The following is a 69,800-nucleotide window of genomic DNA, read 5'->3' as shown; positions in this document are numbered from 1 at the left end:
AGAACAGTTTACACCAAGAGTACATAGGAAGTTTTAAAAAGCCTCATATGTCATACCTAGTGAAAATGTCAGCATGTTTTCAATAAAAGGGGGCTGTGACACAGTATTCCAAAAAGATGGCTTTTAGCACATCCTAACCTTCCCCTGCCGTCTCTCTCGGCTGCTTTTTATCCCAGATCACACTGACACACAGAGGAAGGTGATAGGGATTACTGGTCATGATACTCTTAAAGCTGGAGTCACAGTTCCTGGGTGCAGCTGCCATCCTCTGCTCTGGCAGCTGAGCCTTTGAAGGGCTCCCCACGTGGGCCAGGGTAAGCAGTGACTTGTGGATGGACGTAATGGGAGGGGAACCCAGCCCAGATAGAACTTCTGTAGCTTTGCGGCTGTTATATTTGCTTCACACGTGCAATGTACTTGGTTTAAAGCCCCATGCAGGTGAGATACATGCAACAGGGCTGGTTGCGTCAACTGCACAACTCTGCCACTTGCGAGCATTTTGGTGGATGCTCCATGTTCTGAGAGCAGCCGCAGTGGAGATGTCGTTGTCTCTGGCAATAAGAGTTCAAACTGGGGCTCGTGGGGTAGATTTTTGTGCTTCCTTTCATGCTTACTAAACTGTGCTCTGCATGGGCTGTGCCCCAAGGGGTCTGTTCCCTCTGGATGCCCAGAGGTAAACTCACAAATGAGCCTTTTGGGGGAAGGAGTCACTCCCGGGACCTCTCTCCCCTTCAGTCTCAGGGCGAATTGCTGACCCATGGCTGTGGGGCTGGCATCAGCCTGGCTCACTCGTCTCTTGCTTCGGTAGCTCTGAGCCAATGTGTGAGACTCGGCAGTTATGTTTCTTTGTTTCTCTGCTGCATTGGTCCCTTCTGCAGCTCCCTCTGTGGGAGGGCTCTGCCTGGCCCTCTGCCCAGCTCTGCCCCCTGCCTGGTGACTATTTACTGCTCAGAGCCACACGCTTGTTCCTGGGCCTGCGTCAGTCCCTGTTGCTGCTGGCTCAGTGTGACACGGCCTAGGTGTGTCAGCCTGCACCAAGGGCATTTCTGTGTGAGACTCCTGAGCCCCCGGGCTCCAACGCAGCCAGACCCACTGATATGCCAGAGAGTCCAGGGAAACACTTCCCTGCCCTTGGGCTGTTTTCATGGGCTAAACTCCCTTCCAGCATAGACCTGAGTGAGACGCTGAGACCGGACCCACAGGTCTATGCAGCCAAGGGCTCAGCATTAAGGCCTGGGCCACTGAGCACTGGGGAATCCCATTCACAGTGTGTATTGTCTCCTGGCCCTCTCCTGCCCCAGACCTGCCTCTGCAGAGACACCCCACACTAGTGAACAACAGTGTTGGCCTGTGCTTGGAGTCTGCCCAGCACAGGCGCTGGGAGGCAGCAGGCTCAGCTGTGCTAGAAATAGCATCACACAATAGGACTGGAACTCAACAAAGCTCAGCAGGATGGTGCCTATAAAGGTTCAGTGAGGATGGGATTCAAGCCCTGCAGAGCACAATGGATTAGCCGTCCATCACCTTCACCACTCGGCACCTCACCCAACTGTGATGGAGTGGGGGATACCTGTGTGTGTGTGTGGCTCAGAGAGGGTGTGGGGGGCTCCTGCTGAGCGTAACCCTGACAACCAGGTAACACCTTTGTACTGCAGACAAAGGAGAAGGTGGAGCCTGAGGGGTTTGAATTGGAACTGGGAGTGGGAAGCAGTGAGTCTGGGCTGAGGGAGAGAGACACAAAGGAGGGGGCAAGGCCCTGGCTCTGGGGGCCCCTCGGGGCCTCCTCTCCCCAACATGGATGGGACTGGCTGTCTCTGCCTGCTGCACTGACTCCTCTGTACGATGCTGTGTCCTGTCGGCTAATAAACCTGCTGTTCTCCTGCTAAGTGAGAGACTCTCCTGCCTGCGGACAGGGTGCAGAGCTTGGGGGACCCCAGAACCCCATCACACTAATTCAAGCCCTGCACAGCACAATGGATTAGCCGTCCATCCCCTTCACCACTCAGCGCCTCACCCAACGTGCCTGGAATTTTTTCATATGTCCCAACTTCAACCCTGCCAGGAACCTTTCTGCCACTCACTGGCTGGCCAGGGACACGGGAAGGGCAGGTTTGGCCCAACAGGGCTATGATCACTCATGTCCCCTGCAGAGCTGCTTCCTGGGGTGAGCAGGGGACTGTGGTGCCCTGCCCTGGGAGCAGCACAGCTCAGCCCATGTGTCCCTGCTGGGTGGGTACAGAGCAGGGCCATGGGCAGGGTCTGCAGCCTTTGTGTCTCCTCCTGTCGTGCTCTGCTCCTTTCCAGCTGCTCCCTTAGCACAGCAGCTCCAGCTGGATTGGCCCCTTCTCTGCCAGGTCAGTCTGTGAGGGGCCGACGGGAGGCAGGTTCAGGAGCAGGCTGTGGCTGGGTCTGGCTGGGACTGAACATGTGGGATCGGGCAGGGGCACTTGCCTGGCACAGCTTCTTTTGGCTGAGGGGCAAAGATTGCTCTGTGATTCCCAGCCAGCGACATCAGTGAGGGAAAAGCCTTCAAGTCCATGCTCCTGACCTTGCCTCCCATCACACACACACATTGCCCCCTCCCCCACCCACTCAGCGCCCCCACAGGTAACACATGGGGGGGTGAAAAAATGAAACAGATTGTGATAGTGTGTGGGGGGGGTGGGTGCATGTGTGAGACTCAGGCTGTAGGTAAAGTATCTTCTGTAAAAGGCCTTGTGATTGGAGAAAAACATCTCCAATACGCCTACCTTCATACCTCCAGCTTCCATCCCAGACACACCACACGATCCATTGTCTACAGCCCAGCATTAAGATATAACCGCATTTGCTCCAACCCCTCCGACAGAGACAAACACCTGCAGAATCTTCTGACTCAGGAAGCTGCCAACGTTCCTCCTGCCTCCCAAGGACACTTGCTATCACAGCAATAGCTGAGAAAAACATCTCCAATATTGAGGTGATGACCTGAAAACCTCATGAACAGCTGCTGAAGTAGCTCAGTTGGGAGAGCGTTAGACTGAAGATCTAAAGGTCCTTGGTTCAATCCCAAGCTTCAGCAGAGCTTTTCTGAACTTTGGCCAGAGAGCAATTAGTGACTGCTTGGTGCCTTACTGCTGGCAAATGCTCCTGGAAAGGATGTTGTCAGCCCTTCTGGGACACCAAGGCACTAGCGTGCTCTTCCTTTCTTCTCTTGCTCTTCCTCAACAAGGGGAGGAAAAAAGACCCCATTGTGCCCATTATGATCCAGGCAACTTCACAGATCTTGCTGAGTGTTCCCAAAAGTCCACTGCTCAACCTGATGAGGGAGTGAAACGCAGCTCTGAGGCCCTCTCACCACCACTTTCTCCAGGTTGGCCAATCCAGGTGTCGCAGCAAATGCCACACTGGTGGATGGCATTGCAGGGAAGGGTCAGAGGAACACAGCGGAGATTCTCTGGTGCACTGGTAATCACAGAACTTTCCAAGCTGAAATCAGCAAAAAACACAGTATGTCATTTGTGCCCTGGCATGTGTTCCTGCTTCTATGGCTGGCCTGGAGCCGGGCATTCCCTGCCCCTGCGACTGCCAGCAATCAGACAGCCTGCAGTACCTTTCAATGAGACATGGGAACACTTTTGTAATTAGTGAAACAAAAAACATCCACCAACAGTAGCTGTCCCCTTTGCTGCACTTAGGTGCCTGTATGCTGTTGATTTCTTCTCTTTGAGGCAATAAGAAGCAGCCAACTCAGAAGTTGCTCAGCTCGCTCATCTTCCCTGAGATGTGAGATTGCCTCTCCCCACTTGAGACACCCTTTGAGGTGGTGGGCCGAGAAGCCTTTAAGGACTCGCTTTTCTTAGTTTCCAGCTTTAAGCTGCTGGATGAGGAAAGAGTGGCCAGGCAAGTGGGTGGCTGAAAAAGGGAAAGAGGTCTGACAAACAGGAAATGGTGGAGTGACAACAAAGTCCACAACCCCTTGCATATTTTTCCAGCCAACAAAATGCAGCACGAGATTTGTGCTTGGTCCACAGGGAGGGCTTTGAAGCAGTTAGGGAAGGTAGGCCATTTTCTCTGAGGTTCCCCTAAAGTTAAAATACTGTTGATGGAGCTCCAGAGGGCCTCACTCATCCACTAGGAGGAAAAAGCTCCAACTCAGGTGTACCTGTGGAGAAGAAAGGCCTTGGAGGGACAGAGATTTATAGCAAAACCCACAGATTTGAAATCAGATTGCAGAATGCAGAGCTCTGAACACTGCCATTACGCCATGGGACCTGCAGATAAACAATTTCTGGGCTCCTGTGATTCTTTGGAGGTTGGCACCCTGCTTACCTTGGCTATTGATACTGGCATACATGCATTCCTTCTGAGAAACGTAGAGTTGCTGTGATGGGGTTCAGGGGTCCCCATGCACTGCACCCTGGCCGTAGGCAGAAGTGACTTTCACTCAGCCGGTAGAGTAGGAAGTTTATTAGGTGACAGAGGTCCAGTTTCTCACAAAAGAGTCAGTGCAGCAATCAGAGAAAGTCATTCCATCTCATCCTAGGGAAAGAAGCCTGAGGGGTTCCTCTCTGTGGTGTAGCTTCCCCCTTGCCCGGCTGGCTGGCTTCAAGCTCCCTCTCCCCTCCAGCTTCTAACTGCCCCCTCCGATTCAAAGCCAGATCAGCTCTTCCCTCCTCTTTGTTCAGGGCAGAGGTGTTACCTGCCAGCCTAGGTTATAGCCCCAGGGTCATCCTTAGTTGCTGGGAGTTGCTCTGCTTCTCTCACACACATCCAGCCTGAGTCTCACACATGCACTCCTCCCACTCCATCACACTTGCCTCTACAGCATAACCAAACTTTCTCCGTTTTCCACTGGTATAGAGTACAGCTTCGTGGTGGAGCATTTGACTGCAGCTGAAAAAGTCCCAGGTGCTCCTTCACAGATGGTTGTCTTAAGGGAAATAGATCTTCATCTCCAGTCCATTTGGGGTTTTCCCTGGATTTTTGAAATAGATTTAAACACTTATCATTTTCCTCTGCCAATGTACCAGCACTGAGCAAACCTATCCTTCAGCTGAGATCAGTTCCCTGCCTGCAAAGCTCAGGGTTCTGTTCCCATTGAACACACAAGGGTACTGTACATCACAGATATGCAGGGCCCTGCTCACAGTGGCCTGTGCTGGGCAGGAGAACCAGGCCCAAAGCCAGGGGGCTCAGGAATCTAACACACAAAGGCCACTTGGTTCAGACTGAGCTCACAGCACTTTGGCTTCATCACACTCGTCCAGCAGTGTCAGGGCCCACCCCAGGCACAGGACGAAGCCTGTGTCTGTGACCAAGAAACATTCAACTGGCAGGGGCAGAGCTTCTGGAAGCCCCAGAAAAGAACCCAGCCCAGGACCAGGCAAAGCCCTCCCACAGTGGGGGCTGCAGAAAGGACCAACACATCTCAGAAAAGTCACTGACAGTTCCCAGCTGCAGAGCCCCATGCATTGGCCCAAGCAGCAGTAGCAGTAGGCATCCTTCAGTCTGCACAGACTATGGATCGCGCCCTTTAAAGTTTCAATGTAAGACTTCATTTACAGCATCTATTGTGACTATAAAGACCCACACGAGAGTGACAGTCCTTGCTGCATCTCTTGCAGATGTAGTGGGTGTCTGGCAAGTCCTTATTGTGCTTTCTGTGTGCTCGCTTCTCCTTCGCTAGCTGTCTGATCTTCAACTCGCCCTTCTGAAGGCCCTTGTGTAACCCCTGCCTCCATCTGCCGCAGTCATCTGCTAGTTCTTCCCAGTTGTCCAGCTCGATGTCTACCTCTGTGAGGTCTCTCTTGCAGACATCTTTGTAACACAACTGGGGGCGTCTGTGGGCTCTTTTGCCAGAGGCTAGCTCATCATACAGGATGTCTTTTGGAATCCTTCCATCGTTCATCCTGTGGACGTGGCCAAGCCAGCGGAGCCGACGCTGCTTGAGGGGGGTGTGCATGGTTGGGATTCCAGCTTGCTCGAGGACGGCAGTGTTGGTCACTCTGTCCTTCCATGATATTCCAAGGATGCGCCTGAGGCAGCGCAAGTGGAAGAAGTTCAGCCTCTTTTCCTGGCGGTCATACAGGGTCCAAGTCTCGCTGCCATAAAGGAGGGTGCTGAGGATGCAGGCTCTGTAGACTTGCATTTTGGTGTGAGTGTACAGCTTGTTGTTATTCCACACTCTCTTGCTGAGTCTGGACAGAGTTGTGGCCGCTTTTCCGATCCTCCTGTTCAGCTCAGTGTCCAACGACAGGGTGTTAGTGATGGTGGACCCGAGGTAAACGTACTCGTGGACAACCTCTAACGTATACTTGTCAATGCTGATTGATGGGGATTCAGCAACATCTTGACCAAGTACATTTGTCTTCTTTAGGCTGATGGTAAGCCCAAAGTCCTTGCACGCTTTGGAAAACCGATCCAGCAGTTTTTGAAGCTGGTCTTCTGTGTGAGACACTACAGCAGCATCGTCTGCGAACAGCATGTCTCTGATGAGGACTTCTCGCACCTTAGTCTTAGCTGTCAGCCTTGCAAGGTTAAACAGTTTCCCATCAGATCCTGTGTGCAGCAAGATGCCCTCTGTTGAAGATCCAAAGGCATGCTTCAGGAGTAGTGCGAAGAAGATCCCGAACAATGTCAGAGCAAGCACGCATCCTTGTTTGACGCCGCTCCTGATTCTGAAAGCATCCGATAATGCGCCGTCATATTGGATGGTTCCTCTCATGTTTTCGTGGAACGACTGGATCATCTGGAGTAACCGTGGAGGACAGCCTATCTTGTGCAGCAGTTAGAACAGACCATCCCTGCTGACCAAGTCAAAAGCCTTCGTCAAATGCTCTGTGGCAAATACTGGACACCCATCTCCAGATATAGGGGAGCTGCTCTCCTGTGTCAGGGCTCCATGGTGATGGGGGGCTGTGCCCCATGGAGAGACACCACAGGTGGAGGTGCAACAGCAGAGATGAGGGGCAGCAAAGGAGAGGGAGCCCCAGAATCTCCTGGTGGGGGTGTGTGCTGAGAAAAGGGACTGTGAAAGCTCTCACTGGGGGCGGGGGTTCAGGAAATGCAGCAGGGGTTCCTGGCAGTGGGGCTGCCATGCTGGGGAAAGGGGCAGCTGTCCCATGGAGGAGATTCCCTGCAGCAGAAGCTGCCTCACTCAGTTGTGGCGTAAGACAAGAGAAAACAGAGCTGAGGTCTCTGAAGCGTAGATCCCGGCTGTTTGAAGTCCCTGCTCTGCCACCTTCGCCAGCCCTCCCAACGGGTAATGCACAGCAAAGTGAGTCTGGCAGCATTTGAACTCACACCCTTTGCATGATTGGCCTTAACTCAAGGTAACCACACAGCACAAAACCGCACAAATGCAGCACTTTAAAGACTAACAAGACAATCTCTTTGGTGATGAGCTTCAGCTCAAGGTGATCACGACAGCTTAGAAGGCCAGAACGTTTTCCATTGCACCACACACCTCTGGCACACAGAGACTAGGGACACCCAGCGTATGAGCTCCCCTCTCTGACTCTCCTGGCTAAGAACCATCCATGTCCCTCTCCCTTTATGTACTGGGACAGAGTTGTGCCCTTCACTCCACAGTGACACACCTCTGGGCCCCAGAATTCAAGGGGTGGGTGTGGCAGTGACATCACAAGGGCTTTTTGCAGAGCAGTCACTGATTGGTTAAAGGAGGTGGGAAGTGGTGACCTCACAGACAGTACAGAACAATGACCAGGTGGGACAGGCTGCAGGACAGGGGCCATCTCAGAGTCCCCCAAGGGCTTGGCTGCAGGGAGTCTTTTTCTTGAGAGCTCTGCCCTGGAGGCTGGGGAGAGAATTCAGGGTGAGGAAGATGAGCGTGAGGAGAAGACTCTTTGACGTGTTCTCCTTCCCCACCACTAATTGCGCTGGATGGCAGACGTCCCTGTGGGGAAGGTCGAGTCTGATCCAGCTGGTGCTGGGCAAATCGAAGGGAGGAAAACAACAGCTTAAGGTTCTGCAATCCCCAATGGAACCGCACAGTAAATGAATCAGGATTCTCCTTCCAGCTCCCTTGGCCCAGAGCTGGAAAGCGCAACAGTCTGGGAGCCACTAATGCCTTTTTCTCTGGCACAGGGCTACCAGGCCATCTGCCACAGAAAAGTCTCTTGTAATGTGCAGTGCAGCTGTACATGAAAAAGAGACCTGTTCTACCAACTGCACTGGCTTCGTGCTGAGGTCAATTTTGTCAGCCTTAATTTGTTGTGTCGATATTGCGGGAGGTGACGGAAGTGTTTGGGAGAGCTGCAGCACCAGTGAGTGGCAAGATCAAGATTTCCAAATACCGCGTCTACACACAGGAAGCCTATTTCAGATGCAGCCATTGGACACGCTATGGTTGATTTCAAAATAGGCTCCAGTCCCTGTCTTAGCAGCCCCTGTTCCCAAGAGCTGCTCTTACTCGTACAAGGAGGTTTACGCCTTTCAAAATAAGCCAACCCCAATTTATTTCTGAATTATTTCAAAGCAGCGGTTCCCTTGTGCAGATGCTGGGATAGTTATTTTGAAATAGCTTTGCTGTGTAGATCCCCCTTATGAACCCAGGGCTGTGACAGGCACAGCAGCAGCTGCTCAGAAGACACCCAGCACTACAAGTCAGGTTGTCACTCACCAGCACCCCAGGGAAAGGAGATTTTGAAAGGTAAATGAGTGAGGGGAATAAAGGGCAGAGCCTCCCCCACACCCAGCAAAGCATCTGCATCCTGCCAGCTCCTCTCAGCAGGACTCTGGCCTGCTCCCTACAAGCCACTCAACGCCTTTCCTTGATCTTTGGACCTTGCTGTCTCTAGCAGTCAAGCAAAGGGGAACAGACCAGCACCCTGAAGCTGTCTCCGAGGTAGCAAAGGGCTTAGTGTTAACCAAACAAGCCAGCCAACCCACAGAGGACCAGGGTTCTCCGAGGTGCTTTCAGAAAGGAGCAACTGGCAGTTGCAAGGACAGTATTACCCCTGCAGTGAGATCGCTGTCCCTCCCCCACAGCTCAGCATCCCACCTGCGCATTCCCAAACCCCCTCCCCCCACCATCCTGAGCCCCAACCTGGCTCCTCCCCCCCCCGCCCCAGTCTGTGTCTCCCATTCCCCACTGCCCTGAGGCCTGGCTAGGAATTCCCTCAGACCCTGCTGCCCTTCACCCGCTGTCCTAGGCCCCTGTCGGGTGTTGCCTCACACCCTGCCTATCCCCTCCTTCTCTTCCTCTGAGCACAACATTAACGTGGCCCATGTTCCCTGCCAGAGGGGTAACAGCATCACCACCTGCTGCAATGTGCTTCCAACGCAGGGACCCCAGTCTGCTGCCTGCTCCTGAGCTCAGCTGCTCCCAGCTCACCCACAGCACATGGCCTTGGAGCAGCAGCTGCCCTGTCTGCTCTCCTACCACAGACACAGAGCCCACAGGAGCAGACCCCACAGCTGTCACCCCAACCCCAGAACCTCTGTGTCTGCAGCACTAAACCTGCCCACCAAATGACACACCTGCAACTCGTTCCTACCTGCTGCAGGGGTATCTCCCTATGAGGTAAATGGCTCACGTGTGCATCACCACTTTCTCTCAGCCAAGGAGGTCCATGGCCACGGCCTCCTCTTTCATATCCAGCCTCCACATCAAACGTGTGTCTGTTCCCACCAGGTGGGAGAGGAGATGCTCAAAGTGCTCTCTTGAGCCCTTGCACACAGCTCAGCACAGAGAGCTACAGATCCCCCCCTGTACACTGAGAGCTTTCTGGGGGGTAACCGAGTCAGGGGAGAAAGGAGGCACTGCTCTCACACTGCCTTGGAAGAAAAGTGTGGAGACTGAAGTAGTCATTGGAGAATGTGGATATCGATCCCACTACCTCTCGCATGCAAAGCAAGCGCTCTACCACTTGAGCTAATTCCCCTGACTGTAGGGCAGACTACTGGCAGATTTGTGCCCCAGCCCTCTCACTGTTGAGTCCCTATGTCCCTGCAGCTCCCTGGCTCCTTTCCTAAGACGACACTAGTAAGACCCGTTCCTACCAGCTGGCTGGCTGAGCTGTTCAGACAGTGCTGCTAATAATGCCAAAATGACAGTTTCCAGCTCTAGGTGAGCCCTTGGGGCATCTTGACTTAGTGGCCTGGCTGCTCTGGACAGGGAGGTTCCTGTGGCTTTGTAGTGCCTGGTGTCCTCTGCACATGTTCTGGGGGCTGTGTCCCCTCCCTGGACTCAGCTTGATTAAGCTCCCTGGGCAGGTGAGGTACATGTAACGGGTGACTCTGTGAACTGCAGAGGTCTGTAGCATGCGGTGCTTTGGCAGATGCTTCATTTCTGAGAGCAGCTGCAGTGGAGAATTAGTGGTCTGTGGGAGGAGGGGTTTCCACTGGGGCATATTTTAAGCTTTTACTGAATAGCCAAGTCTGTGATTTATTTCTCAAGCCATTTTCAGAGTGTCCCATCTGGGTGTGTTTAACAGCTGGAGCTGTTAGAATGGGTGATCAAACAGAGGTTCTGAAATGGGGAGTTAATATTCTTTTTAGAATGACGTCATATGAAATAATCATCAGACTCATTGCTCCTTGTCAGTTATCAGCTGCTTAAATCTGATTGTCTTCCCTACCTATGAGCTGTTCCAAATATGTATTTATAGCAAGGATGTTTATCTGTACCCATGAGACAAATCTACACATGAGCCCAGCATTGGTGTTACCCATAAAAAATTCTTTCCGCCCCAAAGGAAATTCCACCAGCCCGAGGATGGGCAATGTCCGAGGGAACACAGATGTGGCCTTGGTTCTCTGGTGGCTGACAAAGGAAGGGATGAGAGCTGCAGAGGTTGAGGCTCGTGGGCTGCTGCCCTCCCCCAATGGCCAGACCACTGGATGGATGCAGTACAGAAGCTGTTATTCTGGATAGTTCTGCAGAAACCTTTTCCTCCCTGCCCTGGAATTGAATGGGGGGAGGAAGGTGTGGACTGTTTGATGTTACACCACTGCGGGGAATGTGCAGACTGTTTGATGTTACACCACTGAAGGGGACAATGCTACTCCTTTTGCTTGACACCTCTCAGATATTCATGTGATTTTTCTGGCCAAGTTTGGGAAACTGATTTATTCAGCCTGGTGCACTCCCCTGTGGGACCAAGAGCCGCCAGAATGCAGGTGGGCGCCTCCACTTTGGTCTTCATTCCAACTCCTCTCTTGTGGAACCTCTCTGCTAAGAAGTGAGCCCAAAAGGCCTTCTGAGCCACGCTCAGAGAGGAGGAGGTGTGGTTAGAGTCTTGTTTTAGCCAGCTGGCAGTTTACTCTGCAGCTCTTCAAGCCTGCACCAGATCTTTGCAATTGGGCTCTGTAATTTGATGGTTCTCACCATTTGACTGTCAACATTTTCTCCCTTTCTTGTTTCTGAAGAAAGCTTTCGAATTTAGATTGTACAGTATTGGCACAGTCTGCCCTTTTGGGTAAGAAGCTGAGAGGGAAGGCTGCTTCCAGTAATAAGGAAACTCACACAAAGGTAGTCAGTAGCAGACTCTTAATAGCAACATTCCTGGGTGCGCTTGAATCACCATCTTTCCGGTTAACAGCCACAGGACCACCACATGGCTGCAAAGCCACTCGCCAGCAGAATACTTGCCCTCTGCCAGCATCAGTGCAGGATACTCACCAGACTGCATGCTGGGTAAAGCCTTCACAGCTGAGTGGTGTGGAGTAGCAGAAGTGTGCTGTGCCCATAACCCAGTGGTCAAGGGATGAAAATGGTTCTCTGCCAGCTGTAGAGACTTTGAAGATACCAGCCTGCCCCACTTCTGCTGCAAGTCTGCATCAAAAACTTTGCGACTGGGGACTGCAATTTGATTGTTTTGGCAATTTTACCCTCCACTTCATCTTTCTTTTAATTAATAAATGCAAAAGGATTGGCCCAGTGGGCTCTTTTGGGTAAGATCTTCTGGGTACCTTGACCTGGGGCTGTGGCAGGTCGTTTGGAACTGGAAGAACCTGGGTAGATTTGGTGAGGTTGGTTTACGTCTGTGTGAGGAGGATACGGGCTGTAGCACAAGGGAAGCTGGGTGTGCAAGAAAACTGCTTGTGTGACTTCTTGCTGGCCAGGCTGGCAACAGATGTGCTTTTTGTGACTGATTTGGTGCCATGTGGGGAGAACACCCAGTGCTGGGATGGAAGCAGCCCTGTGTAGCAAAGGGGTGTTGCACCCCCATCCCCAGAAGAAGGGGACGCCTGTTGGAGGCCTCAGTGGGTGAGCCCAGAACACCTGTGCCCAGCCCCACAGAGACTGACACAGGAGACAGGACATGCTGATGGCAGGACCCAGGGCTCACTAATAGGGTGGCCTCTACGCCAAGCAGAGGAGCCTGGCTGAGGTCCTGGAATCAGGAGACAAAGACCATACACCCAGGTGGCTGATTGGCCATCAGGGCCCACCTGCTGCTTTAACATGACCCCAGAGGTGGAGATGACCCTTCTGCTTACCTGCTACTCAGAGGTCCTGGACTGACCTGAGCTCTCTGCCCCTCTATGAAGTCACTCCAGGGAAGGTCCTGATCTGCTGGGTGCCAGCTACCTGTGCATCCCAGACCGACCCAGGGGTCCAGTACCGGCCTGAGCCTACAGCTCTGCTGTCACTGCACTAGCCCAATGACGTAGGCATGCCCGACTTTCCAGACCTGATGGCGGCGACTTACCCAGACGACAAAGAACTGCCCAACCTCCCAGATAACACGGCGTGGGACCTTGAGACAAGGGAGGTGGAGGTCGGAAGCAGCCGGGGGAACGCCCCATCAGAGCCCATGTCGATGTGTTTTGGGGGATCCCCACTGACCAGAGCTGGTGTGCCTGTGCCCCCTCCCCATCTCCTTTGCCTCTCCCAACCCAGAGTGCCTTGGTGGTGTGCTTGGTGCTGTACCCTGCTTCAGGGAAAACCCACTGGCAAACTGTTTGAACCGCTCCGCCCTGCCCCTGGCCCAGGGCTCTTATATTGTTTGGACTTCCCCGTCCTCTGAACAAGCTGCTGAGGCTGATTAAACGCCGCCCAGCCCTGCCCCAGGCCCAGGGCTTCTACACAGACTGGCTGTGCAGAGGCTGAGTCTGACTAATGGACTGCCCTAGGGCTGGGGCTTCTAACTTGACTGCCCACCTGCAGCCCTGTTAAATGGGACTGGGTCCCATGGAGACTGCTGTCTGCCCAGAACCAGGCAGTGCCTTGGTTTGGAGAGGTCTTGTGGCCTGCTCCACCCCAGAGGGGGCGCACATGCCTGACCCAACCTCTACGCCCAGTTTGAAGCAATTTGCCCTGGTTTGGCTCTCTCAGCTGTGCCCAGAGTAACCTCCTGTCTTCCAGACACATGAAGAGAGAGAGAGATCCAGTGTATGGAGAGGTTCCTGGCCCCCCTATCCCAGTGACCCCTGCCTGCCTTGGGGACAGGGGCTTCTCGGCCCAGGTTAGGGAGTGTCGGCTGGGATATCTCGGCACAGCGAATTCAACACACTGCATGAGTCCAGGAAAGGTGGTATCATTGCACGTGGCTCTCCCTGGGCCCTCTTCTCTGCAACAGTGAGGTCCTGGGTGTCCTCCTCACCCCGGCTGCCACCCTCAGCCACCCCCTCCCAGACAGCCACCCACCCAAAGCTCCTCCTTCACAGGCCAGCTCTGCGCTTTGGCTCTGCGGGGAGGAACCAATGGTCACATGGCAGCTCCACCCAGGCACAGCCAGTGTCTCCCAGGACAGGACAGAGCAGGCCCGGCTCAGGCAGTGCTGCTGCGTTAGCTCAGTGGGTTTATTGAGGACACAGGCACAGCTGACAGCAGGGTCACTGGAACAGCCTGGCCCAGAGCTCCTGGCGCAGGGCTGGGAGCGTCTCACCAGGGAAGAACTTCCCCTTCCCAGTTCCCAAAGGCCCCATTGTCCTTCTCGCAGAGCGTGGAGAGCACGTGCAGCATCCCTCGGACACTCGCCTCCACCGTCAGTAGAGCCTGCGGGGGGGAAGCAGAGTTAGGGGGGAGCCTGCCCTGGGACTGACTCAGGACACCAGGGGCCCACAGGCAGGGTCCAGCTGGCATTCCCTTGAACTGTCCCACACCTGAGTGGCATGAATTTTCTCATGTGTGTCGAGGTGAGGGGGTGCAACACGCAGCTGACGTGTGACTCCTCCCCTTCACCCTGGTGCACAAAACACAATTAATGTGGTGGGAGTGCGGCCAAGGGGTCTGAGTGGGCGATGGGCTCCGGGCTGGGACAGAGGGTTGGGGTACAGAAGTGTGAGGGCTCTGGCTGGGAGTTTGGGCTTTAGGGAGGTGCCAGACATCAGAGATTCGGGCTGCCGGAAGGGAGCTCTGGGTGTGGAAGGATCTCAGGACTGTGGGTGGGTGTGAGGATGGGGGTCCAGGCTCTGAGGTGGGGTGCTGGAGTGGGTTTAGGCTTTGGGTTGGGAGTGGGGTGTAGAAGGGATCCAGGGTCCTGGCTGGGAGTTGGGTTTTTGGGTACATGAGGACACTGGATGGAGATCACAAATATGACCCCCATGGAAATACCTGCGAGCTGGTGTGCGTGACGACCAGCTCCCCCTCTCCAGCTCCTCACAGCAGCAGCTCTGCTCACCTTCACTCTGGGATGCCAGCAGCTTGAGGAACCAAGCAAGCGGCAGCAGGAGGTTGGAAGCCCAGGGCACAGCATTGAATCCCTGAGGGCATGTGAGTGGCACACGATCCCTCCGTGCAGGGCGGAGGTGGAGGGTAGGACGGGTTCCAGCACGGCCATTACCCCCAACAATGAACATCTGTTCCTAACACTTGCCTACCACTGGCCTCTCCCAGTGAGGCACCTTCCTGGATGGAGCTGGAACTCCCCATGTCTGTCTGCACCCAGCCAGGATGGACAGCAACACTCAGGATCCCATCTCCACCATGCCCTAAGGCCTGGCACTTGGTGAGCATGTTGAGAGCAGCCTGCAGGTGAGAAGCCATGAGCAGAGACAGCAGAATGTGGGGGAGGGAATGAGCCCTCTAGGAAATGACCCACCCTCCCACAGGTGTTCAAGGGTCTGAGAGCAGCGTTCCTTTTAATTTAATCTTTCCATGTGCAGAATAAATTGAACGTACACCAAGGCATGTGCATGTGGGCACCACCAGTAAACACACACCCTGCCAGCTGCGGGTGCTCTGTTTATCAGCTGGGCTGCCTTTGAATTTCTCCTGGATGGCCCCCCAAGCACTCAGCTTCTAGAAAACACTTGTGAAAAGAAAACAATAGTGTGAGCTGCAATCTCTCAAGAAGGGCAGCAAGCCGCAGAGGTAGCTGCACTTTGACGAGCCATTGATGCTGAGAGGCTTCCAGTGGGCTGTGCAAGTGAACACACCTGAGAGCCATGCTGAGGCAATTCTTGGTTATGCAGGATCTGGGTAGGTCGGGGAAAGTGGAAATGTGACATTGATTCTCCTTTGGATTCCGTTTTACTAGGCCCCCTTGATTTGAACTGGGGATGGTCTCGAAGTGGGGTATGTCCAACCCTAGGAGGGGTAAAATTAACAGCTCTGCCCTGGCCCTTCCCTGTGCCAAGACTGGCTAGACTGGGGCTGAGCCATCCCTGGCCCATCTCTGCATGGGGAGTTCTCTGGCAGGATATGGGCACTGTGCCTTGAGTGAGGAGCCACTGCAATCATGATCCATATTCCACTGCTCTCAGTAGTGCTGTGTGTACAGGATGGAGAAAGTGCATGAAAGGCTGGAAGAGCGTGTGCTTGGAGGTCAGGATTTTCCTGTAGAATTCTATGGCTTGTTAATTTTGGCACCAAAGCGGAGGGCAAAACTCTGCACAGCTAAGGATGTAGATGTGCGGTTGTCGAGGTAGTGAGAATCAGTCAGGTGCCTGTACCCAGCCCTGCTACAGCTGGAGAGGTTCCTACACTGTTAGAAGACGCAAGGTCGAGTTCTCCACAAGGGGTCTCTTACACAATGCAAGGCAGCACTTTCCCTTGCATGACCTTATTTCCATTTGCTGCATGCAGGACACATGGTAAAATTACTCAGGTTTGAGCAAGCTCACGAGCAATCCAGCAGACCACAGGCTGCAGGGTCCCACGCCCGCCCCAGATTTCTGTCAGGGTTCCCATCAGAATGTGCCCAGCAGCAATTTTTGTAATTTGTGTGGGAGGAAATGACGGGAGCTGCTTCAGGCCACAGCATATGGGGTGGGTTGGAGGGATGACTTGGCCTATGTCTTTGCAGAGCTTTTCATAGAATCATAGAATCATAGAACGCTAGGACCGGAAGGGGCCTCGAGAGGCCATTGAGTCCAGTTCCCTGCCCCGACGGCAGGACCGACCACTATCTACACCATCCCTGATAGACATCTATCTAATCTGTTCTTAAATATCTCCAGCGAGGGAGATTCCACAACCTCCCTTGGCAACTTATTCCAGTACTTGACCACCCTGACAGTTAGGAACTTTTTCCTAATGTCCAACCTAAACTTCCCTTGCTGCAGCTTAAGTCCATTGCCTCTTGTTCTCTCCTCAGAGGCCAAGAAGAACAAGTTTTCTCCCTCCTCTTTATGACATCCTTTAAGATATCTGAAAACCGCTATCATGTCCCCCCTCAATCTTCTTTTTTCCAAGCTAAACAAGCCCAATTCTTTCAGCCTTTCTTCAAAAGTCATGTTCTCCAGACCTTTCATCATTCTAGTTGCTCTTCTCTGGACCTTCTCTAATTGCTCCACATCTTTCTTGAATTGGGGTGCCCAGAACTGGACACAATATTCCAGCTGAGGTCTAACCAGCACAGAGTAGAGCAGTAGAATGACCTTGGAAAGGTAAAGTTAAGTGTAGGATTTACCAGAGCACTGGGGGTTTATTGAAACCTGATTCTGTGGAAAGCCCAGTGCTTCCTTCTCAAGAAGGGCTTGTTGGTCAAGGGGTATGATTCTCCCTTTGGGTGGTAGAGGTCCTGGGTTCAAATCCCAGACAAGCCCTTGTTCTACCATTGTGTAATAGCTGATCCAGATGGTTTTGGGGCTCATGTCCTCTTTCATGATTTCTCGTGCCTTGTTCACAACACACCTGCTAATGCATCCCAGAATCATGTTTGCTTTTTTTGCAGCTCAACTTGGGCAGGAAGTTACAACAACATCAGTTTCATTGGAAAATGTGGGTATCGATCCCACAACCCTTTATATGCGAAGGAAGTGCTTTACCATTTGAGGGAATTCCCCTCTGGAAAAAAAAGTGTTCTGCCCCAGCCACCTCATTGCTGACTCCTTATGTCCCTCTCACTCCCCTGGCTCCTTTCCTAAGATGATCCTTGTTAGCCCAGTTCCTACCAGCTGGCTGGCTGAGCTGTTCAGACAGTGCTGCTAATAATGCCAAGGAGATGGTTTCAAGCTCTATGTGACACCTTGGGCCATCTTGACGAAGTGGCCTGGCTACTGTGGACAGGGAGGTTCCATCACGCACAGGGAGCTGTGCAGTGCCAGCCTTGTGGGAGGGCTGTGTGGGGATCCCTGCCTGCATCACAATGCCACTGCCTGGGGCTGCTGGTGCCTGGCAGCCTGGCTTTGCAGTGCCTGGTGTCCTCTGAACAGGTTCCACTAGCTGTGTCACCTCCCTGGGCTCAGAGTTTCACTGATCTACATGGGCAGGTGATATACATGCAACATGGGTGGCTCTGTGAGCTGCAGAGGTCTGTAGCATGTGGTGCTTTGGCAGATGCTTCATTTCTGAGAGCAGCTGCAGAGGAGATCATGGACAGTCAGTGTCTGTTGGAGGAGGGGTTCACATTGGGGCTCTGGGGCATATTTTTATGCTTTTCATTACTGGCCATGTGAGTGATTTATTTCTAGAGCTGTTTTTGGAGTGCCCGATCTGGGTGTGTTTACTAGCCAGAGCTGTTTGAAAGCACCACCAGCACCCCCAGGCAGTGGCATTGTGATGCAGGCAGGGATTCCCATAGAGCCCTCCCACAAGGCTGGACCTGCACAACTCCCTGTGCATGATGGAACCTCCCCATCCAGAGCAGCCAGGCCACTTAGTCAAGATGCCCCAAAGGCTCACCTGGAGCTTGAAACCGTCATGATGACGTTATTATCACCAATGTTGAAACCGCTCAGCCAGCTGGTTGGAACTGGTTTTACAAGTGTCATCTTAGGAAAGGAGTCAGGGGAGCCGCAGGGACATATGGACTCAACAATGAGGTGGCTGGGGCAGAACGTTGCCTTGCCCAGAGGGGATTTAGCTCAAATGTTAGAGCGCTTGCTTAGCATGCAAGAGGTAGTGGGATTGATACCCACATTCTCCAGTGCAGGCCTTTCCCCCAAGGCAACAGGAAACCACTTCCTTCTTCTTGGCTGCTCCCCAGGAAGCTCTCCATTCAGAGGGGCCATTTGGAGGTGTCTGTGCTCAGCTGTGTGCAAGGGCACAAAAGAGCACTTGGAACATCTTCTCTCCCCCCTGCTTTGGGGATTCTGAGCAGTGGGGGAGGGGTAGCAAGCTAATTCCAGAGGCCCCAGGGACCCTGCAGCTGCCTCTTGCTCCTTTCTGAAAGGGCCCTTGTGAGCTGTCACTGTGCAGGCTGGCTAGCTCAGTTGGTGTGAGTATGATTCTCCGAACACTAAAGCTGCGTCTACACGTGCATGCTACTTCGAAGTAGTGGCACCAACTTCGAAATAGCGCCCGTCGCGTCTACATGCGTCGGGCGCTATTTCGAAGTTAACTTCGACGTTAGGCGGCGAGACGTCGAAGTCGCTAACCTCATGAGGAGGTAGGAATAGTGCCCTACTTCGACGTTCAACGTCGAAGTAGGGACTGTGTAGACGATCCGCATCCCGCAACGTCGAAATTGCTGGGTCCTCCATGGCAGCCATCAGCTGGGGGGTTGAGAGATGCTCTCTCTCCAGCCCCTGCGGGGCTCTATGGTCACCGTGGGCAGCAGCCCTTAGCCCAGGGCTTCTGGCTGCTTCTGCGGCAGCTGGGGATCTATGCTGCAGGCACAGGGTCTGCAACCAGTTGTCAGCTCTGTGTATCTTGTGTTGTTTAGCGCAACTGTGTCTGGGAGGGGCCCTTTAAGGGAGCGGCTGGCTGTTGAGTCCGCCCTGTGACCCTGTCTGCAGCTGTGCCTGGCATCCCTATTTCGATGTGTGCTACTTTGACGTGTAGACATTCCCTCGCTGCGCCTATTTCGATGTTGGGCTGAGCAACGTCGAAGTTGAACATCGACGTTGCTGGCCCTTGAGGACGTGTAGACGTTATTCATCGAAATAGACTATTTCGATGTTGGCTGCACGTGTAGACGTAGCCTAAGAGTGGGGTCCCAGTAAGAGGGAGGGCCAGAGCTGACAAGGTCTATTCTGTCTGGGTGGAAATGGCCCATGATCAGTAGTTTGGATCAAAAGAGGAAAAAGTAAGTCAGATCACACAGGGGGATGTGGCCCATTGTCAGAGTCTAATGTGGAGCTGTTAACACCCAGGGCAGAGAAGCTGCTTTTGGAAGGAGCCAGCTACTCCCAGTCTCTGTTTAATCCTTGGTTGATGGAGTTAAATTTGCAAATAAATTGCAGCTCAGAGATTTCTCTCTCAATTTGATGGCATGTATTATATTAGGAGATGTGCAGGTAAAGGAGCCCCTGATGGTATGGTTGCTGTTAGGTCCCGTGAGGATATTCGTGGTGTAGATATGCGAGAAGAACTGGCAGCAAGGTTTGTTGCAGGGCTTGGTTCCCTATTTAGTGTAACTATGTTGTGATCTTTGGTTGGTGGTGAGGAGTTGTTTTAGGTTGGCAGTCTGTCTGTTGGCGAGGACAGGCCTGCCTCTCAAGGGCTGTGAGAGTGAAGAGTCATTGTCCAGGATGGTTTGCAGATCATGGATGATGCGTTGGAGAGGTCTAAAGTAGTGGCTGTACGTGAGATGGCCAGTGGTGTTCTCTTGTTTTCCTTGTGAGACCACTTGCAGCAGGTGGCTTCTGGGTACCTGTCTGGCTCTGTCAATCTGTTTCCTCACTTCCTTCAGTGGATATTTTAGTTTGAGGAAAGCTTGGTAAAGGTCTTGTAGATGTTTGTCTCTGATGGAGCAGAGCAAATATGGTTGTTCCTTAGTGCCTTGCTGTATACAATGGATCATGTAGTCTCCTCTGGATGGAATCTGGAGGCATATAGATAAGCAAAGAGGTCTGTGGGTTTTCCGTATAGGGTGATATTTAAGTGACCATCGCTTATCTGCACAGTTGCAGTAGTGTGCAGGAAGTGGATCACTTTTGTGGACTGGTCCAGACTAAGGTTGATGGTGGGGTAGAAAATTGAAATTCTGGTGGAATTCTTCAAGAGCCTCCTTCCCAATCAATGAAGCAGTTGCAGATGTTCTTTCAGCGAGCTTTCTCTATTATTAATCTTAGCGTCTATATTTGCTGTATGGTCCTTTTATCTTTCCCAAATCCCACCTGCTTGCCTGTTAGATGTTCTTTTCTTTTTGATCTCAATCTCTCCATCAGCATCATCAGCAGTAGCTTGCCTAGAGGACTTGTTAGGACAAACCTTCTGTGCACTGCCTTTCTTGTGTATTGTCGCCAGCGCGGTTGTTGTCCATTCCTCAGTGGACTTTCCTTCCTTCCATGCAATCTTATATAGTCGGTGTATTTCCTGACACGTACTTTCTCTGCTGTTTTTGATCATCTAGCGCATGATCTTATTTCTCGAGCATTTTTTTTTCTATAGTCGTACCATTACTCTTTCAAATTCTTTCCTTGAAATATGAGATAAAGCTCTGCTATGTGCCCACACCTGACTCCCTGCCAGCCCCAACACTTGCGGCTGCCCAGCTTTGATGCTGTTTGGATCTTATAAGGCACTGGAGGAAGCTCAACTTGTGCTAAGTGGGGTCACACAGACCAGGCAGAGCTGTGAATGACTGAGCCCAGCAGCACCAGCTGAATCTCCCTCCAGGCAGGAGGAAGTGTGGGGAAGGCTTTGGCAAGGAGAAGTCAAGTGCAGCTGGCGTTTGTGTGGCGGGGGTTGGTTGGTTTTGTTTTTGTCTAAAACTCTGATATGTGATGTTTGCCTTTCCTCCAAAGATGAGTTTTGCAAGGCCGAGTGTTGCTCAGGGAGCAAGAAGTCTTGAGTTGAACTCCCTGATGCTCCCGCCACAGAGTGTGTTTGCTGCTCTCCCTGACTTTGTGTTCCCTGCGTTTCTCTTACCATCATGTGCCAACAATGCCCAGATGCTTTGTGTATTGGACAGACTTCTAATTCCCTTCAACAAAGGGTTAATGGGCACAAAACAGGCATCAAAACACTCCAGATCCACAAACCAGTTTGTCAACATTTTAATGGAGTGACCATTCTATTAATGACTTAAGAGTATGCATGTTACTGAAAAAAAAAAATTCCCACCATTATTCAAAGGGAAACAGCTGAGCTGTCTTTTCTACTCAAATTCGGCACACTAACACATTGTTAGAACTGGGATGGGGATTTTCTGATTCAATAAAGGGGCTTATTTGCATACTTGGCTTAATCTAATTCTTGACCTCCCCTCCACCCCCAGCTTCCACCCCTCTGCTCTGTGATTTGCAAACCTTGATCATTTTTTTCTGAATTGCCCTCCTTGATTACTGTTTTAGGTTCTCCGTGCCTTTAATATCGAGTCTGTTTTGTATGGCTGTGGTCTGCAGAAGTGGGTCTGTCCCATCAAAGTTTGCCTCCTAAATTGTTTTCCTTGTCCTTAAAGCGCTACTTGACTGATTTTTGTTTTGACAGAGTGGTTTGTGACCTGTTCCAAGTGGGAAGTTGGTTTCTTCCTTCAGGACTGTGAAGAGAGCTTGGAAATGACCTTGGAAAGGTGAAGTTAGGTGCAGTACTTCTCAGAGCACTGGCTGTGTGTTCCAGGCTGGTTCTGGAGTATGCCCAGTGCCTCCATTCTGATGGTGGCTTGTTGCTCAAGGGGTGGGAGAGCTCCGGGGCTCAAGTCCCAGACAAGCCCTTCTTCTGCCTTTCTCTGATATCTTACCTAGACATTTGGGGGGACCGATGTCTTTTTGCATTTTTTCCCTCTGTTCATTGCTCAGTATGATGAAGCAGCCTTTTGCTACTGGATGGCTCAGCTCAGGCATTAGCTCTATTAAGATGTTGTCCTCCCAGCGTTTATGTCCCTCCTTGTCACTGGGGCAGCACCACTTGCTGGCGAAAGCCGCATATGTCCAGCTTCCGGCTTTGCCTTTTTCCTGGATAAATTGGCATTTCCCCCTTTCTAGGCTAGAGTCCTTTAATTCATTGTCACTCCCACAGTGACCCAGGCAGTCCTCTTGTTCCCTGCCACAAGCCACATCTATGCCACACCCTCAGTGGCTGTTGGAGGAATCCCTCCTTCTGGTTGCAGCTCAGCATGGACTCCACATGCAGCACTTCTCGGCTTTCGCTTCTCAGCTTCCACTTCTCCTTCCCTGGACTGCTTCCTACAACTCCCCTTCATTTGGCTGTGCTGGCTATGAACCCTCATCCCTACAAGGGGCTGCCCTTTACCTGAAGCCTTTGTCTTTCCAGCTTCCATCCATGATTTCTAGCCCCATCTGCTCCTGCTGACAATCTCTGCTGCCAGCCTCTTCCTGCAGGTGCAGCCTGGGCAGTGATTCAGCCAGACACTTAGACACTTGAATGTCACTGAAGAGGATTTCCAGAGTTCCACAACAACCTCTGCAGAAGTGCTGGGGACCACGATTGGCTGGGGCAGTGGTCTCCTGTGTTTATCACTTCCCTGATTCCTAGAGCTTTGAGGCCAGCAGAACTGGGGAGGAAACGGAGATTAAAGAAAACCACTGGAACTGCTGTGGAGGGCAGGTGCCACTGGCAGGGTGATCCTGCTGCACCTCACTGTGGGAGGTGTGTGGTGCAGTGAGAGCTTCTGGGGGGCTGGCTTTGTGCTTTGGGAGTCTGGGCAAGCCCCAGCCTCACCTGGTCCAGACCCACTAGGAAGCCTGTCCCTTATGTAGAGGTAGTGACCATTAAGCCTTCCTCTGCCACAGGGACTGGAGACCTGGGCTCTGGTTGGGTGTTCTTGGACAGCAAGAATTTTGGTGGTCAGGTCAACAGAGTGGGGACAGGACAAGACCCCTGTGATGAACAACATCTCCTGGGATGGGGAAAGGCTGGCCAGGCTGTGTCCAGGGCCCTAGTCCTTCTCAGTCAGGTGAAGTAAGTAGCCAAGAGAGAGGAGGGATGGAGATGGGCAAAGCCCCTTTCCAACAGGCTGGCTAGTCTCACCCCATGTGCATGCTGGAATCTCCTCCTATCAGGGCTCTAGATTGCTCCCTGCCAGCGAAGTACACGGTGGCAGGGCCGTCCTTATCCATATGCTGACTGCACAGCTGCATAGGGCACCTCAGCATTTCCCATTTCATTCCATTCATTGCAATGGGAGCTGGGCACCTGAGTCCCCAATCCCAGCCCTGTCTTCCTTCTGTGCTGTGTGGGCCATGCTGCCAGGGAACAGAGAGGCCCTGGGGGTGCCAGACCTGATATACAGGCTCGGGGACTCTGCGTAGACAGTCCTGTGCCTCCAGCAAATCCTCCAGGGGCTGCAGGGCATTGGGTCGCAGCAGTATCCCTTGTGCAGCAGCGTAGATTGGGGGCATATCAAACTCTGGTGCAGCAATGGGGTGGTGTAGTGGGGTAAAGCAGGTTCACCTCCCACAAACAGCAGCTCCTGCGGGCGAGAGGAAAGTGGCTCCATGCACTCCCTGCCACTCGTAGGCACCACCCACCACTTCCTATTGGCTGTGTTTCCCCCTTCCTGGCCAATGGGAAACGCAGGGGCGATTCCTGCAATTGTGAGTTCCCCCTTCACTGCCTCCCCCAGGGGCTGCAGGGGACGTGTCAGACACTAAAGAGAAGAGTTGAGACTCCACGGCCAAGCAGCAGCGCATAGAATTTCCAAAGTCTGGAGAAGTGAAGCAGGGCCAGGGTCAGTGGGAGCCACAGACTCAGAGGGCTCAAAAATTGGAAAGTACCTGAAGTGCCCATCGAGTCTAGTTCCATTTCCTCATGACAGGACCAAGCACCATCTCTAGTGGGGTGAGCAAACCTCAGGGGGCCTGAAATTCCATAAGGGGGGCACAGCCCAGTGAGCTGCTGGGTCTCAGGCTCATCCGCCTCATTAAAAATGACAAAATCTGTGACTGTTTCGTTGTCTGCGTCATCATATTTATACACCGATGAATGAAGTTTTTCCGTTCTACAGACTTGTTTTCTTACACACGCCCAAATGGGCTTTTATACGTATGAACATCACTGAAATTTCTGTCATTTCTGATCACATGAGACAGGTTGTGGGGTTGCTGCTCATTTCAGGGAAGAAAAGTGGGGACCAATCTAAAAAGTTTCCTTCTTTGTATTTATCCAAATTCTAAAATATCTCCAAAGATGGAGATTTTGCCCTTACCCGAGGCAATTTATTCCAGCGCTTAACTGCCCTGACAGGAAATATCTCCAAATTTCCAACCTCCCTTGCTGCAATTAAAGGGGAATTCAATTTAACTAAAATTAAAGGGAAGGAATTTTATGATTTGTAGCTGTATTCCCAATTCGATAGATTGATTGATTGATGTTTGGAATCTATCTATCTATCTATCTATTGGTCATTACTCTGGCCAGATCAGGGATTGTAGAACTCACTGCTCAAAGAATTAAATTTAAACTTGAGAGAGAAATAAAATTGTGAAATGTGCAGACCTGAGCACAGAGATGTTCTGCATGTGAATTATGATACAGACCCACAAGTGTGAACTTTGGGTCCTTTCCCTTCCTGTCACTGCATTAATGTCCTCCAAACACCCCGGAGTGTGGGGCTTTCTCTAGCCCTGGGCGCCTTCCAGTGCAGACCAAGTGCCTGTCTGGTGTGCGCTTTGGTGCCACACTCCCGACTGCACCATACAGGAGGCCTGTGATCTGCAGGGGCGTCAGATGAGAGGATCTCTGCAAAGAGCCTGTGGCACAGACCAGCCTCTGGTGTTCCCATGTGCAGCCGGCTAGAGCCCCAGAATGTCCCTGAGAGAGTGGGGGTGACACAGGGGTAGCAGCTCAGCCATGCAAAGGGGCTGCCAGGGGCAGGACATGAGCCCTGCTGGCCAGGGGCAGGTGTGGGAGTGACATCACAAGGGCCTTTTACAGCACCTCAGCTGATTGGTTAAAAGAAGTTGGAAGGTGATGACCTCACAGAGGGTCCCTGACACCAGCCATGTGGGACAGGCTGCAGGGCTGGGGCCATCTCAGACACCCCCGGGGCTTCCCCACAGGGAGTCTCCTTCCTCCGCTCTGCCCATGAGGCTGGAGAGGAATCAGGGTGAGGAAAATGAGCATGAGAAGGAGCCTCTTTGTCCCGTTCTCCTTCCCTCTTGACTAACTGCGCTGGACGACCGACGTTCACCTGGGGCAGGTCAGAGCCTGATCCAGCTGATGCTGGGCAAATTGAAGGCAGGGAAAACACTCGGTTAAGGTGCTGCTGTCCCCAGTGGAACTGAAGAGTGAATGAATCAGGGTCCTGCTTTCTCGTCCCATCGCCCATTGTTGTAAAGCACAACAGTCTGTGAGCCACGAATGCCCCTTGCTCTGGAGAGTCACTAACAGGCAATTTACCACAGAAAACTCTCTTCAAATGTGTGTTCAGTCTGTATGAAAAAGAAACGTTTTCTACTGACTGCACCGGCTCTGCGCTGAGGTCAATGGTGTCAGCATTCATTTGTTGTGCAGAAATTGCCGTAGGTGTGTGAGGTGTTCGGGAGATGTAGCAGCACCAGTGAGAGGCTTGGCCAAGATTCACTCCAACAGCCTGTTTTCTTTGCATCTCACCTCCTGCAGCCCAGATAACAAAGACTGGAGTCCGGCCCTTGTGAGCAGTTTGCCCCACACGTTTGACTTTTACCCAGCTGACAGGCACATTTGACTCTTTCTACTCTGTGATAGGCTGTACAAAACATTTTATTTGTGGCCTGGCTAGCTCAGTTGGCAGAGCATGAGACTCTTAATCTCAGGGTCATGGGTTCAAGCCCCATGCTGGGCGCTTCCTTTCTTGCACTAATGTTCTCAGCCTAACAAACAGTTTTCATTGTTGTCCTGGCCTCTGGCAGGAAATGTGTGTTCTTCTCCTTGGCTCTAGTACAAACAAAGACAGCACGAGGAGGAGTTGTGTAGACATTCTGCAGCCCTCGACTTGGAAGTAGTGGGGTCTGCCATGGCAGGAATCAGCTCTTAAAGCTGCAAGGACCTGGAAACCCTCAATCAGGAAGCTGAGACCATGCAGGCAGCAGCCACACCATGAGGTGCTCCTCCAGAGACCAGATGTAAGCCAGCCCCCTGAGTGCCCCCAGGACTCCCCCACCAGGCCATCCCATGGCTCTCAGGCCTCCAGCCATTGGAACAGGAAGTGGGGCCCGTCCTGCACTGAGTCTGAGCTCTGTGACCTCTGGAGTGAGGAGGAGGTGCTCCACGTTATGGGAAGCAAGCAATGGAATGCAGAAGTGTTCACCCAGCTGGCCAAGGGCCTGACCACTTGGGGTCACCCTTCCTGCCCACCTCACCATATCAGGCGTAAGGTCAAGGAGTTACAGCAGGGTTATGCCCGGGTGCAGGACTCGGCCATCTGGTCTGGGGGTTGTCCCCAACACTTGCCCTTATTACCGGGAGCTCAAAGCCATCCTAGGCCCCAGGGACACCTACTCTCTCCTGGTCTTCCTTGACACCATGGCCGAGGAGCCCCAGCAGAAAGTGAAGCCTGAGTGAGGACCAGAGCCCAGCTGCAAACCCCCAGGGCCAGAGCAAGGACCATCTGGCCCAGCACCCAAGTGACCAATCGAGGAGGTTGAGCTTTTGCTGGACATCCCATCCCACAGCTCCAGCCGGACATCTGCCCAATGGTCATTCCCAGACCATGGCGATGGACTGTCAGGCACGTACCCCCACAGGGCACACGCCCCCAGGGCATGACCCTGGCATGCTAGGGCCCGAGCACACCGCAGCCCATGGATAAGGCTACGGCCACCAGCACCCTCACCCTCGGAAAGTCCCATGTGCCCCCTGTCTCCCCCCATGTAAATAGTTAGTGTATATAGTTATCCCCCCATTGTACATAGTTAGTTCTGATGGTGTTTGTTATGTTCCATGCTCAGAGGCGAGAATTTAGGATGTTTAATGAGGAATCATTTTCATTTTTCACAACCCCCGCATGTGCTATGTGTGGGGGGCAGTGAGTGGGTGGTGGGGGTAATGTGTGGGTGTTGGGGGCAGTGAGTGAGTGGTGGTGGGGGTGGTATGCTGGTGGTGGTGGGAGTGTGCAGGGGAGGCCTGGATGGTGCTCACTTGATCCCCCAATCAAAGTACTCCCATAGGGCCTCCCAGACATGGACCCATTCTTTGGGGGCGTGAAGGCTACGGGCAGCAGCCCAGCTCACCTGTCCTCCTTTGGGCACCCGGAGGTGCAGCTGCTGGTACTGACACATCCATGGAATGGCTCTAATGCCACAGAGCACCTCAGCACAGCCTAAGAACAAGGGAGGACAATGACTACATGTGGCCAGATGGCTCCCATAAAGAGCCTCCCCCGGCCTGGCTTCTCCCCTCCACCAAACCCACCCCCAAAGCAGCAGGCATGCTGAGGCCAGCATCACACGGTGGTACAAAATTGGGCAATCCCCAAGTGGGGCCTCTTAACTGTGGGGCTCCTTTTAGCTATGGGGCAGGAGCTGTGGCCCAAAGACGCATTCCCCAGCTGCTGAGAAGCACAGAAGAACTCAAGTCTTGTCCAGGGTGGCACAGTCGAATGGAGACCTGCCTCAGGGCCTCTAGCTGGTGCTGTGGAAGAATCTATTGCAGCTGGGGCAGAGAAACATTCATTCCCCTCTGGCAAGTATCTGCTCTTTTCCCAGCTGTGCACTGCCCAGCCCAGGAGCTGGGAGAGACCAGAGCCCCTGATTCAGCCTTGGGAACAGGACTTTCCTTAGAGACAGCTGCCCATGTCACTGGGTGCAGCTCAGCCAGGGGTGCCCCCACCTTGCCACGCTGTCTGGCTAGGGCACTGCACCACTGCACGCTGGCGACAGGGGACTGAGGTGAGCGTAGCACTGTTGGTCTGACACTGGAGATGGGCTGGGCCCTGTCAGGCAAATGAAATCATCCCACCCGCCCCCCCCCACCTGCCACCCCACCACCTCTGGCAGCCAGAGCTCAGCTCAGCCTCACAGAGTTGAACTGTGCTTGGAGTCTGCCCAGCGCAGGCGCTGGGAGGCAGCCGGCTCAGCTGTGCTAGAAGTAGCATCACACAAGAGGACTGGAACTCAACAAACCTCAGCAGGATGGTGCCTATAAAGGCTCAGTGAGGATGGGATTCAAACCCTGCAGAGCACAATGGATTAGCCGTCCATCCCCTTCACCACTCGGCCGCCTCACCCAACATACCTGGAACTTTTTCATATGTCCCAACTTCAGCCCTGCCAGGAAGTCTGGCCGGGACACACGATGGGCAGGTTTGGCCCAACAGGGCTACGCTCACTCCTGTCCCCTGCAGTGCTGCTTCCTGGGGTGAGCAGGGCCCTGTGGTGCCCTGGCCTGGGAGCAGCACAGCCTGGCCATGAGCATTCTCTACTCTGGGGCTGGGCCCTGCCCCAGCTCTGTGCATGTGTCCCTGCTGGGTGGGTACAGACCAGGGCCATGGGCAGGGTCTGCAGCCTTTGTGTCTCCTCCTGACATGCTCTGCTCCTTTCCAGCTGCTCTGTTAGCACAGCAGCTCCAGCTTTATTGGCCCCTTCTCTGCCAGGCCTGTCTGTGAGGTAGGGAGCTGATGGGAGGCAGGTTCAGGAGCAGGCTGTGGCTGGGAGGGAACACGTGGGATAGGGCAGGGGCACTTGCCTGGCACAGCTTCGGTTGGAGGAGGGGCAAAGATAGTTCTGTGGTTCCCAGCCAGTGAAATCAGTGAGGGAAAATCCTTCAAGTACATGCCAGGAGAGAGCTTCTGTGCAACAGCAGCAATGCATCTGCTGGGCTCCCCTCCTGGACAACAGGGTCTGCTTGAACTTCTTCTGTCACATGGATGTTGGGCTTGTCAGAGAGAGAGGCTACAGGAGAAAGAGATGAGCCCTCAGGGGCATAAGAGAAAGCAAGACAAGCGGAGGTATTTATGCTCCTGCCTGGTTTTGAACAAGGGACCTTTTGCATCTTAGGCAACTGTGATAATCACTACACTACAGAAGCTGTACTGGAGCTTTGGTGCTATCTTGTCCTCTGCTAAATTGCATCCTCAAGTCACTGCTTGCCCTGCCACATGCGGATGGGGGACCTTTTGGAAATTGAGGGGAGTCCTTTACCGGCTCAGCTGCTGGAGGAGAGGGAAGCAGCTGCACTCACAACTGGGACTTTCAATATCAGCTCTTCCAGAACTGAGGTCCCAAGTGGTTATGCAAATGACACATTGAATATTTAAGTCTGCAACTTATTTGCATTTCTTATTGGCCACATTTCCATGCCACTTCCAAAAGGGCTGGGCAGTGGAGCCACAGCCTTCCTGTGTAGATGCTCCACAGGACTTTTTGAAAGAGCTGCGGCTTTTTTGAAAAAAGAGCTCTCCAGTGCAGACATAGCTGTGGGGAAAAAAGTAGAAAAGCAGAGCCAGGCTCCAGCCGAAACATTTGCAACAGCTGATAACAAAGAAATGTGTGTGTGTGCATAACAGAACACTAGAATTCTTTTAACAACTACAGAACATACAAATGTTTAAACTCCAGTTTTCTTCTCTCTCTTCACACTTGCTTCAAAAAAAGTAATTCTCAGCACACTGAAATGTCTCTCAAAAGGTTCCCATAAGAGCTATTTACTTGGGCTATGGCTTCACTTTTGAAAGGGAAATGCTGATGAGGCTCTGCCATTCCACACAGAGGAGCCAGGAGCACTGAGCTTTTAGCAGCCCTCCCCACATAAAGGAAATCATCAGTATGTCTTTTGGGGGATCATAGCTAACATGCACAAGGCCACATCCTGTCCACAAACAGGTGACCCCATGAAGGCACCACTGGGAGTTGAACCCAGGATCCCCTACTTACAAGGCAGGTGCTTTAAGCAGCTAAGCCACGGTGCCTGCATCTAGCCAAGTGCTTCTGTCTGCCCACACCTGACTCCCACTAGCCCCACCTGGGCCTGCTTCGCTCTGCTGGAGTTTCGATCCTGTCAGACAGAGGAGCTGGGGAAGTTTAACTCCCAAGTGGGGGGTGACTCTTTGCACAGGTCTGCGCTCAAGAATTAGGTGGTGTCACTCAGGGGTGTAAGAAACTGTCCCCCACCTCCGGAAGAAAACAGACCTACTCCAGTGCTCAGACTGCCATGGCAAACACAGGGCCTTCATGGTCCACATTGGTTGGGGAAGGGCCTTGGCCAGTGAAGACCCAGAGGACAGGTGTCCTGTGACTGCTGTACTGGGGAGACTGTGGTCAGTGCTGGAAGCTCCCTAGAAATGGGGAACTGGCGACATTTGAAAGATTAGGTAATCATAGCCCATGACCCAGGTTAACCTTTGTTTTAAACGGAAATGTTTAAGGGCAAGGAGGCCGGGGTCCAGCAGCTTTCGAACCCAAATGGGCTGTTTCTTTGCAGGGGGCAAAATGTAGGAAATGGAAGGGGGCACTGGAGAAGCTTCGCTCCTGGCTTGACACTGCCTTGGAAAAGAACGGAAAAAACCACCACTTCTGTTGGAGAATGTGGGCATTTATCCCAAAGCCTCTCACACGCTTAGTGAGCGCTCTACCAATTCAGCAAATTCCCCTGTGTCTGAGCATAATTTCTGACTCACCCATCTTATTCCAGAGGCCAAAACATCCCTGTGGCCGCCCATGGCTACGGCAAAGGGTCTCAAAGGCTGTGTTTGCACAGCAGTGTTGTTCCTGAATACGCGGTTCCAGAAGAGGTATTACAGAGTTGTTGATTCCGATATAGGAGGTGTGGATTGAAAGGGAGTTGAAATTGGGTTGAAATCCCACTCTTAGCATCAATTCTATTCTCTGCACACTCTGCTGGTCTCATTTCAATGTCTCTGCTAACATTTCACCAGCCCTTGCTATGGGTTTCTGTTAATGAGTGTCACGACTGAGGCACAATTCAGACACGAACTTCATCGAAAAGTGATGGGGATCCTCTCATTTCTGCACTGCAGGCACCCAGTCATGTAGCCAGCACCTGTACCGGGCACCTATTTTCTGCTCTGAGAACTACACTAATGCCAGGTTTGTAATACACCAAAGGAGATTTTGCCCCAGTGGGTCACTTCCCCACCTTACGGTTGTGCCCTGGGATAGCTGTTTGGTCTCGGCCTGTGGCCAGAACAATTCTATGCAAGGGGGAGGGAGCCCCACACCTGTCTGTGGTGCTTGTGGTACCCGAGTGGGAGAAAGGGAAAGATGCTCAGTCCTGCCCCACACCGCTCACTCAGGGGATGGGAACTGTGGTGGGAGTGGCAAGAGCCTCAAGGGGCTCAGAAAGAGCTACAGGTGGTAACTCGACCCTGTGACTGTCTAACATGAATGAGGGTAAATAGGGCTGCCAGGCTGGTCCAGGGTTGCTCTGAGGATGCCCATTGACCGTCTCCTCTCCCACCTGGTGGGCAAGGGAACAGCTGTGCCTAGGGGGCTGCATTTGAAAGAGGAAGTCAGGCCTAGGTACTGCCTTAGCTGAGAGAAAGTGGTGATGCCCATGTGAGCCGTGTACCGAATAGGCAGACAGCCCTGGAGCAGGTAGGAGTCAGTTGCAGGTGGGTCATTTCAGTGGTAGAGAAATTCTGTTGCTCTATCTCAGTTTTCATTCGTTTTTTTGGAAAGTCCTCGAATCCTTATTGCAGCTAAAATAACCTCCAGAATATGAAACTAGTATAAACGATGCAGCAGAGTCTGAGTTTTCAGAGAGGGGTGAACCTGCTCATTCATCTCAATGAGGTGTTGACTTGGAAACCGAATCACAACTCATGGAATGACAGTATTAGTGATTGAAGTGCTGATTCTCCAGCTAACGTGTGCTTCCATTGATGCTGGATGTAGTGACAGGTATCCTGGCACAGCACAGTGAGGAGTCCAAGCCTATTAACCCAGGTGTAAACCGTCCCTTGCAAAAAAATGAGGCGAGAGGAAGAAGAAATTCATTCCCTGTTTCGTACCAAGATTCTCATCTTCTTCCTGAGCACGAAGCCTTCCTGGGCAGGTTTAGCACTGCACAGGCACAAGGTTCTGGAGTTGGGGTGACAGCAGAGGGGTCTGTTCCTGTGGGGTCTGTGTCTGTGGGTAGGAGAGCAGAAACGGCAGCTGCTGGTCCAAGGCCATGTGCGTTGGGAGCAGATGAGCTCAGGAGCACGCAGCAGGCTGGGGTCTCTCCATCAAAAGCATATTGCAGCAGGTGGTGATTGTGTTCCCCCTATTCCAGGGAACATGGGTCGTGTTAATGTCGTGCTCAGGGCAGTGGAGGTAGGGGGATAGAGAGGGTATGAGGGAACACCCGGCAGAGGTCTAGGACAGTGAGTGAGGCGCAGAAGGGTCTGAGAGTTCTCTGTTTGACCCTTTTCCCCCAAGGGTTGACCTGATGCCTGTAATTCTTCGTGCCTGCACTGTCCACCCAAATGCTCCCTAACAGGGCAGCTTTTGCAGCTCATGCCACAGAGGGAGGTGTAATTGTCACCAGCTCAGGCTAAGGGAGATGCTAAACTGTGGTCCCAAGCCATGTAAGTCTGGGGCTTAGCTGGGCAGAGGCAGTCACTGGAGTAGGGGGTGGAGAGCCATGAGCAGCAGGTGGGCAGGCCTGGGGGGAATACAGGAGAGAACAGCAGAACGGCAGGCTGGTGGGAGGAGAGGTGAGAGCAGGAGGCAGACTGCAGCGGAAGAGGCAGAGCAGGGATGGGAAGAGGTGAACTGGGAGTGAGGGGAGAGCACAGGTGGGACCTCAGAGGGAGGAGGCTGAGCAAGTCATCTGGAGGGGATATGGGCACAGTGAGCAAACCAGTGCCTCCCCCGTACTTCTACAGAGCTCCAAGTGCTCACATGAAGCCTCCACTTCTCGGGACCTTCCCACCTTGGCACCAGCCGTTTGGGAAGAAGGGGCTTTTGAAGTCCAGGGGTCCTTTAGAAAGGCCCCGTTTACATGGGCAGGGTGCGTTGTGAATGTGGCACTTTTGAATCACTCGTGGACACCTCTATGCTAATGGGGAGCTGCATATTCATGGCAGCACCTCATTCGCCTCTGAAAAAATCCCTCATTACCTCTCCCCTTTTGAAAGGAGGGGGCAGTGGAGACAGGCCCTGTTTGTGCCTCTCCTAAGTGCTGTGGGAACAACCTCTGGCACGCAGAGAATCCATTCCTGGTTTTGCAGAATGGTTTCCTGTTTTGCTGAAGGGGTCCCAGTTGGTAAGAAGGAAATGTTGAGTGGATGTGAACATTGTTGGTTGGAAGGTTTGGCTGTGTTTTGTCTCCTCAGGAGAAGTGCAAACTGGGGAAGCTATTGTACCATTGCTATTGATGAAGTTTTTAAAAGTTCCTGGTGCCCTTTGCTTTCCCGTTCTTCAAAGGGAAAGTGGCTGATGCACTGGCTTCTGAGAAAACTTTAGAAAAGTATCCAAAATGTCTCAGGAGGTATTTTCTGCAGCTTGACACTTATCACCTTTGCTTAACAAATAAGTAGTCACTTGTTCAAAACCAGACAGAAACCTTCCTCCTTTCTCTTGTTGTTTCTTCTGTGGGATGAGCTAATTTCTGAAAGAATCCTGAACAGCTCTGCTTTCTTCCTCATTGCTCTTTTTTCTTTCATGAAACTTTAACACTTGAGGGATAGTGGGGAATAACAGCCAAGAAGAAGTCCCATCACTTGAGCACTTGATTGCCACGTATTTAAGAAATATGAGCGTAGAAGAATTCCAACCCTCAGACTGTGTCAACATAAGTGAGTTCTTCTGAAAGATTTTTTGAATGAAGGGGGCTCTTTCAAAAGAGCTCATGGATTGTCTTCACTCAAAAACCATTCTTTTGAAAGGAAATTGAAAGAAAGCGTTGCTCCTTCTGCAATCAGTCGTCCTTTCCTGTTTCAGGAACAGCACCTCCTTTCCAAAGCTTCTTTTGAAACAACATGTGCATAAATGCTTTGCAGGGCCTGTCTTTTGAAAGAACCGTCTTCATTTAGGATCCCTGGTCCATTCTTTCAAAAGAGCGGGGGCTGTGTGGATGCTCTCTTTTGAAAGAGCAGATCACTCTTTTGATAGACTTCTTTGTGTGTGGACGCACTCTTTGAAAGAAGTTCTTTTGGATGAGATCTTCTGGAGGGCTTCTTTCAAGGGATCTCTGTGGAGTACCCATAGCCTCAGCGTGGCAAACTGGCAGTTCCTCCTTCATCCATTTCTTTTCAGCTAATGGCAAAGTACCTCCCAGCATTAGATCATATTGGGGTGATTGCGTATGAAAGCCAGCTGAGCTGGAGAATGGCTCTTTGCTGTTGAAAGATTTGTGCGACAGATGAGTACAGAATGAATTGAGCCTGCCTGGCTCATCAAATATTAAGCAAAACTAGCATAAAGAGAGTACCTCTTTCAGCTGTGTCAGGATGGCCGAGTGGTCTAAGGCGCCAGACTCAAGGTACTGTCTTTCCTTCACCTGGGGGTTCTGGTCTCCTGAAGGAGGCATGGGTTCAAATCCCATTCCTGACATCACTTTCATTTTCTACATGCCAAACTGGCCTCCAGAGGCTCCTGGAAAGAACTGACCTGTCAGCATACTTCCACTGGCTGGAGTCTACCAAGCCTTGCTTTGGATTTCTGTTAGAGCAGAACCAAGACAGGCATAACTCAGACATGAACTTGGTGGGTGAGTGATGGTGAACCTGCAGTGTCAATTTGACACTTGGAAGTTGCTGTGGGAGGAATGTGTCTATTTGGGAAAGGATCCTGAGTCCTTATCCCAGCCATGTGCCTGGGCACAAAGAGCAATGGCCCCTGCAGGAGGTGTGTCATAGGGATAAGAGTTACCCCCACGAAAAGCACCACACTGGTGAAGGAAAAGACTTCTCTGTGTTTAGGCAGCTGACATTCAGCTTTATTGAATTCAATAAGGCAACAGATGAGCCAAACTGGACACCAGTAAGGCCAGGTCCAGCAAGGCTGCTTGATGCAGCTAACTCGAGTATTTTATACCCTCCCACAAACAAGTCCAGAGCCAGAAGCAATTAGTTCGAGAAACATCAGTTATTTTCAGAGAGAAAACCGTTCTCAGCAAGGAGGAAGAGGCACTGGCGAGCAAGAGCCCCAAATGCAAGGAGTTCAGTGAGGCATTCCACTGAGCTCACCCTCCCTGCCAGGCCCAAACAGGTGAGGGAAAGTTCAAGCTCTTGTGAACATGCAGAAATAAGAAACAAGAAACGGCGTCTATCTAAGGTGGCTTCCACAGCACCTCAGAAAAGAAAACGGCTGTGACGTGACCCAACCAACCCGGCCGCACACCCAGCTCAGCATCCCCAGCTGGCCGCCCCCAAACTCCCAGCGAGGCCCAGCACACAATGAACAGCCCTCCCTTGGCCTGGCTGGACACCCACAGACATTGTTCCCTCCAGCCTTTTCCACCCATGTGTGCAATAAATTTTAGATGCTCTGAACTACGCACCAATGTGCACCACCAACAGAAACAAAAGCCCCAGTGGTGAGCGCTCTGCTAATCAGCCGGGCAACACTCGAGTCTCTCCGAGCAGTCACACAAGGGCACAGCTGACAGGGAACCCAGCCACAGCCACAGCACCGCACCCAGCCCTGCCCTGATTTGCCTCACTGCTGGGCACAAGGGCTCAGCTCCCTGGGATGCACTGAGTGAGGCAGCCGACTGGCGGGAGGGGTCCGATGCCCTCACAGCTGCAGGGCAGGTCACCCACCTGCCCCTGAGCTCAGCCCGTGCGGGAGGCAGCCGGACAGCTTAAGCAGAACACAGTGTCAGATGGGGCGGGGGGGCTCCTGAGTGCTGCTTCCCAGCCGCGTGCGTCAGCCATGGCCCTGACTTCCTCTTATAATCCAGCCTCCCGGTCAGAGCTGTTCCCGTTCCCTCCACGGGGAGGGGAGATGGTCAAGGTGCTCTCCTGTGCCATTGCATATGGCTGAGCACAGAGAGCCCCAGATCCCCACCAGTCCCGTGCGCTGGGAGCCAGGTGGTTGTTTGAATTCTGTGTTGCTGAGGACGTCAGGCCTGGGCCCTCTGATTATTTACATGTCTCTGGCTTAACAGCTGGCAGGGCCGTTCAGCTGTGATGGTTGAGTGGTTAAGGTGTTGGACTAGACCTCCCATACGGTTTTCCCTGGGCAGGTTCCAATCCTGCTCACAGCGAGGCCTGTGTTAGCCACACTCCTACCCTGGCAATGCAGACAGGCACTCTGAGCACAGCCTGAGCTTGCCACACAAAGGTGTCTGTGCCTGGGGCAAATGCTGAGGCTGTGATGCAGTTGCTGCTCCAGACACACACTGGCTGCTGCTGTTTGGGGGAGCCTCTCTGCCGTACCGCTTGCTGGAGGACCGAGGTGCAGACAGGTTCGAAGGAGGCGGCTGGGAGCTTTGAGTATCTCTGTGGAAAGCTGGTCCCAGGTGGGAGGGCCTGCGACGGAGAGAGCAGGAAACGTATGTGTGGCTGATCCAAGAGGCGATGGAGGCTGGGGTGAGGCTGACAGGAGGTGGGACCTGAATGGGGGTAGCAGTAGCGCAGGGCGGTTGCTCACGAAGGGCCAGGTGAGTGCAGAGCTGCAGCCTGTGTTTGAGGAGGTGAGAAGTGGGAGTCAGCAGAGGCTGCAAGGACAGGGGAGCTGTGTGAGCAGCAGGCCAGGAGAAGGCCCATTTTGCAAATGCTGTGCTAACGGAGCAGCTGCAAAGGAGCAGAGAGTGTCCGGGGAGACACAAGAGCTGCAAACCCTGCCCAGGGCCACCCATAGCCCCTGTCTGTACCCGTCCAGCAGGGACACATGGACAGAGCTGGTGCAGGACCCAGCCCCAGAGCGGAGCCTGCCCATGTCCGGACTGTGCTGCTCCCAGGGCAGGGCACTACAGCTGGGGTTTTGTTCTCAGTGGAAGCAGGGGAAGAGGGAGCTTTGGTCTGGGCCTCGCCCAAGGTCCTTCCATCAGGGTTTTCCTTTCCACTGCACAGAGGCTCTGGGTGAAGTGGGGTCATTGGCAACTTGGGAAGGGTTGAAACAGCTCCCCTCCGTCCCAAGCCCTGCCCTTGCCTCTGGCTTTACCCCTTTCCTGCACCTGCCCCACCTGCCAGTGGGAACAAGGTTTGGGCTCCAGGCCCTGTGTGTGTCTCTGCGCCCTCAGGACTTTCTCCCACCCTTGGGGTTTGTCCCCTCACTCCCTGTGCACAGCCCCATGTGCTCCCCACTGGCACTTTCTCAGGAGCTCCCCACACTGCATTTAGTGCAGCCAGGGGCCCTATTCTGCCTGGGCTGTTGTGCCGGTGGGGAAGTGCCCAGCTCCCAGGGCAGCAGGAGCAAACGGCACTTTCAACAGCCTTTCTCTGGGCACTGCTGAGCAGGGACCCCAGGGGCTCCAGGGAGGGACAGCCACATGGACACCTGCCTCAGGCCCTGTGGCTGGTGCTGCAGACTGATCTATTGCTCTCAGCGTCAGACAGAGGGGAGTGTGACATTCATCTCTACAGGCAAGTGTCTGCCCCTTTCCCAGCCCAGCCCAGCCCAGCACCTGGGAGAGACCAGAGCCCCTGAGCCAGCACTGGGGACAGGCCCTTCTCTTTGAGGCAGCTGCCCATGTGAGTGGCTGAAGCTGAGCCAGGGCTGCCCCCACCTTACCCCCATGTGTGGCTGGGGCACTGCACCCCAGCTGTGTTTGGGGCCGTGCTCACCCCAGGAAGCCGCACTGCAGCGGACAGGAGTGAGTGTAGCCCTGTGGGGCCAAACCTGATGTCCTGTGTCCCCGGCTGACCAGCCAGTGGCAGAAAGGTTCCTGGCAGCATTCACTTTGGTGAATATAAAAGGCTCATAGAGGTACCAGGTGAGGTGGCTGAGTGGTGAAGGTGATAGATTACAAATCCATTGTGCCCTGCATATTATGCAACCCTTCTATTAATGGCAGGTGCTTGCCAGAACAGCCAGGTTCAACTCCTGGGGGGTTTCTTGTCAAGGACACAACCAATCAGCTCAAGCCCCCACCCAGTGGCCTGGGACAATTTCAGCCCACTTGCTGGGTGCCTGTAAGGCAGTTCTCCCCCCGGCACCAGCACAGAGTCTGAGATAGAAACAGCTTATTTAATAGCAATGACCATAACGTACCCCAAGGATACAGTGACAGATGCCGTGTGTCTAAGCAAAGAAGAGACAAACCCCTTTACCCAGATCCCATCCCCATACGCTATAGAACCAAGTCTCTTGCTGGGACTCTTGGCCCTTTACCCCACACACAGTTTCAGGGTGTACCTCCTGCTGTGCATCCCGAACCAGAGCCCATAGATACGTCACAGGGGCAGTACGAGCTGCCCACTTGTCTGCAGCATCCCACTGGCTGCCCCTCCTACAGGCCAGCCACCCACCGGTTGCCGTCATCCGCACTCTTCCTACATGCCATCCACCATCATCCACCGCTACTCCTACCAGCCAGCCACCTGCCAGTCAGCATTGTCCCTCCCTCACCAATCACACTGCTGGGGATTACCCTGAAGTAGAAACCTGTGATTTTAGCTCCATGTGATCTTAGCTGCTACTTTGCAACTTCAGCTCTTAATACCTCCAGAAGGACTTCATGAACACCCTAGCACCCAACTCTTTGTTGCAACAGGTAGTAACAGCCAGACCAAACCAGACCTACAGCTTTACAACCAACCAACAGACAGACAGACAAGACCAAATCAGCAAGCAAGCCAACTAACCTAATTAGTACCGCTCCTCAGATGTTTACAATGCTTTAAATCAGGGAGCCCTTCATTATCAATGTCTTTTGCAGCTGTGGCAACTGCTCTGTCCACTACAACAACCCAGAGCATTGGTGAGATCTCACAACTCCCACACTGAGTGTCAGCTTAAATTGTGATTTTACAACAACGTGTTTACAATAGACCAAATCTCATGGCTTACTTGCGACCCATTAGGCTTTGCCTGAAAGGTATCACACATGCACACCTTTGCACTCTCATGCAGATGACCTCTGGGAGACACGTTCCTCCCAGCCTCAGTAACCTTGTGTTCCTGCTGCCACATTCCCTACACAGAGGTTCAAATCCCATTATCATTGAATCTTTATAGTCACCAGCCTGCTGAGGTTTGTTGAGCTCCAGCCTCAGTGTGTGATGTTGCTTCCTACACACCCCCTCCCTCTGCCTGCTGCCTCCCAGCTTCTCTGCTGGCCACAGGAAAAGCACAGACCAACTCTGGGAGGCTGAGCTGAGCTCCGGCTGCCACAGGTGGGGGTGGGATGATTTCATTTGCCTGACAGGGCCCAGCTTGTCTCCAATGTCAGCCCAACAGTGCTGTGCTCATCTCAGTCCCCTGCAGTGCTGCTGCCAGGACCTCAGCAGGGCCCCAAACACAACCAGTGGTGCAGTGCTCTGGCAAAGAGGAGGCAGTCCTGGCTCAGGGGCAGCCAATGACAGGGGAAGGGCACCTCCCCAAGGCTTCATATGGTGCTCTGGTCTCTCCTAGCTCCTGGGCTGGGCAGTGCACATGTGGGAAAGGAGCAGATACTTGAGCAGGGGAAATGAATGATGCTCTGCCATGGACAGTAATAGCTCCATCTACAGCCCAAGTCACAGGGCATGAGGCAGGTCTCCATTCAACTGTGCCACCCTGTGCAGGCCCTGAGTTCTTCTGTGCTTCTCAGCAGCTGGGGAAAAGCCTCTTTGGGACCTATCTCCTGCCCCACAGCTGAAAGGAGCCCTACAGTTAAGAGGCCCCTTTTGGGGAGAGCTGATTTTCTATCCCATTTTGATGCTGGCTGCAGAGCACATGCTGCTTTGCGGGTGGGAACAGCCAGGTTCTGTGATCTTTAGGGAAGTCCTCTGGCCAATGCAGTCATGGCCCTCCCCTCCTCTTGTGCTGGCCTTGGGTGCTCTGGAGCATTAGAGCATCCCATGGAGGTGTCAGAACTAGCAGCCCCTGCTCCACGGGCCCAGAGGGGGACAGATGAGTTGGGCTCTAGCCTGGAACTCTTCCTCTCACCTGCTGTCCCCTGACTTTCTTAGCCTGCTCTGGATGGTCCTTCCTTTAAATGCCACGTGTGCAATAGGAATTGCCTGGCAGCTCCAGGTACTGGCAACAATTGTGTGGCAATCAGGAGAAGCTGTGAAAAACACAACCTCACTCCTCAGGTATCTCTTCACAGACTGGTAAGTTGCAGGGCCTTGACCTATTGCAGCCATGTTGGTGACTCAGCCCAGCCAGAGTCCTGTCTAGCTCCAGTGGGCCTCAGTCATCCAGCAGGAGGAAAAAAAACTTCCTCAGGTGCACCAGTGAACAAAGAAGCCCAAGCTTTGGAGAGACAAAGATTTATAGCAACAACACAACCAACCAGCAACCCACTGAGATTTGAACTCAGATTGCAGAGATCAGACTCCTGAGGACTGCTTTTTACACCCCAGGACCAACCAAATGTTACTCTTGGGGGCACCTGTGACTCTTGACAGGCTGGCACCCTGCACTCCATGCCACCCTCCAGCTGTTTCACCTCTCAGGACACTCCTTCCTGCCCCATTTCTACCACTCTTCTCCCCTAGACATTGAGCCCAGCCCGTCTTGCTGCCAGCTCCACCTGGCTGTAAGGTGACATTTCTTAGAAGCCCCCAAAAGGTGAAAAGGGTTAATTTTTCTTTTACAATAAACAGCCTGCAGGGAATTAACAGAAATGCAGAGACTGGGGAGCTTGGTGGTGCGTGTGTATGGATATCTAGCTGCGGGAGGACATAAAGGCCTTGGCTGTGAATTCCTGGAATAATTGACATCCTCTCGACACACACATTTACAAAGTGTGCAGAGACCTTTCCTGCTGGAAGTGATGTATTTGATAGACTCTGAATGAGCACCTCTTTATGGAAATAAGACCCAAAATTCTTCATGTCAGTCTCAACTGTCAGTTTCGCTGTGTAGCCAGATTTCAACAAAGGGAGGGGTTTGTTTGGTGTATGTGCATTGGCACTGACAAATGTTAAGGGTTCATTTCCATTTTCAGGATCCCCATACGATAGAAATCCAGAGCATGTTGGGAAAGGTGATACAACTATTGTCATACAAGTGGCTGCCTTTGAAAAGGGGAGCATGGATTAGAAAGAAGATCACTTTACCTGAAATCAAACACTCTATCCCTGGCTGACATCCATATTTCACTCTTTCTTGAATCGCTAATCTTCAGATCCCTGTAAGACAAACTCTTCTTCCCCAGGCTCCTTTTTCTGTCCCAGCCCAGAGTAGTTTTTCAAATGGGGGTTGATTAAACTTTCTCTCCTCAGGCGCACACCACATCTTCCCCACTGACCTACCTTCTCCCACTCACATAGCTGCCATCACTCAGGGAGGCAGATTTCCTTTGTGTGTGGGACAGTGTTCTTCTATCTGCTTGGAGACTGTTTAGTAGAAATCAGAGAAAATGCACTGAAGGACATGAGCCGATCTGTCAGGTGTGGCTGGGTTTGCATTCAGGGTAGGTAAGTCTTCTACCTGGCACATGTGATTATCTAGCCCCCCTGGGCTGTGTCTATACGTGCCCCAAACTTCGAAATGGCCACGCAAATGGCCATTTCGAAGTTTACTAATGAAGCGCTGACATGCATATTCAGCGCTTCATTAGCATGCGGGCGGCAGCGGCGCGTCCAGACGGGGCTCCTTTTCGAAAGGACGCCACCTTCTTCGAAGTCCCCTTATTCCCATGAAGCAACATCATATATGCTCTGGGCTGTGAGAAGGAAATAGCGACTTGAATTTTGAAAGCAAGTGCGTGTCTGAAGGCAATGGATGAGAACTGAAGAAACAAAACAATTATCTTAGGAGCAAAGCTGAGTGTCTTGAACACGTGTGTATTCAGCAGCATGATCTGCGGTTGTGAGACATGGGTGATAAGGAAAGATTCAAAGAGAAGGATATTGGCATTTGAGAGGAGCTGTTATAAAAAGATCCTGATAATGGGAGAGATGCTGAAGATCACCTATGAGGGATTCTACAGAAAGAAGCAACTGAAAGAAAACCTACTGCAGAAGGTTATGCAATGGAAGTTACAGGAATTTGAGTACATCTGCAGAATACAGGAGGAAAGAAAAATCAAGACCCTGGTATATAACATTATGAATGGTTCAAACAGGAGAGGCAGAGCCCACAGAGAATGGGTAGATGGTGCACTAGATGGGTGCGGAGTTTGTCTACAGAAACTAAGCTGTTCCACACTGGACAGGGAAAGAATGAAGGACATTGTATGGGAGTCATTGGCCACCAGTGAGCACTGAGCCACTGGTCCTTGAGGGTCTGTGGATTAGCTGGTTGAAGCGCGTGTCTTAGAAGCAGAACAGCCTGGGTCCCATTCCCAGTAGTGCCTGGGTTTTAGCAATGGCGATGGGCTCTGTGGCTTAGCTGATGAATGCATGATCTGGCATCCACCCACCCTCAGGCTCTGTCTCCCATTCCCCACAGCCCTGAGCCCTGGCTAGGAATTACTTCAGACCCTGCTGCCCCTCACCCGTTGCGCTAGGCCCCTGCCGGGTGTCCCCTCAAACCCTGCCTGTCCCCTCTCTCTGCTACCCTAAGCACAATATTAACATGGCCCATGTTCCCTGACAGAGGGGTAACACCATCACCACCTGCTGCAACGTGCTTCCAGCGGAGGGACCTCAGTCTGCTGCCTGCTCTTGAGCTCAGCTGCTCCCAGCTCACCCAGCACACATGGCCTTGGAGCAGCTGCTCTCCTGCCTGCTCTCCTACCCACAGACACAGAGCCCGCCGGAGCAGACCCCACAGCTGTCACCCCAACTCCAGAACCTTCTGCGAATGCAGCACTAAACCTGCCCACCAAAATGACCCACATGCAACTCACTCCTACCCGCTCCAAGTGTATTACCATATTAGGTACACGGCTCACATGTGCATCACCACTTTCTCTCACCTGAGGTAGTCCATGGTCCTGACTTCCTCTTTCAAATATTGCCTCCAGAGCAAACGTGTGTGAGTTCCCAGCAGGTGGGAGAGGAGATGTTCAAAGAGCTCTCTTGTACCCTTGCACACAGCTAAGCGCAGACGGCCCCAAATCCTGCCTCCACATTGAGAGGTTCCGTGGGGGGAACCCAGCTGTTAGAGGAAGGGGCTCTGGTCCCACTTTGCGTTGGAAGAAAAGGCTGGAGAATACAATCCTCACTGGAGAAAACAGGCATTGATCCCACTGCCTTTCACGCGCAAAGCGTGTGTTCTACTTTTCGAGGTAATTCCCCAGGGTATGAGATAAAGCCCTGCCCCAGCCACCTCACTGCTGAGTCCATATGTCCCTGCAGCTCCCCAGCTCCTTTCCTAAGCCGACACTTGTAAGACCCGTTCCTACCAGCTGGCTGGCTGAGCTGTTCAGACAGTGCTGCTAAAAACACCAAAATGACAGTTTCCAGCTCAAGGTGAGCCCCTGGGGCATCTTGACTAAGTGGCCTGGCTGCTCTGGACAGGGAGGTTCCTGTGGCTTTGCAGTGCCTGATGTCCTCTGAACAGGTTCTACTGGCTGCGTCAACTCCCTGGACTCAGCTTCATTAAGCGCCGTGGGCAGGTGATATCCATGTAACAGGGGTGGCTCTGTGAACTGCAGAGGTCTGTACAATGCGGTGCTTAGGGAGATACTTCATTTCTGAGAGCAGCTGCGGTGGAGATTGTGGAGAGTTAGTGGTCTGTGGGAGGAGGTGTTTCCATTGGGGCTCTGGGGTTGATTTTTATGTTTCACTGAATGGCCATGTCTGTGATTTATTTATAGAGCCATTTTCAGAGTGCTCCATCTGGGTGTGTTTAACAGCTGGAGCTGTAAGAAAGGGTGATCAGATAGAGGTACCGAAATGGGGCATTAATATTCTTTTTAATATGACGTCACATGAAATAACTATTAGAAGCATTGCTCCTTGTGAGTTATCCCCCGGTTAGATGTGTTTGTCTTCCGTACCTTTGATCTGTTCCAAACATGTATTTATAGGTAAGGATGTTTATCTGTACCCATGATGCAAATCTGCACATGACCCCAGCATTGGTGTTGCCCCTAAAAAATTCATCCCTCCTCAAAGGAAATTCCACCAGCCCGAGGATGGGCAATGTCAGAGGGAACACGGATGTGGCCTTTGTCCTCTGGTGACTGAAAGAGGATGGTGTGAGTGCTGCAGCTGGTGAACCTCGTGGGCTGCTGCCCTCCCACAATGGTCAGACCACTGGACGGATGCAGAGCAGAAGCTATAATTCTGGATAGTTTTGCAGAAAATGTTTCCTCCCGGCCCTGGAATTGAGTGGGGCTGAGGGAGGTGCGGACTTTTCCATGTTACACCACTGAGGGGACAATGTTACTCCTTTCACTTGACACCTCTCAGATTAGTCATCTGATTTTTCTGGCCATATTTGGGAAACTGATTCATTCTGTCTGGTGCACTCCCCTGTGGGAACAAGAGCCCCCAGAATCCAGGGAGCAGTGTCTGGGAGTGGATATATTGCTTGGCATTTAGCCACCAAGGTCATGAGGTGCAGTGCCTCAGTTTCCCCTTCCCCACCGCAATGCAGGCTTGTTACCCCTTTCCTGCTCTACCCAGTTGAAAGCCTGTCTAAAGGTTGTGGCTTACAAGCTGCCTGCTTCTGGGACTGCTCTGCTCCTCTCCCAGCATGTGCACAATCTTTCTCCCAAAAATCACGTGTGTCACACACTGTTAAAGGATTCACCATCACACCTGGCCCACAGACAGCCACAGACACCCCCAGCCAGGCTGCTCCCCACCCCCTGGAAGACTCAACACTGACCAAAGGCCTCTCACAGATCAGCCTGCGACCAGATTGGCAAAGATACCCCCAGCCAGGCTGTTCCCCTGACTCTGGCAGGCCACACAGTGACTGAAAGCCTCCCCTCAACCAGCATGGGGCCAGCTGGGGACAGTCCGCTCCCAGTGTCAGGAGACGGCAGGAAGCAGAGCAGCTCCTCAGCAGCTCTGTCACCGCTCCCGCTTATGGGACTCAGTTTGGCAGTGGGGCAGGAGATGTGGCCTCAAGAGGTTTCTCCCCTTCTAGTGAGAAGCAGAGAAACCCCTAGGGCTGCAAAGGGGCAATTAAATCAGCCCCCTCCCACACAAGGATGAGCACCATTTGGAAGAGGGAAACTGCCCAACACACAAGCCTGATTTACCCCCCACCTTCTTTGGCAAGTCCAGAAAGGTCATGGCTCAGTGGGAGCAGCCAAGGCTCATTCCTGACCAGCGACTGCTTCCCAGAGTCCAGTTGGAGCCAAACCATTGCTCAGAGCAGCCAAGGAGAAGGTTGCAATCTGTGGGCAAAGGCTGCACAGAGTGAGTGTAGAGCAAGTAGGACCACATAGGAACTCAGACCACCAATGGTCTCATCCGAAGTCCAACACTGTGTCCAACTGGCCACACAGAAAAGCGGCGCCTGAGCCCTCCCTTCTGGCAGGCAGATGTTGTGCTTCTTATGCCATTTTGCAATGAGCAGAGACTCTCTGAGCTCCCATCAGTAAGTGGTGAGGACAGAGTCTCACCATTAGAGGAACCTCCCAGAAATCAGCCTGCATCCCCCACTGGTACACAGCCCTCCCATGGACCAAACCCAAAGGGGCCTTGCTGTTGTGTTCACCTCAGCTGCCCTGAGGGAGGCCACTGCTGTGGCTGAAACCTTCCTGCCCTCACACCCCACTTTGCCATACCCTGAAAGCCAAGTCTGACCTGGTATCGGAGTGGACAGGCTGTGTTAATAAAGGTGGGGGGGTCCTTCTAATCTGTGCTACCTTCCCACACCAGCAGCCCCCAACCCTGGCACTGCACCAAGTGGGATGGAAACCTTTAGTCAACTATGAACCTCCTTGTTACCCCAATATTTTCAACTGGGCTGGCCTACCCATGCCTCAGCCACTCGCTGGCCTGGCCCACATCCCTCCCCATCCAGCAGCTTGAACTCCCATCTCCAGAGACAGCTGCGACCAGAAGACACCATCTTAGATGGGTCAGCCAACCACACCCCAGCTTTTACCCTCTTCACCCCACAACCCCCTCTGTCCACTTTGCACCTGCCTCTTCCTGCTGTCAGGCTCTCCCCGAGAGGTTCCTCTGCCCCACTTCAGGCTCTCCCCAGTCCTACACTGTCAGTGGGGCTATGAGGACCATAGGCCAGGCCCTTGCCACTATTTCCTGTGTGAGCAGAGCAGGAGGTGGCCCCGGGGGAGAAGGTGGGGCAGGGACTGGTGGAGGCAGACACCAGCAGACACTGGGGGATGAAGCAGAGGGGTGCAGGCAGAGACAGAGCAGAGCAGGACAGCATTGCAGAAGCAGAGCAGAGCGGGGCATGGGAGAGACGCCTACTTGTCTGGAGCTTTGCTCACAGCAGGTAGCAGCAGCCAGCTTGTGTCTGGAGCACCGACCACATCACAACCGTGGCATTTCTCCCTCAAAAGAGCCAGCCTTTGTGAAACAGGATTAGGGACCCAGCCTCTTGCATTTGCCACGCGCACAGGGTGCGTGTGGATGAATTGCCCTGGGTGGGGGTAAAAGGCTTTGCTGTGAGCAGGATTTGAATCTGCACAAGGAAACCCTATTGGATTTCAAGTCCAACACCTTAACCACTCGGTCATCACAGCTTTGAGCACCTTAGTATTTTGTTATCATGGATACTGGACAATAATGAGACAATGTCATTGGCAACACAGAATTCAAACAGTAACCTGGCTCCCAGCATAGCAGGGATTTGGGGCTCTCTGTGCTCAGCCAGGTGCAATGGCACAAGAGAGCACCTTGACCATCCCCCAGCCCTCTGGAGGGAACGGGAACAGCTCTGACCTGGAGGCTGGATTTGTGAGGAAGTCAGGACCATGGACAAAGCACATGGCTGGGATGCAGCGCTCAGGATCCCTTCCCCAAATACACGTATCTACTCCCCATCTGAGACTGTGTTCTGCTAAATCTGCCCGGCTCCCTCCAGCATGGGCTGAGCTCAGGGACATGTGGTTAACCTGCCCTACAGATGTGAGGTCATCAGCTCCCTCCCACCAGTTGGCTCCTGCACTCAGTGTATCCCAGGGAGTGAGCCCTTGTGCCCTGGAGTGACCCAAAGCAGGGCAGGGCTGGGTGAGATTCTGTGTCTCTGGCTGTGTTCCCTGTAACATGCTGGAGTCACTTTCCATTAAAGCTTTAGTTTGCTCCCTACAAGCCTTTTGGTCTGTTTCTCTTTGGGCCTCTCTGTCCATTGCAGCCAGTGCAGAGAGCACAGTCTATCTGGCCAAGGCTGTTGGCTGATGTTTTTGGTTCATTAATTGCAAAACTGTTCCCTGTCTTGCAAAAAGGTATCGCAGGTTCTCACTTTCAGGAAGTCATAGGAGCAGGGAATGCTCAGTCACAGACTAGCCACAGAAGCAGAAATCCCTGTCAGGAGAGAAATGAGTTGCTGTGTTTGTTGCTGAGTTCAATGGGGGGACTTGTGTGATATCCAGTGCCCCACAGAATCTCACCTGGATTCTTCTTCCTCTCTCCTGAAATGCCATCACCTGGGTGGCACTTGTCATAACACGTGGGTGGGTTGAACTAGCTACAGGAGCGGGCAGAGGGCTAAGTGCTGCATTTCAATAGCTCGGCTGGTAGAAAGGAGGACAATAGGGAGTATTCAGCAAGTTCTCCTCAGTTGTTTACTTCATGTCCGTTGCAAGTGGGCTCTTCTTTTTCCTCCCCTTGCTGAGGAAGACAGAGAAGAAAGGAGCAGGATGATGCCACCTAGACACCATGCACAGGCTGACAACGTTCTTCTCAGGAACATTCAACAGTGTCGGAGAAAGCAGGGATGGTGTGTAATAGGACAGGAGCCATGGGCACATGTAGAGAAACCAGCCCAGGGGACCTTTGCTCAAAACCCAGGCCACTTACAACCCCAGGCTGGGATTTCCTTCTTTCTAAGGCAAATCCCAACAGCCACTCTTCCACCCCCACTGGCCAGCCAGATCTCCCACCTGCAAACCCACAGACTTGTCAGCTGCTATTCCACCCCAGGCCAACAACCCCACATTCAGGTGATTTGGGGGAAGAAAGGGAAAGGTGAAACCACACACACCCAAGTGTTGTCTGGCAACACACAGGGCCCTTGAACACATGGCTTGAGTCATGTTAGAACCACCCTCTAACCAACTGTGCTAGGTAGTCTATGGGACAGTAACAAACAAGGGATCCTTCTGGACAATAAAAAGGGCAGTTGCTGGGCTGCTGTGATCTCTGGAATGTGATTGCTGCACCTCCCCTACCACCCTGCACCACAGTCTGGCCTCCCCTCAGACTGTCACTCTCTACTCATTGTCCTGTGCCCAGCCAGGAGTCCCCTCACACCCTGCTGTCCTGTGCCCACTCTCTTGGGCTCCTGCCCGGTGTCCCCTCAGATCCTACCACTTTTTTCTAGATGACCTACGCCACTCAGAACAGAAGGGTTTAAGTCAAATGAAGTCACAGCCGAGAAGGAGGTGCTGGCGGGCACAGCCTGGGTGGTGCACTGGACTGTATGCTGGTAATCTTACCTGTGGTTATTATGTGGCCCCCAGACATTCCAATATTGGGAGATCAAATACCACCAGTACAGGCACCGACTCCTCTAGCTCTGCCCTGCTGCTGCTGAAATAATGGAACAATATTTAACAGGTTTAAAGGTGAGAAGGGCCTGACTCCAGAACAAGGCCCCCAGAAGTGTCAAAATTCAGATGGGGTAACGTGGCTGGGTGCCCCCGAGGAGCACGTCCAGTGGTTCTTAATAGCAGCAGGTCTTTGGGGATCACCTGGACTGACGGTTGGCTTCCCGGACTTATTTCTATGGACTAAGGGGATTTCAAAGATGGTGGGGTGCTTTTGAAAAGGACCCCCCTCTGGAGGTGCCACGTGGGAGCAGGAAGTGACAATTGCAAAGTGCTGCAGCCGGCAGCTTGTTAATGGGGTGCTGAATATACATTTCAGTGCCTCAGAAGTAATCTTCCAAATGGCCATTAGCACGGCAATTTCAAAGATTTCTCCAAGTGTAGGCGTAGCCCTTCTGAAAGAGTGGGCTGGGTCAGTCGTTCATCTGTACTCCTAAAGAAGAAAGTGTTTCCTTCCCATTCCCCTGGAGATACCATCACGGTTTCAGCTTCGGGACTTGTCCCACTGGGTGTTTTCCCCAGATGGAATAGTTTATAAGCGCAGAAAAGCCCAAAGGTTTGAGTCACACTGGTAGAATTTTGGTCTGGCTGTGGTCTGAAGAAGTGGGTCTGTGCCACGAAAGCTAACCTAATAAACTATTTTGCTAGTCTTTAAAGTGCTACTTGACTGCTTTTTGTTTTGGTAGAATTTAAAACTACAAGGAAGCCCCAGAGCATCTCCTCTAAACCCCTGCACATCCCAGGCCGCCGCACCTCACCGCATGTCTGTTCTCGTGCTCTTTCTCCGCCCTGGCTGGGAAGGTAAAGGGGATTTCTCTGGGGTGTAGAGGGTAAGGAGAGTAGCCTGTCTCAGGAGTGTGGAGCTGCATTACCCTGGTTAGGGGTGTGGCTAAAGGACACACCTCGCTGTGAGCAGGATTTGAATGTGCACAAGGAAACCCTATGGGATTTTTAGTGCAATGCCTAAAGCATTCAGCTATCACAGCTGGGGAAAGAGTACATCTACACAGGCCAGAGATCACAGGGTCTCGGCCTGATATCATCTGAAATAAAGAATTCCAACAGCTCCATTTCTTCCAGCGCACAGGAGGGTTTGGGGGTGTACAGCAATTCCTCTAAATGTGTGAGTAACATTAATGTGAGTTAAGCACAACTCAAAATCCCCCTCCCCCTCCCCTGGTACAGGATCACCACCCCTAGCCTGGTGCAGTCCCAGTTCAAACCTTTTCATGGCCCTGGCTCACCACCCACTGTGCAGCTCTGACTTACCCCAGCCATGTGCAGCTCCAGCTCAGTCCCCTGGAGGGCTGCACAGCCCTGGCTCATCTACACCATCTGCAGCTCTAACCCAGCCCGGCTTCACCAAGCTGCTACCCTGTCACGGCCCCAGCTGCCCCCACAACCCCAGGACTTACCTTTCAAAAGGAGCTCCAGGAGCTCAGATGCTCCTGCTGCTTCCCGGCTGCAGAACGGGACTTCTTGTGGGAAAAAAGCCGGCTCCTGACTTATGCAAAATTCAAGTTATGTGATGGTGCTGGGAACACAATCCTGGCAGAGCTGGAGGGGTGGCTGTACTTGCTTAGCCATGTGATTAAACCACAAACCAGCTTCCTGCTATGGGGGTCCATGATTGTGACACCCTTTCACCCTTCCAAGCACCGATCCATTACGGGCTTGCTGTCTTGATTCTGTCCATAAGGCTGTGCTGCACTGCAGAGAGCATTTGGAGTATTGACTGTGGCTGCTAGTTTACACTGCCCTGAGAAACACAAAGGGGTTCGGAATACACCACCCCGACAAGACCATAAAGATGAAAACACTATTTACTCCTTACAACATGAGAACTAGCATCACTGAATGAAATTAGTAGGCAACAGATCTACCAGAACCAAAAGGAAGCATTTTTCACACAACTCACACTCAACGAGTGGAACTCCTCAGCAGAGGGTGTTCTGAAGCTCAAGATTAGTCCAGGATTCAGAAGTGAAGTGGATAAGTTCATGCGCACACTCTCAGTCATTGCTTTTCTCACTGCTTCACCTCAAGCCCACAAGTTTGGCCCTTGCACTTCCACTCTGCTTTGTCCTTTGTCTCCGTGATGCTAAAGGAAAAAGCCGCTCAGGCCAGGCAGACAAGTCAGGTGAAAGCAGGAGGGAGGAGGAGTCACAGGCTTCAGCCCAGCACAGCCCCCCTCCTCGGGACACCTGCAGCAGGAGGCACCTAATCTGGACAACTCCATGTGGAGGCTGAAAAAACACAGAATAGCAAAGGTGGGGAGAGGTCTGGCCTGTAGACAGCCACAAACAGCCTCCCAACCACCAGGCTCCTAACCCCACCAGCATCTGGGTGGCTGGTGACACTCAGGGACCAGCCAGAAGTAATGCAATAACTACTCAGCAACAGACTTGAATCTAGGACCCCTGGAGCTCCATATAGGAGCCAGGAGCACTGAGGGGTCAGCAGCTCTGTAACAAATCCCTTTCAGCATCATGGAAACCAGGAGAATGCACATTGTGGGTCATATCTCACATCCACATGACCCAATGTCCTATCTGACGAGACTGGCAAACACCAGGTGCCCCAAAAGCCCCACAGCCAGGTACCACTGGGAGTTGAACCAAGGGTCTCATTTTTACAAGGCAGCTGTTTTAAGAAGCTAAGCCGTGGCGCCTGCCTCTGGGTAAGGTTTGCTGTCTGTCCAGGCCTGACTCCTGCCAGCCCCACCTGGGCCTGCTTAGCTCAGCTGGAATTTAGATCCTGTCAAGCAGAGAAGCCTGTGGAGTTTAACTCCCAAGCGGGGGTTGATTCTTTGGACAGGTCTGGGCTAGAAAATTAGGTGGTGTCACTCCATGACACAAGGGTATAAAAACCATTGTACTGGGGAGGCTGTGGTCAGTACTGGCAGTGCCCGAGAAATGAGGAACCAGTGACATCTGAAACGTTAAGTAATCATAGCACATGCCCCTGGTTAACCTGTGTTTTAAACAGAAATATGTAAGGACAAGGAGGATGGGGTCCAGCAGCTTTCTAACCCAAATGGGCTTCTCTTTGTACAGGGGGCTATCGGGTAGGAAGAAGAAGGGGACACTGGAGAAGGTTAGCTTCTCATCTGACCCTGTCTTGGAAAAGAAATGCAAGTGCTTTTAAAGAATGTGGGTATTGATCCTGCTTCTTCAAGCACATAAAGCAAGCGCTCTACCATTTGAGCAAATTCCTCTGCAAAAGGAATACTTTCTAATCCACCAGTCTCATTCCAGAGGCCAGAAAATCCCCATGACTGCTCAAGGCTTTGTCTGCACAGCAGCTTTACTCCTGAATAAGCGATTGCAGACAAGGTATTCCACAGTAACTGATTCCAATATAGCTCAGTAACACACAACATGGATTTGGAAACACTGCTCTGCTATTTCGACATTCAGCATCTATAAACAAAGGAGCCTGTTCCGAAGCCCCTGCTTCAAAAGAGCGATTTGAACGAGCTAGAATCATGATGCAAAGAGAAGCCCAGCCAAGGCTCTGCTCGCTCTCTCTTTCTCTCTCTCCTTTGAACTCCTGGCCTTAGGCAGGAATAGTGTCTTCTTGTCCTCAGCTCCAGAGAGGAGTAATTCATATTTCTATCACCCTCAGAGTGTGTCTACACTAGCTGGCAATGTCAAAGAAACAGGCAAAATGTTAAAATAGCGGGTTGTGTCTACGTGTTGTGATTCTATGCACCATCAGCTATTTCGACGTAGAAATGGAAGTGAGGTGGCGAGACATCGAAATCACTATTCTCATCCAAAGATGGGAATCGCGCCCTACTTCAATGTTGAACGTCAAAGTCGGGCGTGTGTAGACGATCCACATCCTGTTACTTCGAAATAGCAGGGTCCTCCATGGCAGCAATCAGCTGAGGGTTTGAGATGTGCTGTCCAGCCCCTGTGCAGCTCTATGATTACTGCGCGCAGCAGCCCTTAAAGCACCACGGACCCAGATTTCCTGTGGCAGAAAGCTGAGAGCATGCAGGCAGCAGCACACGCACATGCTAGCCCTGCAAGCCCTCCACCGACCTCGACCCAACCACCCAGCACCATGGCATTGAGCCAGCCCCCTGAGTGCCCCCAGGCTGCCCCCCCTGAGGGGACCCAGGGACCCCCAGCAGCCAAACGGGGGACAAAAAGAGGTGGGACACCTCCTGGTTGGAGGTCGAGCTCTGAGACCTGTTGGGGCTCTGGGGTGAGGAGGACGTGCTCCATGTGATGGGGAGCGTGGAGCGGAAAGCAGAAGCATTCACCTGACTGGCCGAGGGCCTGGCCACCTGGAGTCACCCTGTCCGCTTGCCGGATCATGTCCATAGCAAGGTGAAGCAGTTGTAGAAGGGTTATGCCTGGACCCGGGACTTGGCCAGCCAGTCTGGGGCTGCCCCCACCGCTTACCCCTGTTACAGGGAGCTCAGGGCCATCCTGGGCCCCAAGACACCTGCTCCCCCCAGGATACATTGGAAACAGCAGCAGAGGAATCCCAGCAGGTCTTGGAGCTGGAGTCCATCCCAGAAGCCAGCCCAGCACCCCAGGGCCCACCCAAGGACCCAGCCCTAAGGACGGCAGAGGAGGGGTCCAGCAACAAGGCAGGGGGAATCCTCATAGACCTCCATTCCCGGAGCACCAGCCGGGCGTCCACCCACCTGTCTCCTGTGCACAAGCCCTTGTGCACCCCCACTCCTGCACCATCAGACTGAGGTGACACCGAAGCACCAGGCGGGTGGGGAAGGGGCAGATATCGCCTCTCCTCGGGGTGAAGGACACTGAAAGACTTGGCCTGAGGGCACTTTTGAGCTGGGCTCCCAATGCCACTTCTATCTACACAGCTCCACACTGCCTGCAGGTGAGTGACTGTCGTGTGGAGGGTCCAAAGGGCAGCTGGTCCCTGTAAGAGGAGTCTGGGACCGGGCTGTAGGTGGGATCTCCTGGAAAAGCCAAGAGCCCAAGGGAGGCCATTGATTGGCTGCCAAAGCCCTGGCCCTGCTCAAAGTTTTCACACAGGGAAAGCTGGGAAGTCAGCCCCACCCCCAGGGGATTTGCACTGGGCTGGTAATAAACCAAAGGGGTTGTGTGGAGGGTCACAAGTGGGACTGAAGGGCAGAAGGAGACAGAAAGGCAAAATCTTATTCTTCTAGTTACACTGCATCAAACACTCACCCTGAATAGCTCCAGCTGGGGCAGCGCAGCCCATCCCCCACTCCGTGAGAGACAGGAGAAAACTCTGCCCCGGAGCTGGGCCCTCCTCGCCCCACCCCTGGGGTGTGAAGAGTGAGAAAGGAGGGTGTGGGGAGCACAGAGTGAAAGTGAGGGGGGGAGTCAGGCTGAGGGAGCAAAGGAGGGGCAGGACTCCAGGCTCTGCTGGTGGGACCCTGGCACTGGGGTAGGTGGGGAGAGAGGAGGGTAGATTGGTGGAGTCCGACCCACACACTGCAGAGGGGACAGTAAGTGAAAGGGGCCTTTTTGTTCCCTCATCCTCACTGTCCTCTCGGCGGCAACTCCAGCTTCCGTCGGGCACAATGTCTGTGCTGGGCAATGGGAAGGGGTTGCTGTGGGCATCCATCACAGTGTTTCAGCTGCATGAAAGTTCATCACTTGATAAATTAGGTTGGCAACCTTCAAAGTGCTGCAGGGCGGCTTTTTGGTTGAAGACACAGACTAACACAGATACCTCTCTGTCAGGAGCCACACTGCAAACAAGGGGGGCACCGTGGCTTAGCTGGCTAAAGCCCCTGTCTAGTAAACAGGAGATCCTGGGTTCAACTCCCAGTGGTGCCTTATGGAAAGCCTTTGACAACATTTTCCCACATGTGTCTGGGGAACTGAAGAGCCCTCCCCTGGCAATCCCAGCCACTGCTGGGGAAGGTGAAGGCTGATGGTAGAGGAGCACTGGAAACATTCAGGTACAGAGCAGAGCTCAGGAAAACACAGCTGTAACTGGTGTGGGGAAGGTGGTGCCTCTGCCTGCAAGAACAGAATCTGATTCTTCCAGCTCTTGGGCTGTCTGTGCACAGAGGGTGACAGTGCAACCTCTCCAGGTGGGGCAGGGCAGGAGAGGGAGAGTTACTCTCTTCTCACATCCCTTTGTTTGACACTGACAAACTCCAAACAAGTTAGGAGAAAAGTCCCAGAGAGGCTCTGTGGCTCCCCTGGCCATGGACCTCCCAGGTAAGTGGAGATTTGGAAAGCAGCACCCAGTGGTGACTGGACAAATCTTTCTGGCTGCCTCTCACCTGCTTTGCAGCACCTCTGGGCTGTGCTGGAGAGTTCAGAGAGCTGCAGGAGGCGGCTGCCATCATTCTGGAGGAAGAAGTAACAGACTCTGACAGGTGGACAGCTGAGGTGGCTGCAGAGTGGGCCTGGGGAACATGGGAACTGAGGTGGCTGCAGAGTGGGTGTGGGGAGCATGGGAGGAACCCCAAAGCCCTTTGTGTGTTACTAAGGCAGGGAGGTGATGCCCTTGATTCTTGTTATTCACCAACAGGTCTATGGAGCCAGGGGCTCAGCATTAAGGCCTGGGCCACTGAGCACTGGGGAATCCCATTCACAGTGTGTATTGCCTCCTGGCCCTCTCCTGCCCCAGACCTGCCTCTGCAGAGACACCCCCACACTAGTGAGCAACAGAGTTGGCCTGTGCTTGGAGTCTGCCCAGCACAGGAGCTGGGGGGGCAGCAGGCTCAGCTGTGCTAGAAGTAGCATCACACAATAGGACTGGAACTCAACAAAGCTCAGCAGGATGGTGCCTATAAAGGCTCAGTGAGGATGGGATTCAAACCCTGCAGAACACAATGGATTAGCCGTCCATCAGCCCTCACCACTCGGCACCTCACCCAACGTGCCTGGAATGTTTTTAATATGTCCCAACTTCAACCCTGCCAGGAACCTTTCTGCCACTCACTGGCTGGCCAGGGATACAGGATGGGCAGGTTTGGCCCAACAGGGCTATGATCACTCATGTCCCCTGCAGAGCTGCTTCCTGGGGTGAGCAGGGGACTGTGGTGCCCTGCCCTGGGAGCAGCACAGCTCAGCCCATGTGTCCCTGCTGGGTGGGTACAGAGCAGGGCCATGGGCAGGGTCTGCAGCCTTTGCGTCTCCTCCTGTCATGCTCTGCTCCTTTCCAGCTGCTCTGTTAGCACAGCAGCTCCAGCTGGATTGGCCCCTTCTCTGCCAGGTCAGTCTGTGAGGGGCCGATGGGAGGCAGGTTCAGGAGCAGGCTGTGGCTGGGTCTGGCTGGGACTGAACATGTGGGATCAGGCAGGGGCACTTGCCTGGCACAGCTTCTTTTGGCTGAGGGGCAAAGATACCTCTGTGATTCCCAGCCAGTGACATCAGTGAGGGAAAAGCCTTCAAGTACATGCTGGGAAAGAGTTTCTGTGCACTAGCAGCAATGCATCTGCTGGGCTCTCCTGCTGTACAACAGGGTCTGGTTCAACTTCTTGTCACATGGGTGCTGGGCTTATCTGTAAGAGAGGTTTTTGGAGAAAGAGATGAGCCCTTCTGGGCATAAGAGTGAGCCCCACAAACAGAGGCATTCATGCTTCTGCTTGGTTTTGAACCAGGGACCTTTTACATGTTAGGCAAATGTGACGACCACTACACTACAGAAGCTCTACTTTCTCATCTCTTGTCCTCCCCTAAATTGCATCCTCAAGCCACTGCTTGCCCTGCCACGTGTGGATGGGGGACCTTATAGAAATTGAGGGAAGTATTTTACTGGCTCAGCTGCTCAAGGAGAGGGAAGCAACTGCACTCACAACTGGGACTTTCAATATCAGCTCTTCCAGAATTGAGGTCCTGACCTGTTATGCAAATAGGACATGGAATATTTAAGTCTGCACCTCATTTGCATTTCCTATCGGTCACATTTCCACGCCACTTCCAAAAGGGCTGGGCACTGTAGCCACAGCCTTGCTGTGCAGCTGCTCCACGGGACTTTTTGAAAGAGCTGTGGCTTTTTTGAAATAAAACTCTCTAGTGCAGACATAGCCATGGGGAAAAAAGTAGTAAAGCAGAGCCAGGCTGCAGCCAAAACAATTGCAACAGCTTATAACAAAGAAATGTGTGTGTTCATAACAGAACACAACAATTCGTTTAACAACTACAGAACAAACAAATGTTCAAACACCAGTTTTACTCTGAATTTGTGTTATTCACTTACACAAGGACAAGGGTTTGAGTGCTCTGCCACTTGAACTAACACCTCTACCTAGGAGCAACTCTTAACCCACTCACCTTGTTCCTGAACCCCTCATGGGTCTTTCTCTGCCCTCTGAATCATTTCTGAAAGGGCCACTTCCAAGGCATTTTTCAGGTGGGCTGGCTAGCTTAGCTGTTTGGTTGCTTGTTGTAACAACAACAAGTTGGTGGGTTTAAGTTTACTTGGTATACTTGGTAGACTAAGAGTTCTATGTTCTTACTTAGCTCACAGCTGTAAGTGGGGAAGAGAAGCTGGTGGGAAAATCCATTTCAAAGTTTTGTGTAAGTGTAGACACGGCCCATCAGAGCTCCCATCAACCCCCTATTTAGCAAATATTTGCATGGAAGAATTCCAGCCCTGAGTTCCGCAAGCCGGCAGTTCCCACTTTGTCCAAAACTTTTTAGCTAATGACAAAGCACCTCCAAATGTTAGGTGAGGGTGATTCTTTATGAAAACCAGCTGTGCTGGAGAACACCAGTTTGGTGTTGAAAAAGACGTGCTACTGTGGTCTGCCTGAGCAATTCATCAAACATTACAGATAGCTTGGACTGAGAGTTCCCCTTTTCACCACTGCCCAAGTGGTCTATGATTCCAAACTCAAGGTTCTGTCTGTCCCTTATTTCGGTATTCTAGTCTCCAAAGGGGGGTGTGGGTTCAAATCCCACTACTAACATCAGTTCTATTCTCTGCATGCTCAGCTGGCCTCGTTTCAATGTCTCTGCTAACATTGCGCCAGCCCTTGCTATGGGTTTCTGTTAGACAAGTGGTACAACTGAGGTATAATTCAGACAGGAACTTCATGGGAAAGTGATGTAGAAACTCCCACTCCTGCACTGCAGCCGCACAGTCATGTAGCCAGCACCTGTACCAGTCACCTATTTTCTGCTCTGAGAACTACAAGAATGCCAGGTTTGTAATACGCCAAAGGAGATTTTGCCCCTGTAGGTCACTTCCCCACCTTGCGGTTGTGCCCTAAGATAGCTGTTTGGTCTCAGCCTGTGGCCAGAACAATGCCATGAGAGAGGGAGGGAGCCACACACCTGTCTGTGGTGCTTGTGGTGCCCTCATGTGAGAATGGGCCAGCCCTCCCCTTGTGGCCTTGTGGGACAAGGGAAACAGAAGGGCCCACTCCTCGGGACCTTCCAGCACTGCCACCAGCCTCCCCAGCGCAGCTGTCACAGGCCACAGTGGACATCTTGAGTACCGGTTCTGTTCAATATCTTTGTCAATGATTTAGATATTGACATAGGAAGTTCGCTTCTTAAGTTTGCAGATGATACCAAGCTGGGAGCGTTGCAACTGCTTTTGAGGAGAGGATCATAATTCAAAATGATCTAGCACACCTGGACAGAGGCATTTGGAATTCTTTTGGTGATGCCAACAGTGACACCCAGCAACCCCCCACCCTCCAGGCTGACCCCTGCACAGCCCCCTGGGCATCGTAGAGCCTATTTGTCCATTGCAGCCAGGAGAACAAGCAAAGGTGAGCTAAAAGGTACAGCAGGACTTGAACCCCTCATGGGAGCATTAGGAGACTCCCAATAACCAGTTCATCTCACCAGCCTCGGTGGAAAGGAGCCATGGGCAGCTGCAGAGAGTTTGTGGTCTCTGGAATGAGCTGTGTGGGTCAGGACATTTGCTTATTCTGAGGGTCATGCGCTCCAGGGGTAGAACATTTACTAGTGCTCGTGGGTGAGTGCCCAGGGCTGGGGCTGGGAAGTGGCCATGTCAGTGTCTCACTCAGGTCAACGCTGGAAGGGAGTTTGGCCCTTGAAAACAGCCCGGGGCAGGGAGGTGTTTCCCTGGACTCTCCGGCATTTCAGTGGGTCTGGCTGCTTTGGGGCCGGGACACTGACCTGTCCTGCCACAGTCGTTACCCCAAAGGGGCTTGGGGTTTCCAGTCTCAGACACAGCACACAAAGCCGCCCTCAGCAGCACTGCAAGAGCCACCCCACAGTGTGGCAGCCGCCATGTGCGGTTTGACATGAAAGCCCAGAGCTGCTCCTTTCCCACAAGGACAGGAGTGTCCCAGGGGGGCCTGGAGCACTGGCCTGTCACCAGCATGTGAACCTTCAGAACATCCATTGTGGGTCAGAACAAAGGTCCCTCCAGCCCCATGTCCTGTCAGGGCCAACACCAGGGGCTGCAGAAGGTAGCAGCCTGGCACCCCTGGGAGCTGAACCCAGCAGCTCCTGTGTGCTCCTTTCAGCTGTGGAGCAGGAGAAATGTCCCAAAGAGGCTTTTCCACAGCTGCTGAGAAGCACAGAAGAACTCAGGACTTGCCCAGGGTGAGATAGTGGAATGGAGACCTGCCTCAGGCCCTGTGGCTGGATCTATTGCTGTCAGGGGCAGAGAAACATTCCTTCCCCCGGGCAAGTATCTGCTCTTTTCCCAGATGTGCACTGCCCAGCCAAGGAGCTGGGAGAGACCAGAGCACTGCATCAAGCCTTGGGGAACCAGCCCTTCACTCAGAGGCAGCTGCACCTGTGCCTGACCTCAGCTGAGTCAGGGCTGCCCCTTCCTTGCCAGGGAACTACACCCCTGGCTGTGTTTGGGCCCTACTTAGCCCCACACAGCAGCCCTGAAGGGGGCAGAGGTGAGTGAAGCTGACACTTCAGTCAGGCTTGGCACTTTCAGGGCAAATGAAATCATCCAATCCCCCAGCTCTGGCAGCCAGAGCTCAGCTCAGCCTCACAGAGGTGTCCTGTGCTTGGAGTCTGCCCAACACAGGAGCTGGGAGGCAGCAAACTCAGGTGTGCTGGAAGTTGCAAACAATGGGGCTGGAAATCAACAAAGAAAGATGCAGTGAGGATGGGATTTGAACCCCTGCAGGCAGGGCACAAGGGATTAGCAATCAATTACCTTCACTACCTCATCTTCATGTGCTGCAAGTTTTTCATCCTTCCCAAAGTCAATCCTGCCAGGAACCTTTCTGCACCTCGCTGGTTGGCCAGGGACACAGGATGGGCAGATTTGGCCCAACAGTTCTACTCTCACTCCTGTCCCCTGCAGTGCGGCTTCCTGGGGTGAGCAGGGCCCCAAACACAGCTGGGGTGCAGTGCCCCAGCCAGACATGGGGACGAGGTGTGGGAAGCCCTGGTTCAGCTGCAGCCACTGACATGGGCAGCTGCCTGTGAGAGAAGGGCCTGTCCCCAAGGCTGGCTCAGGGGCTCTGGTCTCTCCCAGCAGCTGGGATGAGCTGGGCTGTGCACAGCTGGGAAAGGGGCAGACACTTGCTTCTGGGGTTGAATGTCAAACTCCCCTCTCTCTGACACTGAGAGCAATAGATCAGTCTGCAGCACCAGCCACAGGGCCTGAGGCAGGTGTCCGTGTGACTGTCCCGCCCGGGAGCCCCTGGGGTCCTGTAACCAGACACAATCCCCCTGCTCTACTCCATCTTGCCCCTTTTAGGTGCCTCTGAGCACAAAGGAACAGCACAGTCTTGGAGCGTTTGAAAGCACAGACGCGCCTATCTGAAGCCCAGCCTTTTGATCAAAATGGCAAATGAAATTTAATGTGGGTAAGTGTAAGGTAATGCATGTTGGAAAAAATAACCCAAATTACACGTACTACATGATGGGGTCAAATTTAGCTACGACAGATCAGGAAAGGATCTTGGAGTTATAGTGGATAGTTCTCTGAAGACATCCACGCAGTGTGCAGCGGCAGTTAGTAAAGCAAATAGGATGTTAGGAATTATTAAAAAAGGGATCGATAATAAGACAAAAGATATCAGACTTCCCCTATATAAAACTATGGTACGGCCACATCTCGAGTACCGGTTCTGTTCAATATCTTCGTCAATGATTTAGATATTGACATAGGAAGTTCGCTTCTTAAGTTTGCAGATGATACCAAGCTGGGAGGGTTGCAACTGCTTTTGAGGAGAGGATCGTAATTCAAAATGATCTGGATAAATTGGAGAAATGCTCTGAGGGAAACAGGATGAAGTTAATGAGGACAAATGCAAAGTGCCCCACTTGGGAAGGAACAAGCAGTTTCACACACACAGAATGGGGAGAGACTGTCTTGGAACGACTACAGCAGAAAGGGATCTAGCAGTCCCAGTGGACCACAAGCTAAATATGAGTCAACAGCGTGCTGCTGTTCCAAAAAAAGCAAACCTGACTGTGGGACGCGTTCACAGCTGTGTTGTGAACAAGACAGAGAAGTCATTATCCCGCTCTACTCTGCTCTGGTTAGGCCTCAGCTGGAGTATTGTGTCCGGTTCTGGGCAATTTACTTCAAGAAAGATGTGGAGAAATTAGAGAGGTCCAGAAAAGAGCGACAAGAATGATTAGAGGGTTACAGAATGTGACCTATGAAGACAGGCTGAAAGAATGGGGCTTGTTTAGTTTGGAAAAGAGAAGACTGAGGGGGAATTTGATAGCGGTTTTCAGATATCTAAAAGGATGTCATAAGGAGGAGGGAGAAAACTTGTTCTTTTTGGCCTCTGAGGATAGAACAAGAGGCAATGGACTTAAACTGCAGGAAGGAAGGTTTAGGTTGGACATTAGGAAAAAGATCCCAACTGTCAGGGTGGTCAAACAGTGTAATAAATTGCCAAGGGATGTTGTGGAATCTCCATCTCTGGAGATATTTAAGAACAGGTTAGAGAAATGTCTATCAGGGATGGTGTAGACAGTATTTGGCCCTGCCATGAGCGCAGCAGCCTGGACTCGCTGGCCTCTCGAGGTCCCTTCCAGTCAAAGTATTTGATGATTCAGAGTCAGCCAGGTGAAAAAGCAATGCTCCAGGTGAGGTTTGAACTCACAGCCTCAGCATGTCTAGGGCAGTACTGCTCTATAAGTACTGCGCGCTAACCCATTGCGCCACTGGAGCTCTGTTTTTAGAGGGGACCCAGGTGACTTAGGGGTCAGGTCATATTTCAGCAGCAGAACCTGTTTCGACAAGTCACAGCCCCTCACCTCCATCGCATCCATGTTGCCAAATGCCGCTATGGCCTTGGGACCCACTGGGGGAGTCACAGAGCAGAACCTGTCTGGGGGACCAGTGTGAGGCAGATCACAAACCCTCTCCAAGGCTGTGACATGGCATCAGGATCCTCCCCTCTTTACACTGGGGCAGCAGCTTGGGGCCCATCCCCACTTACCCCCCCTCAGCCCCCTTGGCTGCCTCTCTTCCAACTCCAGCTTGTGCTTCTGCTATTCCACACAGCTGCTGTGGTTAAGGCACTAAAAGGGCTCCTCCGCTGAGAGGAATAAGGGGATTTTGAAAGGAGTTGGGTCCTTTCCAAAAGGACCCCCGTGTAGCCGTGCCGAGCCACGTGCTTCCGAAAGCAGCGCTGTCAAAGTACCGCAGCTGGAAGCGTCCTAATGCTAATGAAGTGCTGAATATTCAGCTCAGCACTTCATCAGTAATCTTCAAAATGGCCATCTGCATGGGCATTTCAAAGTTTTGGCCAAGTGTGGCCGCAGCCCAAGTGGATGGGAGAGCTGTCCCCCACTCACATGAAGCCAGCCTCCCTGAGTGATGGCAGCTCTGTGAGTGGGAGAAGCCAGGTCAGTAGGGGGAAGCTGTGGTGTGCACCGGGAGAGAGAAAGTTTAATAAAACCCCATTTGTAAAACCCCTGAGGGTTGGGACAGAAAAGGGAAGCTGGGGAAGAAGGGTTTGTCCAAAGGGGCCGGAAGATCAGTGGCACAAGCTAGAGTGAAATGTGGGGGTAGGTCAGGGTTACGGTGTTTGACTGTAGATCAAGTGGTCTTGTTTCAAGTCCGAGCCCCTCCTTTAAAAGGCAGCTACTTGTATGACTACAGCTGTCTCACCTTTCCCTACACACTCTGGATTTGTATTATATGGGGCGGGGGTTAAAATGGAGATCAGCCCTCATTGTTTGCCAGAGCCATTGCATATATACCTAGCAAATCCCTCCCTCAGTTGAAATCTGGCTAAACAGGGCAACTGAAAGTTGACACCGATATGAATAATTTTGGGTCTCATTTCTCTAAAGAGGTTCTCATTCAGAGTCTATCAAATGGATCACATTCAGCAATGAAGTAGCTGCACATTTTGTAAATGTGTGTGGACAGAGGATGTCAATTTTGTAGGAATTCACAGCCAGAGCCATTGTGTGCTTCCTCAGCTCAATATTCAGACACAAGCACCAACATCCTTCCCCATATCTGTATTTCTGTTAATTTTCTGCAGGCTGGTTATTATAAAAGAAAAATGAATCTGTTTCAAAACTCTGGGGGTTTCAGGGAAAGTCAGTCTCCAGCCAAGTGGAGTGGGCAGCAAGACGGTACGGGCTCAATGTCTCCGGGAGAAGAAGGGTAGAGATGGGGTAGGAAGGAGTGTCCTGAGAAGTGAAACAGCTGGAGGGTGGCATAGAGTGCAGGGTGCCAGCTTACAAAAATCTCAGAGGTGCCCAAAAGAGCCAAAATTTGCCAATCACATTGTGTAAAAGACAGCACACAGGATTCTGAAATCTGAATTCAAATGTCTGTGGTTTGTTCTAAATCTCCCTCCCTCCAAGGGCTGGGCTTTTTTGCACACAGGTGTATCTGAGTTACAGCTCCTCATCCTGCTTAATGAGTGAGGCCCACTGGAGCTAAGCCTCTGGTTGGGCTGACTCACTGTAGACAGACAGCCAGCCCCCTCTCAGACCAGCATTGCTGGGAACACAAGGGAGCCAAAACAACAGGGCACTTAACATAAATTCCAGCACAGCCTTTGAAGCTGTGAGAAAGCACAGGTGTGCTGCTACAATGTGCCTCTGGGAACATATACAACGATTAGGCTCACAGCAGACAGAGAAGCTGTGACAGACATGGCTCTTAGCCCCTACTAAATAACGTGATGCACACACACCAACATCCTAGGTGGGAAAATATTTACCCTAATAAAAGGAGTGTCCAGTAGTCGGAACTTATTGTTTCTCTCCCTTGCAAGTGTAAACTACTCTTGCGAGAGCTGGCATCGCCCAGACAGACCAGCCCCAATTTGGCATAAGAAAGGAGAAAGAGAATAAAGGAGTACAGAGGTATAAGTATGGGACCTACAGCACCATGATTTTTGAGTGCTTTTCACTATCTATCTGCTGGTCAGATAAGTGACAGCCTCCCAAGGCTTCTGCAGCTAAAAGGGTCCCTGAGCCTTGTCCCTTATTCGTCTTTCTGCGGAATTGAGTGACCGATCCTGGCTTGGCACCGCTGGAATCGAGAGATGCAAGGAGGGTAAGAAGCACCCACACCTGATCTCCTATCTTTAGTGTACACATATTTTGAAATAGAGCTCTATACTTTGTTTTCTTTCTTTGGGATTGTGGCTTCAGCTTTGTAACTTGTTTGTGTGTGTAACATCTATACATTTAAATAAGTAGGCACTAGCAATTTTGTAACCACATGATTAGAATCTAGTTTAATAAATTTTGGTAACCATTTGTGCATAAGCCTGACTTGTTTCTCTGGTTTACTGTAAAGCAGCCAACACAATTAAAGAACCTCAGCCGTTTTGGCTATAAAGCCTGGCCATTAGGTGAGAGTACTAAGAGCCTAGCGTTGAGTTGTGCCGCCTCCACGGGGCAAACTCTTGGGGCGCCTGTCAGTCAATCCTGACTGCCCACTGCGAAGGGGCTCTGAGCTCTAGCAGTTAAAGTCACGGGTGTTTAGGACCTTGTGGCATCCGTCAGCCTAGCCCGGGCTGCCCGCCGCGAAGGGACAGTGCGTCCTAGCGGTTAAAGTCACGGATGGTATAAAACGGGCATAGCTGGCACCTCACCAAACATCCTCGGCCATCGGCTAACACTCACCCACATGCCTGTAACAGGTTGGGGCTCTAGAACTCATCAGTCTGTGTTGAGATGTCTGAGGTTGTGTTTCCCATAGCTTCTCCTTCGTCTACATGATTGGTGGCGGTGCCTGTACCTGGAGCTGCCAGGCTATTTCTATTGCAGGCGTGGCACTTAAAGGAAGGAGCATGAAGATCAGGCTAAAATATCAGGGGACAGAAGGGGAAAGGAAGAGTCCCAGGCTGGAGCCCAGCTCACCTTTGCTCTTCTGGGCCCCTGGAGGTGGGACTGCTGGTACTGAACCTCTGCGGGATGGCTCAAATGCCACTGAGCACCCGAGAACAGTGCAAGAGAAGGGGAGGTCCATGGCTACATGCAGCCAGAGGACTTCCGTAAAGACCCCTGAGCCTGGAAGCTCCCCCTCAACCCTCACTAATGCCACCCCCAAAGCAGCATTTGTGCTGATGCCATCATCACAAGGTGGTAGGAAATCAGCCAATCCCCAACTGGGGCTCCTTAACTGCAGGCCAGAAGGTATGTCCCAAAGAAGCTTTTCCCTGGCTGCCAAGAAGTGCAGAAGAACCTGGAGTGGGACATTTGAATGGAGACCTGCCCCAGGCCCAAGCTGTAGCTGCATCTCTTGCTGTTAAGGGCAGAGAAACATTCATTCCCCCTGAGCAAGTCTCCTTTCCCAGATGGGCACTGCCCAGCCCACTGCTGGGAGGCACCAGAGACCCTGAGCCAGCCTTGGGGACAGGCCCTTCCCTCAGAGGCAGCTGCCCATTTCACAGGCTGCCCCCTCCTTGCCAAGGCACCACACCCCTGGCTGAGTTTGGGGCCCTGCTGAGCCCCAGGGAGCAGCACACAATTCGGCTGCCTTTGCAGACAGGTTGGGCCCTGTCAGGGTAAATGAAATCATCTCACCCCTCCACTGGCAGCCTCCCCTTGGGGCTGGGGCTCAACAAAAGCAATTTCAACCCTGAAGATGGGATTTGAACCCATTCCTGCCAAGTACAAGGGATTAGCAAACCATCACCTTCGCCACTCAGCTAAATAACCCCACCTGCATGGTGGGTTTTCATACCCACCAAAGTCAGTCCTGCCAGGAACCTTCCTGCCACTTGCTGGCTGGCTGGGCACATCGGATGGGCTGGTTTGGCCCACCAATGCTACGCTCACTCCTGTCCCCTGCAGTGCGGCTTCCTGGGGTGAGCAGGGCCCCAGACACAACCAGGGTGCATTGCCACAGCCAGACATGGGGACAAGGTGGGGGCAGCCCTGTCTCAGCTGCAGCCAGTGACATGGGCAGCTGCCTCTGAGGGAAGGGCCCATTCCCAAGGCTGGCTCAGAGGCTCTGGTCTCTCCCAGCTGCTGGGCTGGGCTGGGCTGGGCTGGGCAGCGCGCAGCTGGGAAAGGAGTAGACACTTGCCCAGGGGGATGAATGTCACATTCCCCTCTCTCTGACACTGGGGGCAAGAGATCAGCCTGCAGCACCAGCCACAGGGCCCAAAGCAGGTCTCCATGTGGATGAGTCACCCTGGAGATCCTGGGACCCCTGCTCAGTTCAATGCATTGATTTCTTCTGCTGCCTGGTTAGCAGCTGTTTACCTCAGACCATGTCTCCACTTGGTGCAGATTATTATGAATTCTGAGCGGATCCTCCAAAACAGTTGCAAACCCTCCCAGCTTGATTTCATCTGCAAACTCCACGTGTGCCTGGAGAACACAAGGCCAGGCACATCTGGGGGCATTGTGAAGTCTCCAGGCAAAGTTAAGCCATTCTGCTGGGGTGGGCTCATGCAGGTGAGTTGTGGCTCGCCTGCTTAACAATTATAATGTCTGTTCAGCAACACCCACCAGGTGTTGCTCACCTCCCTTGTCTCTGGCTCTGTCCAGCTAACAGCTGCTGCCTCACAACCCACAGCTTATTTCATTTCTTAACATTTCCTGTGCATTGAGGATTGTCAGATGTCGAGATGAAAATGACTTTCAGCAGCTCCTGACTTTTTGCTGCTCTCTCTCTGGGCTGCTTTCTGTGCCAGATCCCCCTGACACACACAGCAGGGAGATGGGAGTTACTGGTTGCTCTTCCCAGCTCTAGTATGTCACACTCCCCTTGAAGGCCAAGGCATAATTCCTGGGTGCAGCTGTAACCCTCTGCTGGAGCAGCTGAGTGTGTGAGGGGCTCTCCCCATTTCTCGAAGTTTCTCCAGCCGTGTGTGCCAGGGCAATTGGTGCCTCGTGGATGGAACTGCGGGGATGGAAAAGGTGTTTGACAAGGGCTTCTGTAGTGTAGTGGTTATCACGTTTGCCTAACACGCAAAAGGTCCCTGGTTCAAAACCAGGCAGAAGCATCAAATTCTCCATTACTGTGTCTCCCTTTTACACTGGATGGCTCATCTCCTTGTGCCCTAGCCAAAGGCTCCAATAAGTCTGACTCCTGGGTGACAGAAGGTGGTGACATCAGCTGAGCATCCCCTTTGCTCTCAGTGTGGGGAAGCTTCAAGTGTTAGACCGGTCACTTTCAGGAGGCTTGTGGTTTGGATCCCCCTGCCCTCGGTGGTTGGTCTTTGGAGGCCTCCTCTACCTGCTGGCCTCCTTTGCTTGATTTCCTAAGGGAGAAGGGAGGCAGGAATGGTGCACACACAGTCAGCAGCTGGCGCTTTTATTGGCAGTTCCCATCTGCACTTGCCTCGGTGCACATAAAATTTTCTCTCCACATGGAAAGACAAAATTAAAATGAAGGCTGCTCTCATTTCCTTGTCTGCCTGTCCCACCCCATCCCACCCCTGGGAAGGGCAAATCATTTCCTATGGGGCTCACTCCCTTCCCCACACTCTGCTGTCTCTGCCTTTTGCATCTCACCCACAGGCTGCTCTGAACATGCTCATCAAGTGACAGGTCTTGGGGTACGGCGGGGACGGGATCCTGAGTATCGCTGTCAATCTTGGCTGGGTGCAGACAGACGTGGGGAATTTCAGCTCCGTCTGGGTCGGTACCTCGCTGAAAGAGGCCAGTGGTAGCCACATGTTGGGGCAGATCTTCATTGTATGGGTAATGGTTATGCTGGAACCCATCCTGCCCTCCACCTCTGCCCTGCACGGAGGGATCGTGTCCCACTCAGATGCCCTCAGGGATTCAGTGCTGTGCCCTGGGCTTCCAACCTCCTGCTGCCGCTTGCTTGGTTCCTCAAGCTGCTGGCATCCCAGAGTGAAGGTGAGCTGAGCTTCTGCTGTGAGGAGCTGGAGAGGGGGAGTTGGTTGTCATGGGCACCAGCTCACAGGTACTTCCATGGGGGTCATATCTGTGATCTCCACCCAGTATCCTCATGTACCCCAAAGCCCAATTCCCAGCCTGGACCCTTGACCCCTTCTACATCCCACTCCCGACCAACAGCCTAAACCCACTCCAGAACACCAGCCCAGAGCCTGGACCCCCATTTTCACACCCACCCCCGAGTCTTAGGCACCTTCCACACCCAGAGCTCCCTTCTGGCAGCACAATTCCCTAATTTCCAGCAGCTCCCTAAAGCCCGAACTCCCAGCCAGAGCCCTCACACTCCTGTACCCCAACCCTCTCTCCCAGAAAGGAGCCCCTCCCCCACTCAGACCCCATGGTCCCACTCCCACCACATGAATTGTGTTGTGTGCACCAGGGTGAAGGTGAGGTGTCACACGTCAGCTGTGTATTGCTCTTCCCTCTGCCTTGGGAGACATAAGAAAATTCACGACGCCTGGGAGGGAAAAGTTGAAGAGAAATCCAGATGGGCCAAGGGCTTAAATAGGCCCTGCCTCTGGGCCCCTGAGCCATGTCTACACGTGCACGCTACTTCGAAGTAACGGCACTAACTTCGAAATAGCGCCCGTCACAGCTACACGTGTCGGGCGCTATTTCGAAGTTTCCATCAACGTTAGGCGGCGAGACTTCGAAGCCGCTAACCCCATGAGGGGATGGGAATAGCGCCCTACTTCGACGTTCAACATCAAAGTAGGGACCGTGTAGTCGTTGCGCGTCCCGCAACATCGAAATTGCGGGGTCCTCCATGGTGACCATCAGCTGAGGTGTTGAGAGACGCTCTCTCCAGCCCCTGAGCTCGATGGTGGCCGCGTGGAGCGGCCCCTTAAAGCTCCTCGCCCCCCTCCCTTTCTGTGCAGGAAGCTGAGAGAACGCGCAGGCGGCAGCCCAGACACTCGGCCAGCCTGCACGTCTCTGAGTGCCACAGACACGCACCCCAGCTGTGATGGTCGCATGGCAGCCCCCCCAGCACCCCCAGGGGACCCCCCCAAGGGGAGCCAGGGCTCACAGCCCAGCAGCAAGGCGGGGAAGCGGCAGCGGGGCCCCTCCTGGACGGAGGCCGAGCTTTGGGACCTGCTGGGGCTCTGGGGCGAGGAGGAGCTGCTCCAGGTAATGGGGAGCAAGAGGCGGAACGCGGATGCATTCGCTTGGCTGGCCAAGGGCCTGGCCACCCGGGGTCACCCTGCCCGCACTCCTGACCACGTCAGGAGTAAGGTGAAGGAGCTGCAGCAGGGTTACGCCCGAGCCTGGGATGCGGCCCACATGGCCATGGCCCCAAGGACAGCAGGGCCATGTCCCTCACAGGAGTGCATCAGCCCCTGCCCGCCCCCCCGCACTACAGCGCCATGCCCCATCCCCGGGGCAGAGGGAGCGGAATCTCGAGGGTCCCCCGGGAGAAGGGGGTGGGACACCCCGCAGCAGCAGCAGCAGCAGCAGCAGCAGCAGCATGTGATGGAGTGGGGCGAGTGCAAATGCGAGACTCAGGCTAGATATGAGCAGCAAGAGCCGAATAGCTCCCAGGGGCAAAGGATGATCCTGGGGCTACAACTGGCAGGTGACACCTCTGCCCTGAGCAAAGAGGAGGGAGGAGCCGAGCTGGCTTTGAATCGGGGGTGGCAGGTAGAGGCTAGGGGAAGGGAGAGCTAGAAGGCAGCCAGCCTGAGGAGGGGGAAAGCTGCACTCCAGAGGGGCACCCCTTGGGGCCTTCTCCCCAGGACGGGTTGGAAGGACCGTCTCTGACTGCTGTACTGTCG

The 69,800-nt window shown here is 52.8% G+C and overlaps 9 non-coding genes across 9 annotated transcripts; 5 read left to right on the top strand and 4 right to left on the bottom strand.

The window, feature by feature from the left end:
• Positions 1 to 2,988: 2,988 nt before the first annotated feature.
• On the top strand, positions 2,989 to 3,061 carry TRNAF-GAA (transfer RNA phenylalanine (anticodon GAA)). Its single transcript has one exon. It is a non-coding gene; the product is annotated as a tRNA-Phe (tRNA).
• Positions 3,062 to 25,933: 22,872 nt separating this feature from the next.
• TRNAK-CUU (transfer RNA lysine (anticodon CUU)) lies at positions 25,934 to 26,006 on the top strand. The gene has a single exon. It is a non-coding gene; the product is annotated as a tRNA-Lys (tRNA).
• A 3,988-nt stretch (positions 26,007 to 29,994) lies between these two features.
• Positions 29,995 to 30,068, bottom strand: TRNAT-UGU (transfer RNA threonine (anticodon UGU)). The gene has a single exon. It is a non-coding gene; the product is annotated as a tRNA-Thr (tRNA).
• Positions 30,069 to 34,547: 4,479 nt separating this feature from the next.
• Positions 34,548 to 34,656, top strand: TRNAL-CAA (transfer RNA leucine (anticodon CAA)). The gene is made up of 2 exons: positions 34,548 to 34,585; positions 34,611 to 34,656. It is a non-coding gene; the product is annotated as a tRNA-Leu (tRNA).
• Positions 34,657 to 46,680: 12,024 nt separating this feature from the next.
• TRNAS-UGA (transfer RNA serine (anticodon UGA)) lies at positions 46,681 to 46,762 on the bottom strand. The gene has a single exon. It is a non-coding gene; the product is annotated as a tRNA-Ser (tRNA).
• A 7,746-nt stretch (positions 46,763 to 54,508) lies between these two features.
• Positions 54,509 to 54,582, top strand: TRNAT-AGU (transfer RNA threonine (anticodon AGU)). Its single transcript has one exon. It is a non-coding gene; the product is annotated as a tRNA-Thr (tRNA).
• A 1,757-nt stretch (positions 54,583 to 56,339) lies between these two features.
• On the bottom strand, positions 56,340 to 56,412 carry TRNAV-AAC (transfer RNA valine (anticodon AAC)). Its single transcript has one exon. It is a non-coding gene; the product is annotated as a tRNA-Val (tRNA).
• A 5,338-nt stretch (positions 56,413 to 61,750) lies between these two features.
• On the bottom strand, positions 61,751 to 61,843 carry TRNAI-UAU (transfer RNA isoleucine (anticodon UAU)). The gene is given in 2 exon segments: positions 61,751 to 61,786; positions 61,806 to 61,843. It is a non-coding gene; the product is annotated as a tRNA-Ile (tRNA).
• Positions 61,844 to 67,033: 5,190 nt separating this feature from the next.
• On the top strand, positions 67,034 to 67,106 carry TRNAV-AAC (transfer RNA valine (anticodon AAC)). The gene has a single exon. It is a non-coding gene; the product is annotated as a tRNA-Val (tRNA).
• The last annotated feature ends 2,694 nt before the right edge of the window (positions 67,107 to 69,800 follow it).

The sequence above is a fragment of the Carettochelys insculpta genome, chromosome 33, assembly GCF_033958435.1.
Source record: "Carettochelys insculpta isolate YL-2023 chromosome 33, ASM3395843v1, whole genome shotgun sequence".
Classification (NCBI taxonomy): domain Eukaryota; kingdom Metazoa; phylum Chordata; order Testudines; family Carettochelyidae; genus Carettochelys; species Carettochelys insculpta.
This window is presented reverse-complemented; position numbering and strand designations above follow the sequence as displayed.